This window comes from Taudactylus pleione, unplaced genomic scaffold (genome assembly GCF_031769625.1).
Source record: "Taudactylus pleione unplaced genomic scaffold, aTauple2 ptg000326l, whole genome shotgun sequence".
NCBI classification, from domain to species: Eukaryota; Metazoa; Chordata; class Amphibia; order Anura; family Myobatrachidae; genus Taudactylus; species Taudactylus pleione.
In genome coordinates, this window is record NW_028284727.1 from 9,594,651 (window position 1) to 9,666,739 (window position 72,089).

Genomic DNA, 72,089 nt, shown 5'->3' on the forward strand with positions numbered 1-72,089 from the left:
CATCGCGACCATCGCCACTGCGAGCCGGAGCCTGAGGTTGAGTTTTTCAACCGCAAGGCCCGGAGTGATTTTGGCTCTATCAGAGCCAAAATCACTCCCACTGACATCACTAGTGATGTCAGTGGGCCGGCTTCTGACGGTAGGCGTTCCCTTGGGAATCAACATCGACAGCACGCCCCCTTTGATCAGACACAACGAGCGAAGGAAAGTCCTTCGCTCATCGCATCTGGCGCATGCGCACGACGGAGCTCCCGCCGTCGTGCGCATGCGCAGTGCACAACATCGACCCACTTGCGAGCGGACAGCCTCAGTGCAAAAAGAGAACACCATCCATAAAAGAACCTGTTCAAAGGCCTTGAAAAGGCAGAGCCAGTGCAATTGCTCCTTACATAAGGCAAACACAGTTCAGGAACAATTATTCAGCATACAGTACATGAGACAGCAGTTCAAATGAGTATTCCCAGCACAGTCATGGTTCAGATTGTCAAGCATAGAGAGAGCTGCTGAAGGTGCAACCTCTCCCTCACATTTCCACTGATTAACTAAATTTTAAAGGTTTTTATACCTTAATTGAGGTAAGGGTGTGGTTCCTCCCTGACTACAGGGAGGTTAACCCTTACCTCGGCATGTGAGAGAGACCCACTCTGTCACACCGCTCTAAACTGTCAAAAGTGATTCTGTACTGTAGGTGCTATTCTGTGGGTGGTATTATCATGTAGCATTAGTGACATGGGCATAACTATCATAGGTGCTAGGGATGCAGCTGCTTTGGGGCCCAGAGCTTATGGGGGTCCATATTTCTTGATAAAGTTACATGTGTTATATACATTTTTCACCACTGGGAGGTAAATATTGACCCTTACAAACTTTTGCTATGGGGCCTTCAAATATCTAGTTACGCCTCTGATTAGGAACATTGGTATAGAGATGCCTTGATGTGGCCCGGTGCTTTAACATATACTTGCAAATATATGCAACAAAAATCTCTAGATTTCTATTATCATGTAGTATTCAAATCATTATTGCTGGTCTGCAGTGTGCTGGGGGAACCTTTTTTATTTTATTTCTTATCCAGGTTAAAACCCTCCCTTTCATGCACCTGTGAAAGACCATTAGGTTGATCTGAGAAACCACCATTTTATATTGCTGTTCTGAGAGGCATGGATGGGATCAGTATTTGGGGGGGGGGGGGTGCTGTTCCTGTAGTACCATTTAGAGGATCTGATGGTGCCTCCAGGTGAATTGGCTCACAACTTAGATATATCAATGCATGTGCTACAGTATTATCATGTGGCATAACAGTATGCAATTATATTACCCAAAGTGGGTGCTATTATCATGTAGCGTTAGGTACAGAGACCAGAGACGCCTTGACGCAGACCTGTGCTTAAACATATATTTGCAAATATACTCTATTATCATGTAGTATTCAAATGTTATTGCTTGTCTATTGCATTGTGCTGGGAGAACCTTTTTTCATTTTTTACTTGTCCAGATTAAACCCCTCCCTTTATACACCTGTGAAAAACCATTAGTTTGATCTGAGCAGCCACCATTTAATATCACTTTTAAAAGCGACATGTTCTGTAAGCTGCTATTGGCAATGACTGCAATAATGACATTCCATAGAAATTAACGGATCTGAGACACTTTAATACAAGTCACTGTGGCTGCGACTTTTGCATATTTATTGCCCAGCCACTGCATACTAAATCGCAGCTCTGACGGCATTTACATATACCTTTGAATCAGTCCCTACAGTATATACAGTACTTGATATACTAGTCATTTATTTAATTTCTAATTTACAGTAATATGCGTCCAAGTGCATACATGTTTTCTAATTTTTTTTTTTCTGTATTTTTTTTTTAAAAAGCAGTAAGGGTATTTACCCCTTTTGTCCTAATGTTTTATGTTATCATTCAGCTCATCCCCAATGACATTAGACTAATTTCACTATCAGAGGGGCAGGCAACCTGTTACACAGTCTGCCACAGAGAAGTTCACCCATTCCCCACAGTATACAGTTACTAAGAGAACAAAATACATTAAACTTCTATTGTACTGTATGTACTGTAAGTGGTGGGCATCTCTGTGTAACCTGCTGAAGGAAAGCATGCTGCCATTTACACAGTTATTCTAATGCAACTGTATCTTTCATACAGTAGTCTTTTCTTTATGCACAATGTAACAATGAAAAATAATAACAAAATAATAATAATAATAATAATAATAATAACAACAATGACATGCAGCCTCCCCTCCTGCATCCAACAACACCTAGTGACACTAGCACTAGTGCTTTTCTCCATGCCTCTGGTGGTGGTGAGTACTAGGATCAGGACTGGTTGGACAAGGCAGGGGGGACACATAATTTTTTTTTTAGGACATCTTCCCTGGGAGACTTTTAGTTCATAGGTGATTTCATGGACCACCCCTCCCCCCAACCGTTTATATCTAAAGGAATGTTATCACTAGGAAACTGCCGTACATCATTGCAGAAAATGCGCCTAGCTGTTTAGAGAATATGTCGCAATCCATTGATAAGCTTGGATATCCTTAAAATCTGGTAAATCAAATGTAAAACTACAGTATTGTGATCCAAGCTTAATAGGGCAGCAAGGGACCAAAGTAATTTTCACAGATCACCAGAGTAGATTACAATAAAGAAAATGTGATTTATTGCAACTAAATAAGAGAATTGCCTAGACATATTTATAACTATTCAAGTACTGCCTGACATAAATCTGTGTGACTTTGATAAATAATTGTTTCACTCATAGTATGAGTAATTCCCATTAGGAGTGCTGGGGATCACAATTTCTTTATCCTTAAAAGCTTTACTGTAATTGCAGAGATTGGGAATCTCTGAAGTAAGAGATGTACATATACATATAAAAACTGTGTGTCTTGATCATCAATATTTTAATTACAGAGCAATCTAAAATTAACATTTAAAATATAAATATATATAATATTGATAACAAAGTTGAAATTATTCTTCAATGGTAATCGAACCCTAGTTGAACACTACGTTAGGTATTGACCTTACCACTATTTCACTGCAACAACCTACTGTATTCAGGTTCTGCACACCCCTTCTGATGCCATTTACTGTAATCATTTGTCCCTTACCACCTCACTTTATTCATTATTTCTCTCCGGGCATAAAGTGGGGTTGTTCCCCTTTTTCCATAGAGTATGTCATGATAATCATCTGTGTAACTTTGTACTGTAAGCTGATAGCAGTAATGTCTGTAGTGATAATTAGGGGTGAGCGGGTTCGTATTTCTGAAATCCGAACCCCCCCAAGCCCCCCCGATCCAAGGCCGATCCGAGTCAGGCTCGACTTTTCCCGCCTGACTCGGATCTGAAATCGAGGCAAAACGTCATCATCCCGCCTTCCGGGTCTCGCGGGTTTTGGATTCTATATAAGGTACCCGTGTCGGCGCCATTTGCTCACTCGGCTGTGGACAGTGAAGAGGGAAGGTGGGAGTTAGGGCTGGCTGGGCTGTGTAGTGTAGTGCAGTGTAGTGTTGTGCTGTGCTGCGCTGTGCTGCTGTTGTCCATAGGGGCTGTGTCCACTCTTCCAAAGTCCATAGGGGCTGGCTGTGTTGTGCTGTGCTGCTGTTGTCCATAGGGGCTGTGTCCACTCCTCCAAAGTCCATAGGGGCTGGCTGTGTTGTGCTGTGCTGCTGTTGTCCATAGGGGCTGTGTCCACTCCTCCAAAGTCCATAGGGGCTGGCTGGGCTGTGTTGTGCAGTCAGTTGTCCATAGGGGCTGTGTCCACTCCAAAGTCCTGTGCAGTGTCCCAGTCCTAATGGGGTGCTGTAGTATTGTCCAGGGGGTGCTCTGTCCATCAGGGGTGCTCCCCCCAAGTGCAAAAAAATATATATTTTTTCTGTTGTTGTGAATTGTGTGCGCAGTAACCGCACGTGCATCAACAAAGTAGCGCCAAGCGTGCGCCTGTGTCATAAGTAAAGGGCCGGCTGGCTTGTCCATTAAAGGGTGCTGTAATCCCCAAAGTGCACTCCAAACAAAATAAAAAAATATTTTCTGTGTTTGTGAATAGTGTGCACTGTGGCTGCACGTGCATCAACAAAGTAGCGCCAAGCGTGCACCTGTGTCATAAGTAAAGGGCCGGCTGGCTCATCTGTTAAAGGGTGGTGTAACCCTGAAAGTGCACTCCAAACAAAATAAAAAAATATTTTCTGTGTTTGTGAATTGTGGGCACTGTGGCTGCACGTGAATCAACAAAGGAGCAGCGCCAAGCATGCGCGTGTGTCCCATAAGTCTGTTAAAGGGTGGTGTAACCCCCAAAGTGCACTCCACAAAAAATAAACAATTCTTTTTTTTCTGTGTTTGTGTGCGAAATGTATGCACACTAGCCGCACGTGCATCAACACAGCAGCAGCGCCAAGCATGCGCCTGTGTCATAAGTCAAGGGCTGGTTTGGACATCTGGTCTGGACTGAAGGACGTGCCAACAATTTCTGACATGTCTACTGTCACTGCATATGATACTATAACCACTGACAGAATGGTGGAGGAATTATTTTCTGAGTTTGTGAATTGTGTGCACTGTGGATGCACGTGCATCAACAAAGGAGCAGCACCAAGCGTGCGCCTGTGTCATAAGTAAAGGGCCAGCTGGCTTGTCTGTTAAAAGGTGCTGTAACCCCCAAAGTGCGCTCCACAAAAAATAAAAAATTCTTCTTTTTTTCTGTCTTTGTGAAATGTGTGGGCTGTAGCCGCACCTGCATCCTCAAAGCAGCAGCGACAAGAGTGTGTCTGTCTGTTAAAGGGTGGTGTAACCCTCAAAGTGCGCTCCACAAAAAATAAAAAATTCTCTTGTTTTTCTGTCTTTGTGAATTGTGTGGGCTGTAGCCGCACCTGCATCCTCAAAGCAGCAGCGACAAGCATGCGTCTGTCTGTTAAAGGGTGGTGTAACCCCCAAAGTACGCTCCAACCAAAATAAACTAATCTTTTTTCTGTGTTTGTGTGTGAAATGTATGCGCAGTAGCCGCACCTGCATCCTCAAAGCAGCAGCGACAAGTGTGCATCTGTCTGTTAAAGGGTGGTGTAACCCTCAAAGTGTGCTCCACAGAAAATAAAAAATTCTTTTTTTTTCTGTCTTTGTGAATTGTGTGGGCTGTAGCCGCACCTGCATCCTCAAAGCAGCAGCGACAATCGTGCGTCTGTCTGTGAAAGGATTACATTGGTGACAGCATCCAAGTAGGCATGTCAGACAGTCCGTACCTGTACTGGCAGGAAAAAGAGGCAATTTGGAGGCCCCTGTACAAACTGGCTCTATTTTACCTGAGTTGCCCCCCCTCCAGTGTGTACTCTGAAAGAGTGTTTAGTGCAGCCGGGAACCTTGTCAGCGAAAGGCGTAGGAGGTTGCTTCCACAAAATGTGGAGAAGATGATGTTCATAAAAATGAATTATCAACTCTTCCAGGGAGACCAGCCTCCAGAACGTACAGAGGGACCTGTGGTGGTGGATTCCAGCGGGGACGAATTAATACTCTGTGAGGATGAGGATGTACACAACACTGAAGAGGGTGAGGAATCGGTGAATGATGAGGATGAGGACGACAACTTGCCTCCGTAGAGCCAGTTTGTGCAGGGACAGATTAATTGCCAGCTTGTTTTGTGGGGGCCCAAACGAACCAATCATTTCAGCCACAGTCGTGTGGCAGACCCTGGCGCTAAAATGATTGGTTTGTTAAAGTGTGCATGTCCTGTTTATACAACATAAGGGTGGGTGGGAGGGCCCAAGGACAATTCCATCTTGTACCTCTTTTTTTTCTTTGCGTTATGTACTGTTTGGGGGCTAGTTTTTCAAACTGCCATCCTGTCTGCTACTGCAGTGTCACTCCTAGATGGGCCACATGTTTGTGCCACCCACTCGTGTCACTTAGCATAGTCATCCAGCTACCTTGGTTCAAGTTTTTGGACATAAAAACACTATTGTGAGGTGTGAGGTGTTCAGAATAGACTGGAAATGAGTGGAAATTAAGGTTATTGAGGTTAATAATAGCATAGGAGCTGAAAAACCAACACATTCTGTGATTTTAGCTGTTTTTATGCTTTTTTTCAAAAAAATACAGATCCAAAAACAAAACCCAGAACCCAAAACACGGAAGGGTGGTTTTAGCAAAACCAATCCAGATCCAAAACACGAAGAAAGATCCAGATCCAAAACCAAAACATGAACACGAAAAGTGGCCGGTGCACACCCCTAGTGATAATATTCCATAGAAATGAATGGTGTAGGAGAGGGACGGCTTATGAAATCACTAGAGCAGCAGTCGACTACAAGTCTCATCATGAAAACATCTCGTTTTATTAAACACTGCATGTGCAACTTTGTTCAATTACTGTGTGAATGTGACTGATTAGCAGTTAGCAGACATCAATTACTGTGAAGGCTGAGCAGTACCGAAACTGCAATAAAACAGGTATGTGAGTATTATGCAGTATTTTTAAAAAGACTGTGAGCAACTTTTTAGAAGGTAAAGCAAAGTAAAATCCTTGTTCACCTGCGGCTGCTTACACCGTATGTGATTGGCCCACCTGTCAGGGCTTGCTACTGTAGCCAACGGAAATCCGGGCCTTTTCCCTTCCCCCTGACGGTGGCAACATGCCTCTTTTTTGGAAAACAGAGGCCGTCACCACCCCCAAACAGCAGCAAACTGTCAATACCTAACAGTCTGCTGCCGCTCTGTGTGCCTTCACGCAGGACCCATTCTACATATGTGTAGTGGGTGTCAGACACCTGCGCAGATTCCCAACCATCGGGAATCTGTGTGCAGCAGTACACTAGTGTGCACTGCTGAATCAGGCCCTTAGTACGTTATTCTGTGACTGAGTACAAAAAGGATGCATCTCATGGCATATAAGAAGTGCCAATAGATTAAGATCTACTAAATATGAGAGAGAACTACCCACTCATAAGGATCCAAGATCCATGATTGGAACATCCCCTAGCCAGTCTAAAAAAAGATTTGTTATCCAGAGAATAGGGATTACAACACCGTTACCATACCAATCCATTCGGTCCCCTAAATCCTTACTCTCCAAAAAGACAAAGATATCCAGAGGGAGAAGAGGAAACGGGAAGACAAAGAGAAGGGAAAAGAAGGATGTGAAAGATATTAAAATAGGCATTTTCAATCTATCGGATATGAAACTGACTGATAAAGTAATGGCAGTTTTTCATAAAGGGCTTAGTTATGCACCAAATCACGAACCTAAAATTTTAAACCTTTTTTAGATCTAAACATATATAGTAGAACACTATGCAGAAAGCGATATTTCACTAGTAAAGCCTTAAAACATACTGAAAATCAGTTTCCTATCCTGTTAGATGGAGATGACCTAGAAAGTTTGGCAGTTTTAGAACAGTTGCAATCTGAAACAGAAGGGGATATAGCAAGTGGAAAATTGATCTATGATATCCAAAATAACCAAGGGGAATTAAAAAGAAATAATGTATTCAAAAATAAATCACAATTTTTTCCACTGGAACATAAGAGTGCGGCCATTACCATATTTTATAATAAAACTTTAGAAGACCTAAAAAACTTGTGCCATACAAATGATAAAAAACAAAAATCTAAACAAAAGAATTTGAATAAATGGGAGTTTAAGTCTTTGATGGATTTAAAAGATGACTATTCCGTTGTCATCAAGTCTGCGGACAAGGGGGTGGGATAGTCATCCAGAACAGGGCGAACTATATTAAGGAGACGCATAGACAATTAAATGATGAGGAGTTCTATATTGTTCAAGATGGCAATCCCACCCTTACATATCAATTACAATGTAAAAGAATGCTGGATAAATTGGTATAGGAAGGAGGCATCACAAAAGAGGAGGCTTTATTTTTATTTTCACCTCACCCAGTTATACCTATTTTTTATCACCTTCCTAAAATTCACAAGTCACTAACTGCACCCCCTGGGAGACCTATTATTTCGGGCATAGGGTCACTTACATCTAATCTATCACATTTTGTTGATATTCATTCTCATGATCAAGTTATGAATTTGAAATCACATATTAGAGATACCACGCACATTTTACAGAAAATGTTGGGGATGCAATGGACTCCAGGGTGGGGATTACTCACCCTGGATGTGCAAGCCCTATATACAAATATCCCACACTCTGGAGGTGTGGAGGCAATACATTTTTATTTAAACCAAGATGTTAAACTATCAGGAAAACGACATGATGTTGTACTGAATGCTATATCATTTATTTTAACACACAACTATTTTCTTTTTGAATCCACTTATTATTTACAGATACTTGGGATGGCCACGGGGACCAGGTTTGCACCGAGTTATGCTAATCTCTATATGGGCCGTTTCAAAGATGAGTACATCTGGGGCGGCCCATATGCAGATAACCTGGTCCTCTATGGCCATTTTATTTATGATTTGTTTATTATTTGGAATGGGGGCCCTGATTTAGCACTTGAGTTTGTGAAATTTTTGAATAAAAACACATTTAATTTAAAATTCACTTATACTTTTAGCTCTGAACACATTGATTTTTTTGGATGTCTCCTTCTTCATTGATGAAAATAACATAGTAAGGGTGGCCAATTTTGTGAAACCAGTGGGAGTGGGTAATTATCTACAAAGTGGACATTACCGCCCCTGGGTAAATAATATACCCAAAAATCAACTTCTTTGTCTGAGACGCAATTGTGAGTTAGATGAAGAATTTCACAGACAAATGGAGCTGATGCTCCAAGATTTTAGAAGACAGGAATGTCCTGAAACGTTATTAGAAGAAACCAAAATTTATGCTCTATCACTGTCCAGACAACAATTATTAAAGGTACAAGGTCCAAACTTGGGAGACAATGGGAATCCAAAAGAAGAACCTAAGAGATATATGCTAGCTAAGGGGGAATTTATTCCATTTATATCAAAATCTAATACAAAGTCAGGACAAATTAAAAAGATAATTAAATCTAATTATAATATACTAAAACAGGATCCCATTTTGTCGAGATGTCTACAAGATAATCCTAATATTTTGTTTAAAAAGAATTTGAACATTAAGAATATAGTAGCCCCAAGCGAATTAAAACAACATAAAGAGAAAAAGAATAATAACCCAAATATGTGGTTGATCTCAAGACCATTAGGGTGCTTTAAGTGTAATAAAAAAGTATGTCTCACATGTGGGTACATTCGAAATAGACAATTGAATGTTATATTTCCCATTAAACAATTTTTAATTGTGACTCCAACTATTGTGTGTATGTATTGGAGTGTCCATGTTCACTTCAATATGTGGGAAGAATGATCAGATCAGTGAAGATAAGATTTAGAGAGCATAGAATAAATATATTGAAGAAACTCCATAACCACAGTGTGTCAAGATATTTAACTTTAGCCCATGAGGGGGATCCCAAAGGACTATCCCTAACAACAGTAGAGCAATTTGAGGGAACCAGAAGAGGTGGTGACAGATTCCAAAGATTAGTTATGGGAGAGTCATCATGGATCTTCATATTAGATACATTGCACCCAAAAGGTCTAAATATAGCATTAGATTACACTTGTATGGTTAAACAAGCTGGGTTAAAGGGGGCTATTAATGATTCTTTTTGTGAGATAGTTAAATAGAGAGTAGGAGATATATAATCATTCAACATACAGGGGATACACAAAGGAACAACATTACATTAGGTGGAGTAGGAAGAGGTTGAGTGAGTTGATGCCTAAGTAGAGGAATTACTCTTGAATATAGTCCTACCTATATCTCTATTTGAATACAAATCAAATCCTTCTTGTAATAAAAGTCTCATAATAACAATATTTAGGTTTTCTCACTGGGTGAGATTTATCTCTCTCTTATCCTCTTTCCCTTTTCAGTTTTCTTTCTCTATTGATGTCATTACTCAGACTAGAGTACACTTTCTGAGTTCTTACTGTTATATCCCTCTATTTTTAAAGACTGTAAGAATATGGTGTGTGAAGAAGTGAAGAAGTCAGAATATAGGTAGGTTGGGAATACTTTATTAGGTATTATCCAACTCAGGACCTTAGAATACATCTATACTAAATTTTGGGTGAATGGGTTATGTATGGGATTGGGATTTCACCATTGTATCTCCCCATGTATACTAAACATGGAATAGATTCAATTGAATAAAGGGAATATTATCTATTCATTTTTAGTAATGAGAAAAAGTGGCAATTAGAATATCTAAACTACTAGGAAACAGACAAAATATAGGTACTGTGTGGGTTTGTTAGACATATTAAATTATAAATAAAATCAAGACATAAATATAAAGTAATCTATTTGACTAATCCCCGATTGATTTTTTTGGGGGTACATATGAATTATACAAATGTGTATATGTGTGTGTGTGTGTGTATATATATATATATATATATATGCGTATACACATGTTTATCTATTTAATTTCAATGTTGCACATTTAAAATATATTATATTATCTAATGTTTGTTGGTGGTTGTTTTATATCTATTTAATATTTTTTTTTATTATTATTATTGTTATTATTATTATTATTATTATTATTATTATTATGTGTATTTATATCTATTATTATTTTTATTTATTTATCTTTATCATATATGCATATACATATTTATTGTATTTATATTTCTATCTATGACTGTATTAATATCTAATTTAATTGTAGGAATGATATATTGAGAATGCATAATGATTGTAGAGAACTTAAGATGCTGTGTGTTTGTATATATAAGTATGGTTGGTTCTTTGTATCTATACAGGATCATTCAGATTATCTTTAAAATGTTACATTGTATTTTTTTGAAAGGCTTCCTTCTATAAGAGTAATGGTGGTGAACATGTGTGATATATCAATTGATTAACCAATTCAATTTTACAATGATGGTCGAGCTTTAAAAGGAGACCAGGAAGAGGTATCCTCTATCTTGAAAAAGCTCTTGGACAAGAGTGAAATGCGTCGATCAAGGATACCACCCATTATTTTATTCATTGCTGTAACCCAAGATGGATTTCCCAAACTTATGCTCCACTGATTTTCATCGGGAGCCAACTCCAGTGTGAGGCTCACAGCGTGAGGCCAACAGTGAGACCATGTACTGTGCTTTCGAGCGCAGCATGCTGGACACACCTCCCCACCCTCAGTGCTCAGTGGTTAGGAGGTGAACTAGACACACAGCAGCCGGAGCGAGTGTTGGAGACACCAAGCCACGAAGGTCGGAGACACCAAGCCGCTACACACGTGGTACAATTATTCCACCCACAGTGAGCTGAGACGGAAAGGTAAAGAGCACTGTGAGTACTGGACATTCAGTTGATACAGTGTACCACTTTGCCCACATTGCCAACTGTATACAGGCAGGTGAGAGGTACTGCAGGCCTCCCACTCAGCGGCATACAAGGAATTAAGCGCACTTGCTATTATTTCAGGAAAACAGATTGCTTTTGGGAACTCCGTGATATTTGGTAAATCCAAGATGTGAGCATAATATTCTAATCATCAAAGTAATATTGAAAGATTATCTTGGAGTGAGACATTGTATATTAATAAAATTGCTATAACCAGCTGCTGAGCAAACAAGTATCAATCTTGTATCTACTATACCTATTACAGTGGCTAAATGTTAAACTTTACGAATTGTATTACTACAGCATTTTAAACAAGCATTTTAACTGCTATATGTATTAATTAGAAAATTGTGAATACATTTATTATTTTTCAAGGAAGCCTTTCTTTATCAATCCAACACATATTATCAACATTTATATTTGTGTAACAAATTGACATTTGCGCAGTTCATTTGAAGGTTTTCTTTTTCTTATATAAGAAATGCCAGGCTTGCCGCGCAAGATGGTGTAACAACGTTTAGTGTATTTAACTCATATTCCAGTTATTCCATTTGAAGGGGGACCCACCACCAGTCCTGAGTGCCGCCTTGTGCTCCACTACAAATTTCTCCTTCATCTTTCTCTTAATGCCCAAGGAGTTCTTCCTGCAGTGATCCAACCTTTGCTTGAAATTGCATTCACAGCCTGTACCGCTATGAACTACAACTCTCTTCCTCCTTGCTGAGGTCTTTGCTGTCTGACTTCCAAAAAGCACTTTATAGTTAGCAACTAGAGACAAATTCAGGGCAACAGTATGATTATATGATAAGTACACAGTGTGCTTTGAAGTGCAGCCACCTATATAACCAGTGGTGGCAGTGGCTTATGTATACATCCAGTGGTGGTGATATAATTGAACAGAAAAGTCTATAACTATATATACACAGTCTCCTCGCTTAATGGAGGACAGAGAAGAAAGGTGTTAAGGGATGCTGCACATGTGCATTAGCGCACATGACCGGGGGGTCAGAGATCAGCTGATGTCAGCACACACCCATTAATGAAGAACATAGTCCCAGGCTCTGCGGCCACACAGAGAGGGAGACAGCAAAGATCGCATTTGTCTTTCAACGATATTGACTTCTCCAGTCCAATTTAATGCTTGTCTGTATCGAGAATACAGACAATAGGTTTAAGGCACTGAATGCCCCCGCCTGCAAATAACAACTATACATATACACTTCTCACTCCACATAAGGCTCCTTATATCTACTTTACTACATGTACTATATATATATATATATATATATATATATATATATGAATACAGTGCAACCTGAAAGCGGTGATTGATGGAATACTATCATTTTAGCTGAGTCAAAGTCCAGTCTTTCTGTGACAATTCGCTCCAGTCAGGCTCTTCAGTTGAATACTAGCTTGAGCCCAGCTCCACCTCCATCGAGCAGACACATTGAACCTGCGCAATATCTGTGAAGACAGTCACACCACGCTGGACTTATGGCTGAACATTGATCATCATCCTTGTTCATATGATCCATCTGCCCCCCGACTGCCAATAGCTTTGCCCCTGCCTAACACAAACAAAAAAGTACAACTTTAAATCATTACAGTCTAACAGACCAGGTAAATTAGCACCACAAACATCCAATGACATTTCACATAAAAAAATCTATTACAAAGCTCAAAACATCCAATGTGCAGTGTAAAATCACCTCTGGTCCCACCATAACCTTGCAAATAGAAAGTATGGTGGTCGCTCACATCAGCTTAATGATATTGTTCAGGTGCTTGTAAAGGGCGGGGTTTATACTGAACCACAGAAAAAAGAAGATTCCTCCAGCACACTGCAGCAATATTAGCAAAAATACTTGAATCCTACATGATAATAGAAATTCAGAGGTATTGGTTGCATACATTTGCAAATATATGATTAAGCGCCGGGCCAGCATCAAGGCTCCTCTATACCGGTGTCCCTAACATTAAGGGGTTCATGTCCGAGAAACAAGGTACCCCAAAAAATTCCAGCCAAGGACCATCCCCAGGACATCACATGAAAATGGGATTTTGGTACTTTCCGGTAAATCCTTTTCTCTGATTCCACAGGGGACACTGGAGGTGCTTATGCTGGGGTATAGAGGCGTGGATAACTGGAGCCGGCACTTTAAATAATTCAGAAGTGTGAAGCTCCTCCCCCTCTATGCCCCAGAAGCCCTCAGTTTAGAAAATGAAGACTGAGAGGAGATGGAGAACAAGCTGAGTAAAAGGGAGAGAACACACAATCAAAACAAACAACATACTGAACAAACCGAACAGGCAGGCAGAGAGCGCTGAGGTGGGCGTCCAGTGTCCCCTGTGGAATCAGAGAAAAGGATTTACCGGTAAGTACCAAAATCCCATTTTCTCTTTCATCCACTATGGGACACTGGAGGTGCTTATGCTGGGGACGTCCCAAAGTTTTCCCCACGGGCGGGAGTGCTCTGCAGCACCTGCAGAACAAAGCGGCCAAAACTGGATGCTGAAGCAGCAAATGTATCAAATTTGTAAAACCTTACAAATGTGTGAACAGAAGACCAAGTTGCCGCATGGCACAATTGTGACGTGGAGGCTCCACTACCGGCCGTCCATGACGCCCCACAGAACATGTGGAATGAACCGAATAAACGAAGAAGGCCGACGGTCGGCCTAAACATAAGCCTGATAAATAGTCAGCCGGGTCCAACATGCCAAAGTCTGCTTAGACGCTGGCCAACCCCTCTGAACTGCATCATAGAGGACAAAAAGCGACTCAGACTTACGGAGTGGAAGCAGTCCTGTCAACATAGATGCGGAGAGCTCTAACCACATCCAAGGTAGAAGAACCAGCAGAGTCCTCCACCAAAGACGTTACCACCATAGGCTGATTAATATGAAAAGCCGACACTAACTTGGGAAGGAAGGCGGCTCCCGTCCGGAGTTCCGCCCTATCAGCATGAAACACCAGGTAAGGTGGCCTATAGGACAGAGCACTCAATTCTGAAAATCTACGAGCCGATGCTAGAGCCAGAAGGAGGACAGTCTACCAAGACAAGTACTTAATATCAATCTCTTCCAAAGGTTCAATCATGGACGACTGAAAAAACAGAAGCACTAAGTTCAAGTCGAAGGGAGCTATCGGATGTACAAAAGGAGGCTGCCCACGCAAGACCCCCTGAAGAAACGTCTGCACCGCACAAATGAGGGCCAATTTCCGTTGGAAGAAAATGGAAAGGGCAGAAACCTGCACCTTTTAAAGTTCCAAGATGAAGGCCAGAATCCTGACCCGTCTGAAGAAAATACAGGAACCGGGACAACCGAAAAGTCCTAGAGGGAAGATCCTGACTGGAACACCATGAGATATAAGAATGCCAGATGCGATGATAATGCGCAGCCGAAACTGGCTTCCTGGCGTGCAGCATGGTGGGAATAACAGAGTCTGGGATTCCTCGGCATCTTAGTATATCGGTTTCAAGAGCCACCCCATTAAATGGAGCTGCGCTAAGTAGGGGTGTACGAAAGGACCCTACAGTAGCAGATCCGGGTGCAGAGGGAGGGGCCATGGATCGTCTGACAATAGGATTTTAGCAGTCGAGGAACAGGTGGAATCGGAGGAAAGAGGTAAACGAAGTCGTAGATCCACGGAACTGTCAGAGCGTCTCTTGACACGTATACCGGGGGCTGATGATTCAATTGTGATGCCATGAGGTCCACCTGAGGACATCCCCATCGACGTATTAGCGCATTGAAGACATCTGGATGAAGCTTCCATTCCCCGGGATGGATATCCTGGCGGTTTAGGTAATCTGTTTCCCAGTTGTCCACACCCGGGATGAATACCACCGACAGGATTAGTGACTGGCTCTTGGCCCACCGGAGGATCTGAGATACTTCTCGCATGGCCATGCGACTTCGAGTCCCTCCTTGGCGATTGATGTATGCGGCAGCCGTCGCGTTGTCGGACTGCACTCTTACCGGATGAGTCCTCAGAAACTCTGTTGCTTCTATCAAAGCATTGTAAATCACTCTGAGTTCCAACACATTTATGGGCCATTTTTGTTCTAGAGTGGACTATAAACCCTGAAAGTGATAATCGAGGACTACTGCTCCCCATCCTTGAAGGCTGGAATCCGTTGTTATGATGATCCAGTCCCACGCTCCGAATCTCTGGCCCGCTAAAAGATTGTTGGATTGTGTCAACCAGAAAAAGGCCATTCTGGTAGCTGGGCTCAGATGGATCTGTTGATGTAGAAGAAGATGAGACCCTGTGTTAGTAGGTCCAGCTGAAAAAACCCTGGAGTGGAACCGGCTGAACTGTAGTGCCTTGAAGGCAGCTACCATCTTCCCCAGGAGACACAGACAAAGAAGTAGGGACACCTTCCTTGGTCCGAAGACCAGCTGAACTAACAACCGGATATCGCAAGCTTTGTCTATTGGAAGAACGATCCTCTGTGATGCCGTATCTAAGATCATGCCCAGAAAGAGCAGCTTCTGGGATGGATTGAGATCTGCTTTCTTGAAGTTGATTATCCAACCATTTTTCTATTAGAGTCTGATATGTCAGGAAGGCATGACTTGTTAGAAGAGATACCGATTGCGCTTTGAGTAACAGGTCATCCAAATAAGGAATTATGTTCACTCCCGATGACCGAAGGAGAGCAATCATGGCTGACATGAGTTTTGGTGAAGATGCAGGGATCCGAGGAAAACCCGAATGGCAACACCAGAAACTGATAATAATCTTTCAATATGGTGAAACGCAGAAAGGCTTAGTGTGGTTCCCAGATGGGAACATGGAGATAGGCATCCTTGATATCCAGGGATAATAGTAACTCTCCTGGTTCCAAGCTCGCAATAACAGACTGCAGAGACTCCATATTGAACTGATACATCCTGAGATACAGGTTCAATGACCTGAGGTTCAAGATGGGCCTGACCGATCCATCCAGTTTGGGTACTCCAATGAGGTATGGGGTTTTACTCAAACCAGTTTGATGTTCTGGAACCGGAACTATCACAGATGATACTACTAGAGACTGGATAGCCTCCTGTAGAACCCTGGCCTTGTCTGTAGGTATTGGCAGACTTGTAGTGAAGAACCGAGGTGGAGGGGGGACCTCGAAGTCTATTCGGTACCCCAGGGAGATTAGTTTGCAGATCCACGTTTCTGAAGAGGTCTGGTTTCCAACTTGTTGAAATCCTTGCAGGCAGGCTCCACTGTAGGAGGTCCCAGGTGGGCCGGAAGACCATCATGCCACCTGTTTCTCTGCTGGTTTAGGCTCCTGTCTACGTGCAACCGTGTGTGGGCGACCTCTACCTCTGCCGCCTCTTGCTTGGGGGGGAGCACCTCTGGCTCTACCTCCAGAGTAAGATCTTCTGGGAGCCGGTGCAGTTGATGGGAGGAAGGAAGATTTACCCCCCATGGCCTGGGATATCCATTTGTCTAATTCTGGGCCAAACAGCATGTCTCCATTGAATGGTAAACCCTCCACCACATGCTTGGATTCAGCGTCCGAATGCCAGGCGCTCAACCAGAGGCCTCTGCGGCCCGAAATAGCAGAAGCAGATATGCAAGCACTAATTTGACTGATATCTTTTGACGCTTCTCCCAGGTAAACTGCAGACACACGGATGTGTTCTACTAGTAGGCATAACTGTGCTCTGGAAATACCAGAGTCCAAACCTGTAATCAACTGGTCAGCCTAGCCAACCACTGCCTTAAAAAACCAATGCCGTAACAAGAGTGGGCCTAAGTTGAGCACCCACTGCAGTATAAATAGATCTTAGCGTTGTCTCCAATTTATGGTCCGAAGGATCTTTTAGTACTGTAGCTCCTGGTACTGGGCGTGCTGTCTTCTTAGAGAGACGGGAGATGGACTCATCTACTGGAGGAGGCGTTTCCCACTTCTCCATCATGGATGATGGAAAAGGGTAGCTAGACGGAAACCGGCGCGGAATTTGGAACCGTTTATCCGGTTGTTTCCAGGCAAACGAGAGCTGTTGTTGAAGATGTAGTGAGAACAGAAACACCGTTCATTAAATAATTAGAGATTCTACCCCTGGAGAGATGGACTCCAGCTCTAGAGGGGTCTCATCCTGTAATGCTTCCTCCAATTCACTCTCCTCAGTAGTGAGGAATTCCTCATCAGACTCTTCTAACTGGAGAACAGTCAACAAAGGACGCTTTTGAGTCGGTCCTTGCCAGGAAGTAGAGGATGCGGACACAGCTGTATCCATTACCTGTACCAGGGTGTCAAGAGGCTTGGTTAGCCCAGCAACCCAGGGAGGCTGAGACTTACGTGCCTCAGCTAACTCTGACATTAAATCCGTCATTACTCCTACCATGTCAGCGGCCCATGTAGGCGCAGGTGAGGCAGTATGAGCCATAGGTGGATCAAGTGCTATACAAGCATCACATAACGTGGACCCAGCATGTTACACCTTAAACAGAAACACCCTTTTGAGACGCCTTTGTTCTGTTTGACATGGATACACACAGTCACCACACACAGAGGGACAGAGTACAAAACAGAAGTAATGAAAAACAGAAGGCTGGCTTGGGACACAGAGGAGGAGCACACCCCACTCCCTTCCCACAGATCGGATTCCCTGCACCCCCAGTGTATTATGCACAGCCTCTGTACCAGAGCCTTCTGTGCTTATCTGGAATGGGGATCCAGAGAATCCAGACTTCTGTATGTCTGCAGCACTCTTCCTGTGTAAGGGAGAGATGCAGGCATTTAACAGTTAAACAGTTAAAAAAAACGGCAGCCACGCTGTTATCTACAGCTGCTTGCCGCATATAGTGGAGAGAGAGATGAAATAGAGGCCGCGCTGATTAGGCTCCGCCCCCTTCCACATGCCCTAAGGGCTCCGATTATGGTAGCTATTTGGCCATTACCTCCCCCTCCGCTTGTATCAGCGGGGAGAGGGGAGAAGCAGGAAGCCGGGTGTAGCGCTGTTTCAACAGCGCTATGATAAACAACACAGCGCAGCATATGCTAGTGCTGGTCAGCGGGGAGAGGGGAGAAGCAGGGAGCCGCGTGTACTGAGTACACACAGCTTCCCTGACACAGCGGGACGGGAGCCACGTGAGCAGGAGCCAGGGGATGCGCAGCATGTTACTCACTGCGTGTCCCCGGAAGTCTCTCTCTCTCGACTGGTCAGCAGAGTCTTCTCTTCTCTGTGTGAAGACTTGCTGTGGCGGTAAGGAGCTGTCAGGAGCTCTTTTAGAATGGGCCCTGCGCACTCCTTCCTGGTGTTTGCTAAAACACCAGTGCGCAAGGTACCTGGACCCCACCTTTTAGATAGGTGGCGAAGGGTACCTATAGAAGTGTAAAAGATGCTTTGAAATAAAAAAAATAAATAAAAAATAAATGTATATGCTGGAGCACAGCATAATGTGACCAGCTCCTAGAGGCACATTTTCTAAACTGAGGGCTGATGGGGCATAGAGGGGGAGGAGCTACACATTTCTGAATTATTTAAAGTGCCGGCTCCGGTTATCCACGCCTCTATACTCCAGCGTAAGCACCTCCAGTGTCCCCTAGTGGATGAAAGAGAAAAGGGGAAAAAAAGTTGATAGTAAAGTGTAAAGAATAGATGTATAAAGATAAATCAATAAGTGTTAATGAAATGAGAGAATTAAAATGACATAAATATAGAGGCCGGTATAGAGAAACCTTGATGCTGGCCCAGCGCTTAATCATATATTTGCAAAAACATCACCTTTCCATTTGTTTGTTTATTATTTATGTAATTTTTATTATTTCTTATTGTATTAACACTTATTGATTATCTTGACACATCTATACTTTACACGTCACTATCACCTTTCTTCCATTTTTCGTATGATGCCCTGGGAGTGGTCCTTGGCTGGGTTCTTTTGGGCTGCTCTACACCTCGGACGTGAACCCCTTAATGTTAGGGATGCCGGTATAGAGGAGCCTTGACGCTGGCCCGGCGCTTAATCATATATTTGCAAATGTATGCAACCAATACCTCTGAATTTCTATTATCATGCAGGATTCAAGTATTTTTGCTAATATTGCTGCAGTGTGCTGGAAGGAATCTTCTTTTTTCTGTGGTTCAGTATAAACCCCGCCCTTTACAAGCACCTGAGCGATTATCATTAAGCTGATGTGAGCGACCACCATACTTTCTATTTGCAGTTCTGAGAGGCATGAAATGAGCCAGAATTGGAAGGATGTGCTGGTACGTATAGTGCCATTTGGAGGTTTTTGGGGTACCTCCTAGGTGAGTCAGCTCTCAACTTATACATGTGCTGTTATCATACAGTACATTAATTGTAATTATATGACCCAGAATGGGTGCTACTATTTTGTAGCAATAATTATTTTGGGGTGAGCGTTTGGGTGTGGGGCCCCTGGAGTGGCTCTGGCTGGGCCTTTTTCAGAACATCACCACTTAATTCACATAGATATTTTTTCATCACCTTTCCATTTGTTTGTTTATTATTCATGTAATTTTAATTATTTCTTATTATATTAACACTTATTGATTATCTTGACACATCTATACTTTACACTTCACTATCACCTTTTTTCCATTTTTCGTGTGATTCCCTGGGAGTGGTCCTTGGCTGGGTTCTTTTGGGCTGCTCTGCACCTCAGACGTGAACCCCTTAATGTTAGGGACACCGTTATAGAGGAGCCTTGACGCTGGCCCGGCGCGTAATCATATATTTGCAAATGTATGCAACTAATACCTCTGAATTTCTGTTATCATGTAGGATTCAAGTATTTTTGCTAATATTGCTGTAGCGTGCTGGAGGGAATCTTCTTTTTTCTGTGACCCACCATAACCTTCTAAATGCGCAATCGTGCCTAGAGCATTGGTTGCATGATTAAAATATTTTTTCTTGATCAAAAGGATTGGCAGGCTGAGGTGACAAGTGTAAAGTAGCAATGGTTAGGGCCAGATTAACAATGAGGCAGATGAGACAACAATTCCAGGCCTCCACATAAAATAGGCCCATCATCATGACAACATGATGACCTGCCATCAGCTGTCCACACGGTCAGCTATAAATCGTAAGTATTAATATTGCATTTATATTTTCCTCACACAATTTTCATTTTTTATACTCTTACATATTTAGGGCCTCGTTGGTGCTGATAGCACTCGGTCCACATCCTCCACTTCTCACAATCTGCCTTTGAACATTTTCAGCTCCAGGCCCATGTGTCCTTTAATACGGCACTGGCCATGCTGCACCTTGATTATAAGAGCAGTGCAAATACAGTATGTGTTTTCCTTTTGCAAATAATGGTTATTGAAATTAGATAAATTAATTAAGGTTGACATGGTGTCTCCTGAAGTGCAGTAGCCAATGGAAAGCTTTTGCAAAAGTAGAGTACTAGTAGGAGCATATTAAGTGATCTTTGTTAATGACCTGAAGCAAGTCCAAACCAGAATGAGGTAAAACTAAGGGTTTTCTGCTACATTCTGCTGCAAGATGTTTCCCTTTGAAATGGTGTCAAACAAGCACATTTCCTGCTTTGACAGCTGTTTTGGGGACAGCAGGAAACAGTTGATATGATGTTTACACTTTTGGAAAGCTGGGTGACCCATCCAGATGCTTTGGTAGAAAACTCAAATTTATTCTGAATTGCATCGGCAGCACTTCATATATGAGACCCAGAACATGGGACTATTAGAGTATCAATGCCATCTAGTGGACAATTTCTAATATACTTTGTTTGTTGTTATCACTTGTTTGTTGTTGGCAACATGTTAATATCCTCTATTATTTATTTGTAATGACAAAATGATCCACTGTAGCTGGAAGGAGAAAAGTACAGCACAAGAATAAAGCATTACTGAAATAGACAATGAATCAGAAGGTGTGTACTGTTTTGAGACCTTTAAATCTTAAGTTCTTATGATAAATCTAACCAAAAGGCCCATGTGCTAGTTTTATTTAGTGAATCAGAGTTGTGGACTGTGTGGAGTGATAGGGCCTGATTCAAAGGTGCAAGTAATGTTGATGCTGCGCAATGGTTACCACCGGGAGCCGCAAAATGAGTAACAGGGGGATGATAAAAAAGATGCAGATGTGTCGCTGTCAGTGACTGATACAGGCGGCCATGTATAGCAGGAAAATCTGCACCTAGGCTGCAGTGTTTGATGGATGCGACCAATGGTACATCTTAATATGCACAGTGTCAGATTAGCACCTCAGCCACAAAGCATCTCTGTATGAATACCATAGTAGTCGTGTTGTGGCAAAAGATGCAGTCATGGCTGCAATATGAATGAATGTAAATCCTCTTTTGGAGCTCGCTCCATCGGAGCAACACCAACTCCGGGATTCACACTCTCACGCTCCCTCCACACAGATCATCAGGAGGTAGAGAGACGAGCTGATATTTCCCACCATTATGTGGATAGCTGATGAGCATCTGTCGCTCTAGCATCATCTCAATATTACAATCCAGCAGGTGAAAAGTGCTAAAAAGCTGTTCTATTGACATACAGTATAGTAATTCTTGCTCAAATCACAGGTAGCAATAGTTGGACTAATTACACTTCTGTCCTGCTTAGGGACGTATATATAATGGGTGCAGGGTATGCGATGTTCATGGGCCCCAGGGTTCAGGGGGGCCCACACCACACACTCTGCACCCATGTTATCTTTAACTTACCTCTCCGAGGTCCCACATTGGGTCTCTCAGCGTTGCTAAAAACGTCCGGAAAATGGCCGCTGAGGCTATTTTTCCGGCATTTTGCCAATGCTCAGAGAGGAAAACACCGGGAAAATGGTGGCTGCGCCATATCCCCAGCAATCTGTGCATGCACAGTAGACTCTGGGCACATTCTAGTGCCCAGAGTCTACTGATTCTGCGGTGGCCAGCCAGCCGTATCAGACGGCTGCCGGCCGCCGGGGTGAGAGGAGGGGCCCCGTGATGGGGGATGCAATGTGCAAGTCCAGTGCAAGGCTGCACAATGTTTTAAAGTAGCAATCATTTAAAAGGCAAAACCAGGTTGATTTTGCCTTTTAAATGACTGCTACTTTAAAACATTGTGCAGCCTTGCACAGGACTCGCCAATGTCTGCAGTCTGCAGGCTATTACATATACCCCATGGTCTTAGATTTACATTGAGTTCTCCAAATAGTTTAATTATATACTAAGGAAGTGAAACATCAATCAATATATCATGAAGGATATCCTGTAATTATGACCTGTTTAACATACTTTAGGGCTGAAGCTGAACAATTTTGATTTACCCCCTTATGACTCTTTGTTATGTTCCTCAAACCATTCCTAAACATGGTTTTGCAGTGTGGCAGGGTGCATTATCCTGCTGAAGAGGAGACTGCCATCAGGGAATACCAGTGCCATGAAGTGGAGTACTCGGTCTGAAACAATGTTTAGGTAGGTGGTACATGTCAAAGTAATTGTCATATGAATGCCAGGGCCCAAGGTTGCCCTAAAGAACATTGCCAAGAGCATCACACTGCCGGCTTGCCTTCTTCCCATAGTGCATCCTGGTGCCATCACTTCCCCAGATAAACTACAATGCACACGCACCTGGCCCTTCACATGATGTAAAAGAAAAGGGATTCATCAGACCAGACCACCCTCGTCTATTGTTCCATGGTCCAGGTGATACTCACATACCCATTGTAAGCACTTTCGGACGTGGACAGCGGTCAGCATTGGCACTGGGACCGGTCTGCAGCTAAGCTGCTCCCTACACAGTAAGCTGTGATGTACTGGGCATTCTTACACCTTTCTATCATAGCCAGCATTAACTTTTTCATCAATATATGCAACAGTAGATTCCTTGGGATAGAACCAGATGGACTAGCTTTCACTCCACACACATATCAATGAGCCTTGATGCCCATGATCCTGTCACCTGTTTACTATTTGTCTTTACTTGGACCACTTTTGGTAGGTACTAACCAGTGTATACCGGAAACACCCCACGAGACCTGCCATTTTGGAGATGCTCTGACCCAGTCATCTAGCTTTCACAATTTGACCCTTGTTAAGACAGATCCTTACAATTGTCCATATTTCCTGCTTCCAATACATCAGTGTTCGCTTGCTGCCTAATATAGCCCACCCATGTAAATTGCCATTGAAATACGATAATTAATGTTATTATCTGTCACCTTTAAAACAGACAAATCAGTATACAAAAAACACTAAGGCTGAAGAACAAACTGTGTGTTCACACACTTCACAAATCTCTGAGGATAGTCTAAGGGTATCCATGAGTGCTATGTGTGAGTCTGACAATGTAATCATATAGAAGCCTCCTTCCACCATTTCTGCACCCTCTGCAAATGTGAAGATGAGTAAAACTAAAGATGGTGACAAAGAAATTGAGGATGCTACTGTGGAAATGCAACAGGGTGAGGGGGATATTTGTGTCTCTGACGCTACTAAGGATGTTGATAATGAATGTGTAGGACAAGAAAAAGTTGATAAAATGCAGGAGGAGGATGTTATTTGTGATAAAGGAAGTGAACCACCAGTGACAGCAGTTCTTGCCCATGATAAGCAGAAGGTCATTGTCATGTCTAGTATTAAACCAAAAAAGCCACCTTTTGTGTGGAAAAATATTTTTACCCAAATTCTGACATTTGTCAAGACATCTGTACCATTTTTGAGGCCAAAGTAAGTAGCTGTAGGAACATATGGGAATATCCTCCCTGTTATATCACTTGTAGAGAGTTCATCCAAATTATTTGAGAAAATCTCAAAAATCCTGTAAAAAAATAACAAGCAGTCCAGCATCGGCTTCCAGCAGTATGGATAGATCCAGCACATGCAATCTCCACCATGCAACACCTTCAATCTGTCATGACCAGGGTTTCGCAGTGTGGAGGTTGTGGTCCTTGCTGGTGGGGGCACTGTGGCGCGGTCCTTCCAGTGAGGGAGCTGGTGCGTGGAGACTGGCATTGGGTGTGTGCGGGGGTTTGCTAGCATTGGGCCATCCTGGCAAGGATCGTCTAGCATTGGGCCAACCTGGCAAGGGGTGGCTAGCACCTCAGCATCACAGGTACATGGGAGCGGCCATCTTGCCTCGGGTCATGTGACATAGTGGGCCTATCCTGATGCGTCAGGTGATCTCTCCAGCCACTCACGCTCTGCTGCTGGGTACTTAAGGGGGTTTGGAGCTCCCTGTAGTTGCCAGTGCAATGTGTTTCACAGTGTCTGCTATGTGAGAGTTCCTGCACTCCTGGAACTTAGACTTGTACTCCGGTGCCTGCCCTAACTCCTTGTTGGCCGCTGGCTTCCTGCATAGCTGCACCACTCTGCCTTGCCTTGCTCTCTGCTAGAGATCAGCCCTGCACCTTCCACCAGACCCACTCCTGCCTGAACCTGTCTCCTCAGTTAACCCATTCCTGCACAGTCATCTCTCAGCATTTCTGGATTTCCCCTTCAGCCAATACCACAGCATTTCTGGATTTCTCTTCAGCCATTATCACAGCATCTCTGGATTTCCCTTCAGCCATTGTCACAGTATTACCAGATTTCCCCTCAGCCATTATTACAGCATTACTGGATTCCCTCTCAGTTACTGTTCAGCATACTTGTATATTTACTTCACTTCCACAGCCTAATTGGATTCACATGATTCATCTGTCACTGATCTGGACATTTACTCCCATCCACCTCAGTCTCCTTCAGTCGCATATTACTCTGTCATTAGTGGACTTAAGTATATAATTGTTCATGTCTACCAACAGTCACATTAAACAACCCACCTTTTCGTTTAAATCAAGTCTGGTGTCTGCTCCTGTTTCCACCCCGGGTCCACAACAAACACAGGTCCTAACACAATCTCCTCATTAATAATCAGAGGTAGTCCCCTTGCAATTAATTTGCAAAGGCTAACTGACTCCTCCTTTATCCAGGATGCCCCAGAATTCTTGCATATTAGGGCTGCTGCTGCTGGGGTTTTTTTCTTCATCACACATTGGGATCTAGAACAGTAGCTTCAAACAATTGAATGCGATACAATCCTTTGCAAGAGGAAGCAAGTATGAAAGCTGCCATCCAGTTGCACAATGGATCGAAGCCATGATGTGCATGCTAGCATAATATCTGTATCCAATAGTCGCCATTAATGCATCTGGTTAGTTAGTCAGTTAGTTGAGGTCCTGTGTCCCCGCTACTAAATTCTCTCTGGAATTCCATTTCACCAGAACAGCAATTCCTTGCCTGTACTGAGGCATTAAAAAAAACGTATTATTGGGCCTAGAAAATCTCATTGTGCTACTAACTTTTGCAGTCTTGCTAAACATTATGAATGTTTCTAAGGTAAAGTGGGCATCCTTATGTTGTCCTGTGGTGGCATAGCGATCGCAATGTATTAGCAGCATACTATCGCAGTTGAACTGCGTGCGTAATCGCTATTACATTCGCAGTTGCGATCGTTAGTGAATCAGGCCCTGTGACAGCCCACTGTTTGGGTGTATCACATACAGAAGCAGCAGCTGTATCTAATGCACAATCGCAGCTCATTCACAGGTACTGTAGGCTACTCTCTGTATCACCGGCTTCACTAAGACGTATACCATTGTCAAACTGTTGAAAAAAAATTGACCTTTCCCAAGAGACCCACAGGTTATGAGAATGAGTCAACTGAGCGCACCAGAGTGAAACAACATTATGACATATGGTCAGCCTTAAAAGATTTCCCCAAAATGATTGACACTTCTACAGTGACTCAACACTAAGGGGGTATATTTACTAAAGTGTGGGTATTTAGAAGTGTCATTTTTGCACATGGCAAATCAGATTCTACTTATCATTGAGCTAGCACCATCTAGAAGATAATAGCTAGAATCTGATTTGATGCTATGGGCAACAACTCCACTTCTACAAACCCATACTTTAGTAAATATACCCATAAGCATCAATAGAATGGATGATGATTATTTTAATGACAATGTACAAATTATCATGTTGCACAATCCCTTTGAATACTGGGAGAAAAAAAAGGAATTTGGTGTGCCTTGTATACATTAGCTTTGCTGTTCTTAAGCTGCGCACATTCTAGTGTGTACTCGGAAAGAGTGTTTAGCACAGCTGGGAACCTTGTGATTGGCATAGGAGGCTACTTCCTCAAATGTGGAAAAACTGATGTTCATATAAACGAACTAGAAATTCTATGAGGAAGACCTGTACTGCCAATTAGAACAAACTACTGAGACTTCTGTAATTGTGAATTCCAGTGGGGATGAGCTAATAATGTGTGATGATGATATTAAGACTGATGAGGGTGAGGATGATATTGACATCTTCCAACCATAGACATGCTTAACCACACTGTTAGCTGAATTAAACCCATTGGCAGCTTGTTTTGTGTGGGCCCAAACAAACCAAGCACTCCAGCCACAAAAGTGGCAGTTCCTTTAGCTGAATTGCTAGGTTTGTTAAACTGTGCATGTCCTTTTTAATATAAAACATATGGGTGGATAGGAGGAATCAAGGACAATTCTATTGTGCACCAATTTTTTATATGGGCTTTCCCAAGATTGTGTGTGTTTGACAGTGTACTGTATGTTACTGTACTTTACTAGGGCATTCATGTTCTTTTGTATCTTGAAATGCCATCCATCATCTGCATCTCATCCAGCTATATAGGCCCCATTTCCTGCAGCATCTCAGCAGATACAGACCAGTATCATCAAATCATATATCTAATACACAATTATTCAGTTTGACTAGGCTATTACTTTACATTAAATCCTGATAAATCAATATCATTGGGATTTTGGATGCTTGTTTATTAGTAGTATTTTCCATATCTCCAATTTACTTTTTTTTATAGCTAAATTATTTACACTAATCAATCTCATTTGAATTCATTTTTTAATGATTTGTTCCATTCATCAAATTATTTTTAATTTAAAGTTATATTCTGTAATCAATTAATCAACCCTGGATGCTTTTTTGTAACAACGCTTTGTTTTTCACCGATTTACTTTTTTATAGTAAAATTATTAACACTAATCAATTAATCAATCAATCAATGCTTTACCTAGCTTCCACTAAATAGTACTCCACCTTCATTTACCTGTGCATTTACAGTAGTTCTAGACTAATGAAAACTTTCTATAGCTTTGTATAGTTTATATTAAACAGACATCCTCTCTGCCACTCCTGTGCCACTATGTTTTCTATATGTGCTACTGTATATTATTTTTTAAACTGTCATGTATTTGTGCCGCTGCTCTATCGCTTAGTTTGGCCAGTTAGCTCACTGCAGCCTTTGGCCAATATGGGTAAAAACTGGAAATTAATGTTATTAAGGTTAATAATACTGTATGAACAACAGGCCAAAATTACAGAAATATTAGCTATTTTTATAAATTTTTAAAGAAATCCCAAACCAATACCATTGAGGGTGGTTTTGGGAAAACAAAAAACAAAGGGGTCCACACACATCTCTATTAGTCATATATAGTCAATGTAATCAATTTGACTGTTCACATATTATCTCACAAGTTCAAACAGATGGGAATCTTTAAACAAGAAAACCATAATTTATTAACCATGTAGACATTCTTGTGGCACATGAGGACTTATCCATATATAATATGTCAATTCTAAGCTTCCTCTTGTAGTTTAATATAGGTAACTGAATGAGGCAGTGTGGAGGAAGGGGAGCAATATTTGCAGATAGGTCCAAGGTTCCATAAGAGTGAACAACATGAGCTTATTGTTTTTGTTTTTTTAATAGTTTACTTTTCACATATTTGTAATATTCAGTGGGATGAGATGATCCCCCATCCCGCCATATACCCACCTTCACATTAAATTCAAATGATATGGGCCCCATTTAACAACGAGACATAACCCCATTAGCACTAAGATGATTACAGCTGTTTGTTACTGTATTACTTATGCCATAAATAGATAACGAGATAAATACATCCCCTATTGCTGGCAGAGAACCCAGTGAAGCTTTCTGTGCATTGCAGAGTCATGATAGAGTCATGCACATGTACAGCCTGGCCATCACACATGCGCATGACACAGCAGCCCATCGCTGGCAGTTATTGGCTGCTGACAACAGAGTGGAGGACGCCCATATCAATGAACCTCTCCGGAGAGGTAAGTAATGTTAAATACCAACAGCATATCACTGTGATAATAAGTATCACTGTGATTATAAAAGAATTATGCCATTGGTTTTAAGACAATGTTAAATAGGACCCTATGTCTCTGTATTTGTGATTATTTGTTGTTAATGTCATAAATTTGATAACTGACAAAAATAGAATACAGATATTTAAAGCTGATATAACACTATGATTTATGCCTCTTGCAATACATTTCCAGTAGCATTAATGTTATTTAATTTAAACATATCCATAATGCAATCGAAATAGGGAGCTATATCAACATATTGTATTGCACATATCTGCTGTTCCTTGCATAATCCTTCACAACCAGCAATATTGTCATAGCTCACAATGTAGTTCTTGTAATAATTTTGGAAATCAGTGCTTTTCGGCTTTTTAAATCTATTGACAAGTTCTTCCAAGCTTTCAGGTCTTAGGTCCTTTATGTTGTACTCTTTGGTCATAATATATTCCAGCATCCATGAAGCTTCTTTTCTTAAATTTGCATCAGTAAGATTAAGGTAATAATGCCAGAGGTCCTAGAACAAAATAAAAATACAATGAATTTTATTTAAAAAAAATTAAAAACATAAAGTAAGTTAGGACAAAATGATACATTAAATGATTTTTATATTTAAAAAATACAAAGTTTATGTATCATTTAGACTGAAAGAGAGACACAGAGAGAGAGAGAGAGAGAGAGAGAGAGAGAAAGAGAGAGAGACAGAGAGAAAGAGACTTGAAAGTTGTACACATCTGTGCAGTCAGACTGGCCCTTTACATATGCTATGCTTGGTTTCCTAACTGTCATCATTATCAGTGGGCACTTGCATCAACTCTATATACAGTAGGTGCAAAAGATCTATTTGAAAATAGGTGTATTTATGCTTAAAGTCAACTCTGCATAGCCCACAGTTCCGTCAACAAACCATCACTGATCTTAGCCTACATGAGAACGCCCTATTTCATCCCAGTTATGTCTCTTCAATTACAAGTGGAGATGTGTTTGGTGTGCATACGATTTCCCATCACCCATAGCTGCGTAAGCTTCATTCAGGTGCATGAGCGAAAACATGCAAGACACCTTTAACTCTGTATCAGCCCGATGTGTTTTAAACTGCTAACTTTAAAAGCAGACAAAATTATTTATACACTTTACCACATCTTGGAAACAGGAAGGGACATCACCAAGAGGGATCAATTATTCAGAATACTTGGGAAAATGGAGCACCATGCATAAAGTTTCACAGCACTTAGGGTTTGTTGATATGGGTCAGGCCATTTGGGCTAGCTGTATGAGCTGAAATGTGAATGAAGCTAGGTGTCCTATTAATGTTATTCCTCATGCAGTTTAATAGCAGCAGTCAAAGACCAACATTACAGATAAGGTACAGATACTGAGACTAGGTGCAGGGTATCAAGATAGTATAATTGATAAATCTGAAACAGACTGCAATAATACACTGGAGTCAGGAGATGGAAGCACAACTGGAGCAGGCTGTTGGAGATACTGGAACTGGTTGCTACAGCATAATAGAAGAAGGCTGCAGGAACTTTAGAACTAGGGACCTGATTCAGACCCACTCGCTAAGGCACGATCGCTCGCTCTGAGCGATTTTTGCCCATCTACGCTTGCGTATAATTTGCAGTGCGCATGCGCGAGCCATTCGTTGCGGTCTGATTTTGGTTGCTCGTAAGCCACTATCAGGTTGCTGCTTTGAGTGACAGATAGTGCCATTTGTGGGTGGTAACAGGGGAAGGTGCTTGTGAACGGGGGTAGTGGATGTGCGAACGCAGGCGTGTCAGGCCGCCAAAACATAGTTTAAAGGGTGTGCATAATTAGCAAAGTAGTGTCATTGTACACGTCACCGGCATGTATTCAAGCCAGCACTGATCGCTGTGTTTGCGGCAGGCTAAGGCAACCCCAAGGGCTGCGAGCAGCTCCGATGGCTCTCGATGGTCCCGATTAATCCTTCATTTCCAGGAGATGACATGTGTTGCGAGTTGCAAGGGGGAATCTTTAGACAATTGCGAGCAAACTTTGCCATAGCTTGCTAAAACATAGTGGGCGTCCTTACATGATGCAGTGCGAGCACTTTATTTAAATATCTGGCCCCTTTTTGCCAGCGAGCGACCGCAACTTGCGAGCGGGTCTGAATCAGGTCCAAGGTGCCGGGAGCACAATTAAAGCAGACTGCTGAAAATACTGAAACTTTGTCCTATAGCACAATAGAAGAGGGCTGCAGGAACTTTAGAACTACAGTAGGTGTAAGGAGCACAATTGAGGCAGGCTACAGGAGTGCATCAGAATTGAATGCTGGAACAGACTGAAGCAGATAACTGGTACAGGCTGGAACAGAATATTGTGAAGCAAACACTGGAGCAAGTAACTGGAACAGGTGCTGAATGCTGTGAAGTAAATACTAAAGCAGGCAACTGTAACAGGTGATGAATGCTGTAAAGCAATACTGAAGCAGGTAACTGGAACAGGTTCTGAATGCTGTAAAGGAAATACGGAAGCAGGTAACTGGAACAGATTCTGAATGCTGTAAAGTAAAAACGTAAGCATGGAACAGAATGCAGGAAGGCAAAAGAAAATCAGAAGCCAAGGTACTGATCCTCAGAGAGATGTTGTACTATCCATGAGCAGTCAGCAGTTGCTGGTTTAAACAGGGTGCCCATAGAATGGAGAGGCTGGCTGAATCATGTGATTTGAGTTGCTGGAAACTGGTTTGATAGGGTGGATCATGTGATAAAGTTCAAGATGACGGTACCCATAATGCAGAACAGCAGGAGCTGCACGTTTACTGATGAGTATACACAGGTCTCAGGGATGTTGCAGGCGCCAGCAGTGACACAGCTGGCAGTAAGGTGACATCACCAGATTCAGTAATGGGTACGCAGACCCCGATATGTGACAAAGTGTACTAAACACATACTGAAAAGTGCCTTGTCTCTAACCACATGACCCTTGTCATTTACTTGCTGCATTGTTTTGAAGAGCTCCTCATAGTAATTGCAGGGAGAAACTATGGTGATTCTGTCTGTGTATTAGAAAAGTAATTGTACAACAATAATATTTGAATCCAAGATTAGAGATCCCATACATATAGGGAATCCCATGCATCCCAGATGTTCATGTCAGCCCTCTTTTTTCACCCCAAATTTTTAACTTACTCATTTTTGAATAATTAAAACTCTTAAAAAAGCTCCCAAAAAAATAACAAATGTAATTATTTTCTTATAAAAGTTTTGCCTTATTTGGAGCCTAGAATGAACTGTGGGGGATGATTTGAGTTCAGGTTTTCTTTGTCAAATTTATGGCAGCTCTATACATCTATTATGTGTTAATAATCACTTACCAGCAAGTCGTAACTGTTGGTATCATACTGGTACAAGCGGAATCCAGGGTTATTGCCATCTGACTCTGATAAGGACCTCATGGGTGTTACGGCTGGTGCAACAAATGCAGATCCAACTGGCTTCCCTAAAATTGAATAGAACCAGTAATTATAGTAAACATTTGTTTTACAGTGTTTGTTATAGAAGCAAATATGTCTAGAAATTGTGCAATTATGTTTTGCAATATTGGAATAATGAGGTTAAACTCAATAGGAAAATCACAGCAAAGAAATTTGCTTAAGCTTACATACAGTATAACCACATATTGTCACACATTTGTAATGATAGCTCTCTATGAATATACAGTATTACATTACATTAGAAAATATTCAAAACTAGAGTTGATCTTTATTTCTGATTTACAAGCACAAAAGTGTTCAACTAAAATTAATACAAACTTTAAAAAGGCTGCACAAGGGGGTGCGAGGGTGTGATCAAGGGGACCAATGCGTAGCTGCAATGTCCTTTTTGACTTCCCACTCACAGCACCTCTAAAACCTCACACAACACGCAGTGTATTCATAAACAATATTGTCACACTTAGTGGAAATGCAGTGTATTCATAAAAAATATTGTGACACTGTAAGTGGTAGCGCAGTGTGTTATTTTCTTATTCATAAAAAATCTTGTGACACTGAAGGTCATTGATACCGCAGTGTAATATTAAAAATTGGTACAAATTGATGCGTGTGCTGTACCCCACTTCATTCATATTTGTTAATATGGAGAACGATCAGTTGAGAGGAGAGCAGGAACCACATACTAGTTACTAGTGGTGGAGCTACTGCCAGTACCACCAGTCATGACGATACTAGTCCATCTACATCATCTACTAAAACCGATGCCCAAGGGCATACAGGGCTTAAGTCAGGGCATCTAAAATCAAGCAAGCAATGTTTTACAGTGCTAAAGAAAAAAAATTAAAAGCTAAGTTAGCTGCAGAGAAACAAAAAATTGTCAATATGCCATTTACTACACAAAGTGGCAAGGAAAGGATAAGGCCTTGGCCTATATTTATGACTGGTAGTTCTGCATCTTATGATGATGTAAGCCCTTCTCCCTGTAGAAGTGTCTAAAAAATGAAAATCGCTAAGGCACATGAACCAACTGTTTGCTCACAACAGTCACAGATCCCCGAGGAGAGTCCAAGTGTGTCCATGGTTGCCATGTGTGAGCCTGACCTTTCTAATACTGTACTTGATAAGGATCCTCCTTCCACCATTTGTGTGCTCTCTGCAAATTTGGGGATGAGCAGCACAAGTCAACATGCTGATGTAGAAATCGAGGATGCTTCTGTGGAATTGCACCAGGAGGATGAGGAGGATATTTCTGAAGTTGGCGCTAACGAGGATGATAAGGATGTTGATGATGATGATGATGTTGATGCCAAGGATGTTGTTTGTGTAAATCAGGCAACAGTTGTTGCCCATGGTAGGAAAAAGCCCTTTGTTGTCATTCCGGTGCAAAAGACAAAAAAATCCACTTCTCATATGTGGAATTATTTCCACCCAATCTGGACAGCAGTTGTCAAGCCATCTGTAAAGATTGCCAAGCAAGAGTGAGTAGAGGTAAGGTCCTTAACCATCTAGGAACCTCCTCCCTGTTACATCGCTTGCAGCGCATTCATCAAATTGAAAAGGGTTTTTCAAATTCAGAAATTTTGGCTAAAAAAAAGTAACAATCAGTCCAGTGTCACCTAGCTGTTTACTTCTCTCTGTTGGATCCAAGCGCCTGCAATATGCACCACCAACACCTGCATCATCATCAACATCCTCAATCATGATCGGAAGTAGTCCTTCATCCAATTTCATAAGAATGACTGACTCCTCTCCTATCCGTGATTCCTCAGAAGGATCCTTGAGTGCTACGCCTGTTGCTGCTGATGCTGCTGCTGCTGGGGGTAGATCCTCGTCCCAGAAAGGGTCCAAGAAGATTACTACTAGTAGTAATTTAAAAAAACAATTGACTATTAAACAATCCTTTGATAGAGGAAGTATGTATAACAGCTGTCACCCAGTTACACAGCAGATCACTGGTGCCATGACGGCTGTACTAGAAAATGAGGATGATAGTGTGGAAGAAGTGCAAAAGGAGAATGAGGGAAACATTGTGTCCTATCTGATGCTAATGAGGATGTTGATGATGAGGATGTTTTTTGCCTAAATCAGCCACCAGTGACAGCAGTTCTTGCTCGTGATAAAAAGAAAGCCAGAAAAGCCACATCTTGGGTGTGGAGTTAATTTAATCTAAATTCTGAATTATAAATTGTGAAGGCATCTGTTCCATTTGTAAAGCCAAAGCTAGCAGAGGAAGGGACGTTAACCATCTAAGCACCTCCTCCCTGTTATATCATTTGCAGCGGGTTCATGCAATTTGTTTAACATAATTATAATAATTTGTAAATTAATAACAAGCAGTCCAGTATCAGCTACCAGAATTTTGGACTAGCACATGCAATCTCCACCACCAACACCCTCATCATCAACCTCCTCCTTGATAATTGAAGGTACAGTAGTTTTGTGGGGGCCCAAAAAAAAAAGGACTTTAGCCACAAAAGTGTCAGTCCTTGTCGCTAAAGTTCTTGGTTTGTTAACTGTGCATGTCCTTTTTAATATCCCACATAAGAATGTGTGGGAGGCCCAAGGACAAATCCATCTTGCACCTCTTTTCTTTACATTTTGCACAATTTGGGGCATTGCCGACTGACATTATTATAGTTTATTAAACTGCCATCCTGTCTGCCACTGCTTTGTGGCAATGGTTCATATATGTCCTATATTTTTTTAAACTGCAGTGCGTTTGTGCCGCTGCTCTGTTGCTTACTTTAGCCAGCCAGCTCGCTGCAGCTTTTGGTCCAAATTGGTGAAAAATAGTGAAATCAATATTGTGAGGTGGTTAAAAATACCTGGAAATGCCTGAAAATTATTGTTATTAAGGTTAATATTACTGTAGGACCAAAAATAGACCCAAATTATGTGATTTTTATCTGTTTATAATTTTTTGGAAAAAAATACAGATCTAAAACCAAAACACGCAAGGGTGGTTTTGTAAAACCAAATCCAGATCCAAAACCTTAAAGGAGATACAGATCCAAAACACGGAGGTCGGCACACATCCCCAAAATATAGATAATATCGTCTTCACCATAACATAAATACAAAACGAGAGGGAAAATCGTTCCATCTCAACATCTCAAAAATGCAACTAAAAGGAGGGGACCCTTTAGCCTAAGTTGTACTAAGATATTAAAAAAACAGAAATCAGAGTGGTGCTACCAAAAAGCTGCAGGTCAAAAGGAGTATGTCACTCTCTTAACATAGAATAAACAAATAAAATGAAATGGAAGAACCTGCGCTAAATGTCAAAATAGCAAGAGTAGTGTATCAAATCTAATAGATTGATCTTGGGTTATAAGAGATATTCCAGAAAAATATAATACAATATGATATACAGTCAGACTTAAAAACAGCAATTCTAAGGTGTAACTATAACTGAAACTGTATACGGCTGGATTTTAAATAATCATTTAATAGTAGATTGCACAATAAGCGGCACATGTATCAATAAAACATAAAAATAGGAAAAAGTCCAACAAAAAGGGGGTGCATATAGTGGATATAGTTGGATGACTGATCCAAATGGTAATAGAAAGTTTATAATAGTCACTGATCCTCAATAGTAAGGTCCGGGATAATGTCAGCATAAATAGTTACCAGCTTGTAGTGACGCAGTCACATCCCACTGGGTAGGTAGTGTGTCCCCGATTGATGTGAGGATGGAATAATAGCGCATTATTATGCTATTGAGGAAGCTGTGAGCTTTGCACAGCGAAACGCATCTAGCACCTGACTGACAACATTTGCTCCATTTGGGAACCTCATTGTGGATCTCCGGACCGGCACCTTTACTTCATCTCCAGCGCTATTATTCCATCCTCACATCAATCGGGGACACACTACCTACACAGTGGGATGTGACTGCGTCATTACAAGCTGGTAACTATTTATGCTGGCATTATTTGTACTAGGATATTAGTTTAACCGCTTGCCAGGTGAACTCTCTAACATGGGATGGTAAAGTGACAAAATAGAGTAGCCAGATATCGAAGAACCTTTCAAAACTGGTTTTATAACTAGTGAGCATTCATTCCAGTCAATTTAATACAAATGTGCCAATCGTGGGAACATTAAGGAATGGGAACTGGTTCCTTAATGATCCATTGAGACAATATTGTCTGTTTTGAAGCTGCAGCAATGCATGCTAAAAGAGAGGTGTTGCCTATTGAGCAATGGCATGACAATGATGATGAATGTGTATAGGCCATAGTAACAGTAAAAGAAATGCTAAACTCTCTAGCAATGTAACTCTGTACCGCTGCCAGAACTCCTGTACCTTGGGGCATGACCACATGCAATGTAGTAAATCCGCGTCAGGCTGTGAACATGTAAAGCAGTTGGATTCTGATGAGGCCCCAATCAAACATCTCAATTTCAGGGTGAAGTGAGATCTGTGTAACAATTTAAAAATTATCTCTGCATATGACGAGGAAACCAACTGGCGATTTAACGTTACACATGAACCTACGATGGTCTGTAGGTCTACCTGTAGCCATTCCCGTGACTAACTTATTTAAATCTAACCTGTGTATGGTGTGCATACAGAGGAAAGAAGTAGTGTGTGGTCCCAATATTTTGTGTCATAAGGCCGCATCTAATGAGCAAATCACATTTGCAAGCAATAAACAAGACAGCAACTGGGTGATATAACTGCAAATTTGAAAAAAATGAGAACAGGGGAAAATGAGCAGAGGGATATTTTTCCTGGGTTTGGTATAAAAGATATACAGGAATTAGATAGACAATGTCTAGATTTACAACAGATGTTAGACAGGAAATAGGTTGACAGGTAATTTCAACATGGATGAAGTTCGACAGGTACAAAAGGTTGACATGGTCAAAAGGTCAACACAAAAATGGTTGACACCTGTGTAGTGATAATTAGCCACTAGCATGTAGTCTTGGATACAAGGGGAGGTTGATACCACCAAGTGTAGGAGGTTGCTGCAGTTTCAACAGGGAGATGCGTGGACGTTTATTTGCCCATATAAAGAGCTTTGTTAACAGAAAAATAATCCTACTTAGTAAATATACGGGAAGCATTTCTATGGGCTCTATTTACAAAAATTCGCATATTGAATGCAGATTGTAGTGTGATATTAACGACTGAATTTGCATTGTGAATTCAGGCAATATCACAGGGATTTACTACAAATCCCTTGCAGGGACAGAGCTTGCGATAAGCTCTGTCCCTGCAAATCCCATCCGCAACACTAGTCACGATATTTTCGGAAAAAATACCGTGGCAATGTGCCCGCGAATGCGCCGACCGGCCGTCGCTGCTACCCCCAGTGCTAAACCCCGCCCCCTGGTGCTAAGCCCCGCCCCCACGGTAGCGGAATCCCCCCACGTGACCCCCCCTCCCTTACTTACACTTTCCTGCATGATCCGGGCCTCCGGTGATGTCTTCCATGTCCTCCGGTCAGCTGATATCCCATACTGCACTGGGACCTGATCGCCTGATAACCGGGCCGCAGTGCACTATGGGAGACCAGCTGATCGGAGGAAGGACATCACCTGGAGCCCCGATCACCAGTCCCTGGAGTCAGGTAAGTTAAGTTTTTTTTTATATATTATATTTTTTTACAGTAATCAGCTGATTACTGGGACCGACTCCCGGCTCTGCTCACCCCATTAGAGCGGAGCAGGAGTCCGGGAACCAGGGGAGACCCTGGATAACGCCACCTCCAGGTGGCGTTATTATCACAGGGTCTCCCTAGGTATATTTTTCATATTTTATTTTTAGTAACTCTGGTCGGATAACAATTCCCATTACAATTATGGGAAATGTGATCTGCTTACTAAAAATAAGTGATACTTAGGGGTTGGAGTAGAATTTTAAGAATTCTACTCCAATTGCCCTTTAATAACTATAGGTGATACTAAAGTAATGTGAAAAGGGTGTGAAAACACCCTTTTTCACTTTATTTTAGTCAAAATAATGTTAATAAATAGAGCCCTCAGGGATATAGGAGACGAAGGAAGCTTACCATTTTAAATAAATGACAGCGACCTAGATAGGAAAGATGGAGGTTCTTCCATTTCATGAAATTGGCTAGCATTTGTTGAATAAATTTTGGAATATAAATCTAGGTGGGAACGGTGGGATGGTATACAGTATGGATATTTATTGGAACCCATAGCCCATTTAAAGGAAAAGGAGGTAACGTAGCCTACTTAAGCATCTACATTCAGTGCTAAGGCCTCACACAGGTTTCATCCCAATCGGTGAAGGGGTGTATCTTCAAATTATTAAGTTTTATTATGTGTTGTCATCTAAATCCATCAAGTGGAAGGCCCATAACAGGCTCCCTGGGTCAAAGTTCTGCCTGGCACACTCAGCCATGAGGTCTGACCGGGGCCCCAAACACTCCATTGGCATCCCAGACCAATTTGCACCCCTCTGATTTTTTCATCCAAATCCATACAGTGGAAGATCCAAAACAGACTCCCGGGTCAAAGTTCTGCCCAGCGTACAACAACGGGAGGTCCAACCAGTACCTCAACCCCATAGTAATGTCTTCTGGGATCCAATGTTACCACTCTGAACTTTTCATCCAATCCATCCAGTGGAAGGCTCAGAACAGGCTCCTTTTGTCAAACTTCTTTCCCAGTGCACTCCGTCGTGTGCTGGGCAGCCACTCCATTAGGATGCCACGCCACTATGCATCCCAGACCAATTTCCACCCCTCTGTGAAGTTTTCATCAGTTCATAGAGTGGAAAACACAGAACAGGCTCCCCGGGTCAAAGTGCTGCATAGCGTATACCAACGGGAGGTCCGACTGGAACCCTGACCTTCCTAAAACCTGTCCAGGATTTAACTGGACCACTTCACATTAGTTTCATCCCAATCTGTGCCAGGGTGTCCGAATGCATAACTGTACAGACAAACAAACAAACAAACAGACAGACCAATGAATTTTATATATAAGATTTGTCGCACTGTCACTTTGTCGCTATGTGGTCTAATAGCTTACTTTTTTTTATACTAAATAACTATATAAGATTTGGCAGCTTGGGAGATATTCAAACAAACAAAGAAACAAAAGCTTATTTTATATATATAGTAGATTTTTAGGATTCAAAGTCAGAGGAATATAGTTACTGTATATAGAAAATTCTATTGAATTTATGGTTGCTGTCCATCCGGGATTCCTCAGGACAATCATCAGCAGCTCTGTCCAGAGTCTGGAGGCTGCTTTATCATGGACAGATGGTATCTGGGAATCCAGCAGTGGGGTCCGGCGATGTTGACATTACCGTCAGTGCTTTAGCTGCCAGCCCACTCTGCGCTCCACATCCAGTCTTTACCCATGGCTTCTGCAATTTCAGTTCCCAATGCTCTCTGGCTGGCTGTGGTGCACATCATCACATTGCTAACTAGCAGGGAACAGATGGTGGATAGTGTTTGCATTTGTGCCACTCCTTCCATTCTTGTTGCAGGGGGTGCTCTATAGTTCGTATATGCAGGTAATTGTTTTCCCATGTTACTGTCCCCAGTGCCAGGCATCCTTATCATTTTCCTTGTGTATTTCCCTCTTCCAACAAGAATGTTGTGATTCCTGGGCCACAGACTCTCCGAACTGATTGCCTCTACTGTGGGGCTCTTTCCACACAGTCCATGTGTTACAGGCTGTTCTTTAAGGAGATTACTCAGAGGTCAGGAGGCTGGGAAAATATACAAGTTGGGGGGTCTCTGGTGTAGCTAGAAGTCTACATGTAGTTGTCAGTGGCATAATGTGGGGGGGGTCAAGCAGGGCATGTGCCCTGGGCACCGTATTTGTTTAGCACTTCAGCCAAAAACAGTCAGTCACTGCTGCACCCAGTCGCTGCTGCACCCAGTGCCGGAGCCAGACAGAGGCTCACCCATGAGCTCTGCCTTCCAGCTCCCGCAATGGGTGAAGGGAGAGATGTCATGATGTCTCTTCCATAATGCCCACTGGCGAGCAGGACAGGAGCAACGCCGCAAACAGCGGCAGGAGCGTCGATTCAGGTAAGTGTATTTGTCTGTCTGTGTGTGTCTATGTTTAATGTGTAAAAGGCACTGCATAGGGGGCATTACTGGGGGCACTATATAAGGGCCACTGTATAATTGGCACTTCATAGGGGGCACTACTGGGGGCACTATGTAGTGGGCACTACTGTTGGCACTACTGGGGGGACTGTATAAGGAGCACTACATATTGGGCATTACTGGGAGGACTGCATAAAGGGCACAGGGCCACTACTGGGAGCACTATATAAAGGGCACTACTGTGGGGCACTGTATAATTGGCACTACTGGGAGCACTATATAAGGGGCACTACTGGGGGGACTGCATAAGGGGCACTGTATATGGGGCACTGCATAAGGGGCACTATATAAGGGTCACTACAGGGGGCACTATATATTGGGTTCTACTGGGGCCACTGAATAAGGGGCACTGTGTAATATGCACTACAACAGGGAGCATTGTATAAGGGGCATTACTATTGGGGGCACTGCATAAGGGGAACTACTACTGAGGCATTGCATAAGGGGCACTGCTACTGGAGATATTAGATGAGGGGCACTACTACTAGGGACATCACATAATGTGCACTACAACAGGGGGCATTGCATAAGGGGATATACTACCTGGAGCATTAAGGTGCATATGGAATGGTAAGGAATGTTCCCAGAGTGACTAGAAACGGTGGTGTGTCATGTTGACACACCCCCATTTTCAGTGGCCACGCCTCTTGTGGAATGTAGACACGCCCTTTTTTGGCACGCACATCAGCGGTGGTCCATTTTTCATCTTGCCCTGGGCTCCAAATACCCTAGTTACGCCAATGGTGGTTACCTAACTGTAGTTGAATTACAAGAACCAGCACACTGTGTCAGCTATATTTACTGGGACTTGTAGTGCCACTGCAGCTGAAAAGCCCCTGATAAGTCAAATGTGTCCCCTGTCTGAGAATCTGGAAATTAAATTTGTTGTAACCCTAATTGGTCACAAATGACCTGGCACCACTGAATGTCCAGCTGTATTCTTCCTTGATGTTTACATTTAACTTTTTATGGTGCAATTTCAAAGTAAGATAAAAAAAAGCATGATAAAAATAAATTCAAAAAACAACTTTTGCAATATTGGTCATCTATTTATAAAGTTTTGATGCTGAACTGAAAAGAAGTCCTAGATGGGAACGTTTTGCTTTTTCTGCAAGTAGAAGTACTAACATGCATCATTTGTAGTTATAGAACAAATTACTTAATTTACATATTTGTACATAAAAGTACATACTGTATTAACAAACAACATATTCTCAAAACAGAATAAGTAAGCTTACCTTTTTTGTCTAAAAGAACCATGATACTGTCTCGATGAGTATGTCCATAAAACTGTCCAACAATAACATCATTATAAGTGCGGAAAATGTTCACCAGGTGCTCATTGAAATTGTTTCTCATTGCCGTGGTGAATATTATAAAGGGAAGCAAGCCAATAGGAACATGGGCAATGATGTATACCTACATAAAATAAAGGATAGAGCACAAAGACATTTATAACTGTACTAATATGTGAGGTAATTACTGTATAAGTTGTATTTAACGAATGCCCTTTTTAGTATTTACTAGAAACAATTATGTAGTAACATTCCCTACGGTAAATAATAAAGATACTAAAAGTCACCTAAGAGGTCATTGCCTTAAACTGGAACTATACAGAACTCATGGTGGGTAAATTCACTAGCACAATGTTTACGATCGAAAAAAAATCCAAAACTAATAAACAAAACATTCAAAATGTAAACCATTTCATTTGAAAAAAAAAATCACTACAAAGCAATAAAATCTAATTTTTCTTCTGCAAAAAATCCAAATGATATAAAATTTCTTAAACATGATCTTACGACCTGTACAGTATATTTAAAATAAATCTGTAAAGTAATGAGTTTCTCCTAACACACAAAGCTTGTCCAACTTGTAAATAAAAACTTTCATTTAAAGCAAATAAAAGCCAATGACGTTCGCCCCCGAAAAAGGGTGTAGCCTAACATAAAGGGGGTGTGGCCTCACAGGAAATCCCAATCACATCACTCCGGGACATGCCAGCATCCCTGGAAATGCTTGGCTACCCATGGAGACTAGTTGCCTGCACTGTCAGCTTCTCCTCTGTGACAGGAGCAGAGTGCTGCAAAAGAATGTCACACTGCAGCACACAGCTCCAGTCACTGAGGAGGAGTCGGTATTTTGGTGTCACCCCCTCCGAGGGAGACACCCGGGTGCAGCCAGCACCCCTATAGTTTTGCCACAGATTACAATGTCCTTTAAAACTCAGACTGACATCAGCCTGCTTTAAAAAGACTACAAAACATTTAAAATTATGTGAGGGTCTTGTTTAAACTTTTTAGAATGAGGGGTCTATTTACTTAGCAGTGTTAGGAGACAGAGTGAAAAGTGATAAGGTGCCAGCCAATCAGCTCCCAACTCATTTTTCAAACACAGCCTGTGAGATGACAGTTAGGAGCTGATTGGCTGGCACCTTATCACTTTTCACTCTGTCTCCTAACACTGCTTAGTAAATAGACCCCTAAGTGTTTTAAGTCTTAACACTGACACACTTTGAATCATAAGCAGACAATATATATTTTATTCCAGCCTAGGAATTTTGTATCATTACATTCACTTTTCTACTTAAATGGATCTCCACTTTCCACTATGATATAATTTAATCGCTACCTTGATTAACCACTAGATGGCAACTAAACACCATGGATGCATTCACACAGTAGGATTTGGGCTGTTAACCCTTTCTGATTGATACATTTGGTTTTGCACTCATTTTTATGATAAATGATCATTATTTGTTGTGAATATGCCGTTCTTAAGATTGTAAGCATCAAACATAATTCTAAAATATAATTTTGAATAATTTATGCATTTTGCTCCAAATAACAAAAACAAAGCCTTGCCTTGAAAAGCTGAAGTCACAAGCATTATTATTATAAGGAATGTCATGCCGCTGAACTTTGTGTTTTCTTTGATGCTGTTATGAAGACATGCTGTGTGTGGATTGGTGGATTCATACACAGGGCAAGGCCAGTGATGTCACAGTAACTCCGATGACTGCAGAATCAGCTTTTAATTTGTGGGAGATCCCATTGTATAGTTGCTCCACTCTAGGAGAAGCCAGGAGAGGAGATGCAGCTGACCAATTCGGGGGCGGGGCTGAGATATTTGTATAATTAGGCCCTGTCCCCTCCATATGGACTTGCAATTCTCTGCATTATCTCCCCATCCTGCTAGCTTCACTAGAAAGTGGGCGAGATGCGGGTGATCCACCCAGTCTTCCAGGGGTGCAGGGAATTACCTGCAATATTTTTAGTCTCCCGCACCTTCTTGGAGAGTAGACAAGTATGTATACTGTACCAAATAGAGTTTGAATCTGGTGGCTAATATATAGCACATTTATTGGGTAATGTATAAAGCAGACCTCCAATCTGATGGCTAGTGTATAAAACCAACCTCTAATCTAGGTTCTAGTGTTTATATGGAAAACCTCCAATCTGTAAAGCATACTTCCTAAGTGATGTTACACAAGTCTCCAATCTAACATCCCTTTGATGTATTCAACCAGCCACTCCCTGAACAATAATCCCCCAGGTGTGTTGCTTCTTGTTACTAAGGGAATGTGTCACCTGAAGATGGCATTAACAGCCAGAACTGTGTGCTCTGAATTTTTAATAGTGACAGATAATAAACCTGCTTGTACAGTGGACTGTATTTGGCTGTCAGAGTTCACTGTTCAAATAAATCTTACATTTCACAGTATTAAAAATTCAGAGCACTAGGAGATGTCTGCTAGCTATTAATAACAACTGCCAGCAGCTCTTCCAGCACCAAAAAGGGGGCAGTGTGGCATTGACCCATTCTGTATGCAGGTCTTCCCTGATCACTGCACTCCTAACATTTGTAGCAGAAAGGAAACTTCATGTTTTTCCTTTTTGTTCATTAAATTGAGGTGTAGCTATACAATTAATGTGACACTCTTATTCTTATTTCACTAAATGAACATTCTGCCTTCCCTGCTCTGCCCTGGTTTTTCCTTTAAACTAAGGGAGAGCAATAAGCGGCCCCCCAGCAGTTTTAAAACTACATATCCCAGCGTGCCCTGCCGAAGTTTTGCTATTTGACCATGCTAAAACTGTTGCACGCTGTGATGTGTAGAACAACAACAGCTGGAGGGGACACTTATTGCCCACCCCTACTTTAAATGTAATGACCATCTCATTGGAATCGATTCGGCTCCTGCAATTTGTGGATTATTACATTTGGTCCTTGGTGTTTATTATCATCGCTCCATGTTGTCATTCTACAGACACAATATAACAGATGATATTATTGCTGATTCTCTTACGTTTAAGTTGTAAGTATTGTAAACATTGAATCTAGCACTAAGGGGCCTATTTATTAACATTAGTTTTAGTAAAATAAAGTTCACACTCTTTTCACATTATTTTAGTTTCACATAAATTTACTGAAAGGGCAATTGGAGTAGAATTCGTAAAATTCTACTTCAAGCCCTAAGTATCACTCCTTTTTAGTAAGCAGGACACATTTCCCATAATTGTAATGGGAAATGTGATCTGTCCAGAGTTACTAAAAATAAATTGTGAAAAAATACCGGGAGAAGCCCTGTGATAATAACGCCACCTTGAGATGGCGTTATCCGGGGTTTTCCCCAGTTCCCCGACTCCTGCTCTGCTGTAACAGGCAGAGCAGAGACAAGTGCTGGGCCTCAGTGATCAGCTGTGTGGTCTAAATAGACCACAAGCTGATCACTGCAATAAAAAAAATAAAAAAAACCTGCACCCAGGGTGATCGGTGCTCGGTGATGTCCTCTGGGGCACCGGTCAGCTGGTCTCCCAGCAGCTCCTACACTGTAACCCTGGTCAGCTGCTGCATAGAACAGCTGACCAGGGTCACAGTGCAGGATGGGAGACCAGCTGACCGGAGCCCCGAAGGGAGGATGTCAACAAGTACCGATCACCAGAAGTAAGTGAAAGTGCAGGGGGGGGCGATTGCTCGGGAAGGGGGTTGTATGTTGAGCCGGTTGGCGAATGCGTGGACACCTTCTCACTGTATTTTTTTTGACAAACACAGTGATGAGGTTGCAGATGGGATTCGTAGGGACAGAGCTTTATCGAAAGCTCTGTCCCTGCAGGGGATTTTTGATAAATCCCTGTGATATTGTCTAAATTCGCAATGCGAATTTAGGTGAAAATACCACACTACAATCTGCATTACAAATGCGGATTGTAGTAAACAGGGCCCTATGAGAGTTGTGTGCTCTCTGGTTACATATATGATTGCACATACTAGTATGCTTTTACCTTTTCATTGTTTTGTCGAGAATATTGCAATGTTTCCTCCAGCCAGGCAAACTGATCAGCTGGGTCAGTCACGTTGAATGTCACTTTATTAGGACCGTAGTACAGGTTAGTGTTTAAACTGATGATCCTCAGTGGATGTGAAGATGTATTTGATTTGAAGATTTGAGAGTAGTATCCTCCTGTATGTATTACAAAAAAACAGAAGACTTTGTAATAGGCAAAACTGTGATTATGTATCATTTGACAGTTATGAAACCTCCAGTAAAGTACATCTGTGATGTTTAGCTCTCAAAAACTCAGGTTGTTAATTCTATTTAGCTCATAACGTATATATTGTAGCAGTAGCAAAATGTGCCAGTTCCTTATTACATGTATGCAGGTATATAGTTAGTTACTTATATACAAAATATGGTTCCTCTTTGAAAGTGTGGTTCTCATATTTCTGCCATTGTATTACAGTTCATATATTTCTAAAAGAACTTAATTTAATTCTTAATAAGTACTAATGCATCTGAAGTTTTAGTGGTTTCACCACTTGTAATTTTCAAAAGTGTAAACTGATTTAAATTAAATTCATTTGTATACTGCTAAATTCTGTGCATGCAGCTTACAGTATGTGTAGAAAACAACACAAGGAAAAGATTGCCAGCTTCAAATTCTATGTAAAACATATGTAAAATATAAAGGCATAAATAAAAACCAAATTTGGAACATTTAAGATGATACACAAATAACAATGTAAAAATGTACAGCAAGCAATCAAACAATGCCTTTTTCACCAGACTTCCTAGATACTCCCACATGTCTCTAATGAGCATAAAGGTATACAGTGCATCCAGAAAGTAAGCACACCGCTTAATTTTTTCCACATATTGTTATGCTACAGCCTTATTCCACAATGGAATAAATTAAAATTGCTTGTGGCATCATATTCAAAAAGACTTGAGGCTGTAATTGCTGCCAAAGGTGCATCAACAAAGTAGTGGGCAAATGTTGTGAATACTTATGTACATGTGATTTCTTACTTTATTGTTTAAAATAAAATTTGCAAAAATCTCAAAAAAACTTTTTACGCGTTGTCATTATGGGGTATTTTGTGTAAAATTTTGAGGACAAAAATGAATGTATTCCATTTTGGAATAAGGCCGGATGCACTGTACATTGATTTAATTGCTTTTACTGTATATAGTTTCAGCTGCTACATTAATAATGTAGTTCTGTTTTTGTATACGGACCGATAACATTCTCACAGTGAGTTCTATTCATGATGTTTATTATTGGGGTCCCGATAATTAATATTCTAATTTGATGCGTATACTGGAGCAATTCATCATTGCTCCGGCGGGAAGACAGCTGATCGAAAATCAGCTGTCTCCCCAAAGTGAATAATTTTCACTGCTCCTTTCAGAGCAGTGACTCTAGTGAACATGCGTGACCTACAGGTCAACAAGAGCTAGTGTGCACAAGAGCCCCGACGTCCGGCAGAAGGAACCAGACAGGGGCGGAAAGATCCTAAAGGATCTCTCTTCGCAACCCAAAACTCCTTCCCATAGGGAAGGAGCGGTTACGAGCCTGAAGATGGTGAATGCTCCTGCACTCAAGCTCCGAAAATATAATATTTAATTCTGTCCCCATACTAGTGTATGGTGACAGTGGACCATTCTGCCAGAGGAAGGTAAGCAGGAGATATCTGTGATATCTCCTGCTTTACCTTCTTGATGACTGGCTCGATAAGATTTACAAAAGCAGGTGAAAATGCAATTGTAAAAATTAAGTGATTATGAATAGGCCCCAGTATCAAACCGAGCAGAAAGCAGTTTTGAAAGCAGCATTTTCTGGTTTCACAGTGCCCAGAATTTCCTAAGATTACAAATGCTACTGTACTTTAAAAATGTGTTAAAGTTCTGTGCTTAGCACATCATCAGAATCAGCTTTATTTCGCCAAGTATAAAACATATACATGGAATTTGACTCCGGAACCACTGACCAAGTACTCAAATTACACACCAATCACAGTCACAATTCATACTGAATATGAATAACTTAAAAGAAAGGAAGGGAATTTTAATACAATAAAATACACATAGAAACACCTAACGAGCAGTTATTAGTGATTTAACTGCATAATTGCCTGTGGGAAAAAACTATTTGCATGTCTTGAGGTCCTAGCCCGCCAAGATCTATTTCGTCTACTAGACGGGAGTAATTGAAACTGATCATGGCCAGGATGGGCCACATCCCCCACAACAGCTTTGGACCGCTTCCCAACCCTCACCAAATAGAGGTCAAGGATTGAAGGCAGGGCTATGCCAATAATCTTTTCCGCAGATCTGGCTACCCTCTGTAACCTGGCCCTATCACGTACACTAGCCGCACCATACCACACGATAACCGAGGAGCACAGAACAGACTTGATTATCGCGGAGTAAAAGAGCAGCATCAGTTCTCTCAAGACATCAAACTTCCTTAGTTGGCCAAGGAAATATGGCCTTTGATAAGCCCTCTTAACAATCACACTAGTATTCTTCTCCCACATCAAATCACAGGAGATTGTAGTACCCAAGAATTTGAAAGAGTCCACCACCAATACAGCAACATTGGCTAGGATCAAGGGAGAAGCAACAGGAGGCTGTTTCCTGAAGTCGATGATCATCTCTCCCGTCTTAATAGGGTTTAATTCTAGGTTATTCCTGCCACACCATTTTACAAGCCGATCCACCTCTCTCCTATAGGCGGACTCATACCCCCCCCTTAATAAGGCCTATGACCGTAGTATCATCAGAAAACTTTAAAAGCTTAACTGATGAGTCCCTAGGGAACCAGTTGTTCGTATACAGGGAGAACAACAAAGGGGAAAGAACACAGCCCTGGGGAGCCCCGTTAATAGTCATTGTAAGGGGTCTATTTATGAAGCCTTGGATGGAGATAAAGTGAATGGAGATAAAGTACCAGCCAACCAGCTCCTAACTGTAATTTTTCAAACACAGTCTGTGACAGGGCAGTTAGGAGATTATTGGCTGGTACTTTATCTCCATCCCAAGGCTTAATAAATAGACCCCTTACATTGATAGGCTAAGAACAGGACTGAGAAAAGTGAATGGGTTAAATGACGCTTTGATGGTGCCTATCTTAACAGAATACCTTATTATATATTAGGGTTATTTATTAACCTAGGGGGAGATGTATTAAACCTTGGAGAGATATAAAGTGGAGAGAAATTAAGGGGTCTATTCACTAAGCTTTTAGATAAAGTGCATGTAGATAAAGTACCAACCAGGGGTGCCAAGAGGGGGGGAGGGGGTTGGGCACTAATTACCTGGGCCCAGGCTTGCTGGAGGGGCCTGGCGGGGGGTCCAGGTCTGCCGCCCCCCCTCCCTCCTCCCTCTACCATTAGCTGTGCAACCCAGCACATGCTGCTGTGTGCTGGGCTGCAAAGGGAGACTGCATGCCCCCCCCCCCTGGATTTGCGCTGGGCTAAGGGGCTCACAAAGTCCCCCTCCCCAGTGCCACTTTGTGGCGCTGCAACTAGTTTTTTTTTTTTTTTTTTTCGTTTTTTCCTACTTTATCTCTCTTCAACCTTTAATTTAGTACATCTCCCCCCAAAATGCATGCAAACTGATTATTTGTTATGTGTACAGTACATGTATGCACAACATTCTTTAGCAATTTATTGTGCTACAATTTACCTTGCACTGTCCTTCCTGGTATCATACAATGGCCCAGTGGAGGTACAAGCAAACAAAATGAAATAGTTTTGCATTGTAATTTGTAGAGAAGTTATTGATTTAAAGTGAGGAAGTGTTTTCATTGAAAAATAAAAATGAAAAACTCAATCAGTTGGACCTTAAACCTTAATGTCCACAGATGATGCTGGTCTGCATCCCTTAAAACATTTCTACATATGGCTAAAACACAGTGCAAAACATTAAAATCTATAATAATACACCAGGTAGGATATTTATCTTTAAGTTGTCATTGCTACAAAATATGCTGATAATATATAAATAAATGTAAAAAAAAAGTTATAATTAGGAACCATGGACCTGATTCAGAGATGTACACTAATGCCAACACTGCTGCAAATTTGTACACAGCGGCCGGGACTCAAGTCTCACACATTGGACGCACATCGGTTGATCATTAAATGTCTTAGTAACCCCATGGTTAATCAGAATGGCCGCTGGAAGCAAGATGCCAGAGCATTCTCAGCTGTGTACAGGACCGCAGTCACAGCCAGATACATGACCCCAAAACACAACACGCCTGTGTTTCAGTCTCCATCTCCCCATTACTTCCCCCAAAACGCACCCTGAATGTCAATCACTATGGAAAGAACTCTTCACTGTGAGCGATGTCAGTACACAATCGGCTAACAGCAAAATCGGCTATCAGCGGAAACATCAGCATTGGCTCCAAATCTACTAACAGAAAATGCAGAGCTTTGATGGTGAATTACATTAGTCTGTGTGAGTTATCTAATTCAGTAATATAGTAAAGCATACTTTTTAATAAATATGGAGCACTACACTACTATCGCCAATGATTAGGATTTAGGACCCATATCCTGCTGAAATAAACCCAAACTTTAGTTGAATTGTATAGATGTATATGGGGCTGATTCTTTAAAATAGTGGCAAGAATACATAGTGGATGCAAGCTTTTTACAGGGAATAATAAGATTGTTTTTTTTTTATATAAATTTGGTTTACTGGTTTACAGCCAGCTTTGATGAAACATCCAAAGGCAAATATTGGAGCTTTTCCGCTGTTAATGTGACATATAAGAGATTTCTGTTATCTGTATAGCCATATTAACGAAAACAATATAAAGGTGAATTACAGGATCCATTCATTGGTCAGGAACATTTAGTTGTGCTACAAAACAGTTTACATCTACTCAGTAGCCCTGAGACCCACCCTATACAACAGGGACAGGCATTTGTACCCCCTGGATAAAAGTTTATAGATGACATATTTAATCTTGCTCTGTAACAATTTTCCAGAATCTCCTCCTTAATCCACAATGTAAAATTACAAAACGATCATAGATAATACAACTTTACCTTTCCGGAAAGTGCCGAGAGCTTCTTCAGACAGCCATGGTTTCCAGAACTCTGCTACTGCTGTATATATCTCGCTCCCTGATACAGGGAACTGATCCTGAAATACACGTAGAATGATCACATAGTTATTGCTGTCAAAGCAGATGTCTCATATGACAATATAAGAAATGCTGCCATAGCAAAAAAAAAACAGAAAACTTTGCAGTTGTTAGTTAGTAATTCTGTGCAAACAGCACTAATGTACTATAACCCACTGTCACTAATGCAACATTAGCTTTCATTACCTTGTTAGACAGGCACAAGTTACAATAATAAAAGCAAGTGTCTGATTATTTGTATTTCAGCTACTAGGTCTTTTTTATATATAAAGTATCAAAATATATGCAGAGATTACTTCCCTATATGAAAGATACAGAGGCCCTGATTCAGAGCCGGACGCTCTGACAGAGCGCTCGCTCTGAATCAGGGCCATCCTTCTGAATTTTTAGAGCGGCCTACTGGCCGCTCGTATAGCTGTGGGTGACCACCCACAGCTATAGCGAGCGGTCAGGAAGATGGTCGCGATGGTCAAGACCATCACGACCATCGGGCTTGCGACGAGACCCTTGTGGTAGGGTCTCATTGCCGCAAGCCCTGGAGTGCTTTCGGCTCTATCAGAGCCGAAAGCACTCCCACTGACATCACTGGCAGTTTGTTGGCAAGAAAAGTAGATGGTGCTGTAAAGATAAAGAATCCAGTCAACGAGAGTTCCCAGGATGAGAACATTTTCCGATGCTATTATTACAGAGGTTATCCACTTTAAATAAATTCTGTACTAAATTTCTTTACCTTCCAATATGTGGACTCCCCAACTATATCCATATTGCCTGGATCTCTGGGAACCACCTTTGTTGCTACTCAGATCTCTTCATAGTAAGAGACACCCTTACACACCAGCTGTAATTGAACAGCTAGGGTGTGTAGTCTGACTAGTCAGGCCAATCAGATTGTTCTGATGTTGTCTATTTGGGGTCTCTGCTCCTATGAAGCAGAGCTAGAGTACACAGGAGTACACAGTGTGACCAGGAAATGCCCACAACTGTACAAGGATAGAAGTCAGAGAGAGAGCCTAACTAACAACACGGGAGAGAGATGCAGACCAGCAGGAGAACAAATAACCTATTGAGATAGTAACACAGAGAGGTAGGAAGACAAAGCAGAATGTAGTGAATTTATGTGGGTCAGGGCTTCATGCTTATAAGACGGTTTCAAGTTATGTTAAGAGAGAATTGATTGCAGTACCAAAGTATATACGTTACATTTCCATTTGTGTGCAAAAGAACTATGTTTAAATTAAATAGAAAAGAACTTCCACTACTGTTGTAGTACAGTCGGGTTTTTCAGTATTTTAGGTTGACAGTGACTATGTCGATATTAAGAATGTTGGCATGAGAATGTCGGCATGGTCATAAAGTCAACAGGGCCATGATGTCAACATGGTATGCCTAACCATACTGTAATTCCTAACCATAAACTTAAAACGAACCCCTCCTAGACCTTACCCAAACGCTATTTTCAACATTTTACTATGTCAACATATGACACCGTTGTTAACTGAAATAATTTTCCATGTCAACATCATAACTGTCAACATACTGGTGTTCACATTATGAATGTCGACAAGGTAAAAGACAAAATTATGACTGCATATCATATAGTCTTATTAGTGGTTTTGTACAGTCTTATTCCTGGTGTAGTACAGTCTTATTCCTCATGTAGTACAGTCTTATTCCTGGTGTAGTATAGTCTTACTTCACATTTATTATAGTTCATCATTACATTTTGTGCTAACTGTCTGGCTTATCAATTGTACTTACACTGTAAAAGTAACAAAGGGAAGTTATTAAATATTTAAAAATTCTTGCCTGCTTTTTTCCTACGTATTACACTTAAATTAAATAAAGTAAAGTTGTTTAATACAGTATGGTACCAAAATAAACCCCATCTTTCCCAAGGAAAATATGTTAAATTTACTTGCATAAATAGCTAAAAAGATACTCTTGTTTTATATCAGTATACTTAGCACATAGCAATTTGGTACAGTCAAAAGTTTTGAGAAGGACACAAGTATTGGTTTTCACAAAGTCTGCTGCTTCAGTTTTTATGATGGCAATTTGCATATACTCCAGAATGTCATGAAGAGTGATCAGATAAATTGCAATTAATTGCAAAGTCCCTCTTTGCCATGACAATCAACTTAATCTTAAAAGCAACATTTCCACTGCATTTCAGCCCTGCCTCAAAAGGACCAGCTGACATCATATCAGTGATTCTCTCATTAACACAGGTGAGAGTGTTGACTAGGACAAGGCTGGAGATCACTCTGTCACACTGATTGAGTAAGAATAACAGACTGGAAGCATTAACAGGAAGGTGGGGCTTGAATTCAATGTTCTTCCTCTGCTAACCATGGTTACCTGCAAGGAAACACGTGCAGCCATCAATGCTTTGCACAAAAAGGGCCTCACAGGCATGGATATTGCTGCTAGTAAGATAGTACCTAAATCAACCATTTATCGGATCATCAAGAACTTCAAGGAGAGGGGTTCAATAGTTGTGAAGAAGGCTTCAGGGTGCCCAAGAACATCCAGCAAGCGCCAGGACCGTCTCCTAAAGCTGATTCAGCTGCGGGATCGGGGCACGACCAGTGCAGAGCTTGCTCAGGAATGGCAGCAGGCAGGTGTGAGTGCATCTTCAAACGTGCACAGTGAGGCAAAGATTTTTGGAGGATGGCCTGGTGTCAAGAAGGGCATCAAAAAAGCCACTTCTCTCCAGGAAAAACATCAGGGACAGACTGATATTCTGCAAACGGTACAGAGATTGAACTGCTTAGGATTCGGGTAAAGTTGTTTTCTCTGATGAATCACCTTCAGATTGTTTGGGGCATCTGGAAAAACAGTTTTCCAGAGAAGGAAAGTTGAGCGCTACCATCTGTCCTGTGTCATGCCAACAGTAAAGCATCCTGAGACCATTCATGTGTGGGGTTGCTTCTCATCCAAGGGAGTGGGCTCACTGACAATTTTGCCTAAGAACACAGCCATGAATAAAGAATGTACCAAAACATCCTCCAAGAGCAACTTCTCCCAACTATCCAAGAACAGTTTGGTGATGAACAATGCCTTTTCCAGCATGATGCAAAAGTGTTAATTAAGTGGCTCGGGGAACAAAACATTGAAATTTTGGGTCCATGTCCAGGAAACTCCCCAGACCTTAATCCCATTGAGAACTTGTGGTCAATCCTCAAGAGGCAGATGGACAAACAAAAACCGACAAATTCTGTCAAACTCCAAGGATTGATTAGGCAAGAATGGGTGGCCATCAGTCAGTATGCGGCCCAGAAGTTGATTGACAGCATGCCAGGGCAAATTGCAGAGGTCTTGAAAAAGATGGGTCAACGCAATATTGATTATTTGTATAAACTTAATTTAATTCCTTTGACACTTATGAAATGCTTGTCATTTTACTTCCGTATACCATGGTAAACATCTGACAAAAAGTCTAAACACACTGAAGCAGCAAACTTTGTGAAAACCAATACTTCATTTTCATTGTCAGTGAATGAAGTCAGTGTCACTCAAAATTTTTGGCTATGGCTGTATTCCTTAATATACAGTACACCAATCATGTTCTCTGTAATACAAGTCAAACCCATTTTGTATTGCCAAATCTGACAGAGATGCTGAATGGACACCTTTATTATAGTACAACTACTAGCAATGTTGACATTCCAACAAACAGTAGTGATGCCAGCAGTTCTATAAATAAGTACACTCAGTGTGGGGGTCATTTATTAACAAAGTGGAAATGTACAGAAGCATGTAGCAACTAGTCGTACATTCTCTTTCATTAGTCTAACACGTTTCTTAGCTTTCAAAGCAAATTACTAATTGGTTGTTGTAACACTGCAGGACATTTCTGATGAGACCTGCTGCAATATTACAGTCAGAGGCACACTGTGCATTCAGCCAACCACCTATAAATGGGCTCCTTGCTATGTGCTAATACTTTCTTTGGGCGAAGAGGTGATTTATGATAGAGGAGTGGGAACACAAAATTTATCATTTTGAGTATATCAGTGCTTCCACTAGTAAATTGATCACAGACCTTATTTTCACAAGCTATAATAAGACAAGATACCTGGGGCCAGTAGTCATGGTTGCCAAGTGCTGGAAATACAAGCATATTAGGCAAAAAGTTGCGAATAGTAGAAGTCATATTCCTGATGACTTCTATTACCATTTTTGTTGATAGCTCATTTACAGGAACATGTGGTGGACTATCTCTGTGGAAGAGACAGAGAAAATACATGTATTTATAGTGAGTACGGATTGACAATATCATTGTGTGAAATGGGCTATTAAAGTGTGCATATTTAATGTAATATGTACTAAACACCCCCCAAAAAAAGTCCTATTTTCTATAGCAGCGACAGAAAATATTTTTTTGTGCATATTTATCAACAGCAGCAGTGCTCAGCTGCCTATGTGTGACCCAGCATTGCTAGGTGACATGGACATGTGAGCACTACAGCTGGAAGCCCACTGTCTGACTTCCAGGTGCACATTTTTTAATTATAAAAAATTTAGTTAGAAAAATATATATTTTTTTTAATACAGTTGAAAGAAACTATTCAATAATAAAACATTTCCTCTTCTTAATTGCATCTGCTACCACCATCCTGGGATGCATTGGAAGACATCTGTCAGTACAGGTACTGCCTCTGTCCTTCTTAAATATGCACTAGGTAGCAGGAAACAATCACATGCAAGCCCCTACAATGGCCACCACTGGCAATGGCCACTGTATCCTGCGGGGCTTGATCAATAGAGACCATTCCTAAATCTGGTGAAAACTTTATTTTATCACTTTGATAAATAGACGCCACTCGGGAGATGTATCAAACCTTCTAAAGATGACAAGTGTAGAGCTATCATTTTATAGAATGTTCAGGAAAAATTATAGCTACAGTAGATTAGTTGCTATGAGCCATTTCTCCACTTGTCCTCTTTAGGAGGTTTGGTACATCTCCCCTTTAGTCTGTTGGCTGCAAGAACGGAAACTCCACATCCTTGTACTATCCATGATAGAACATTCTGTTAAACACACACCCTATTTTTAGATTTTATATTCCCTTTGGATTCGTGTAATGGAAATATAAAGAGATTCAAGTACAAAAATATTCCCGTTGCAGGACTTTTACCAGCATTCGGAAAACCTGTTAAGTGGCCACTCACTGTGATCCAGGTGCTAAGAGACCAAGGAAGTATACTGTATTTGCTAAAAGTCCATTTTGGTCGATTTTTGGTTACACATTTACTATTGGATGATTTTGGACATCTTTTTTTTTTTTAACGATGTCATGAAAATCATCTCTAAGTAAACTCATGAATTAGACCCTGAAATACAAAATCGTCCAATAATCAACCCAAATCGACTTTTAGTAAATATCACATATGTACTAACAAATGATTTTTAACATTGTTTAAAAAAATGATGTAAAAAATCATCTGTTAGTAAATGTGTGATTTAGACCCTGAAATACAAAATTGACCAAACATCAACCTTTAGTAACCCCCAAGAGCAAAATGACAGGCTCTCAGTGACTAAACTGCTTGAGCTTTAGCTGTTCGGCACTGCAGCAAGCAGCAGGAGCACTTCTGGCATTATGAAAGGCTGAGGTCAGAAGATGGCCACAAACATGAGCTGACAGTCATCTTGTGACTGCATTTTTCAACATGTCTGAAAATGATCATATGCATTACTATAAGGATTGAAACACACCACAGTCCCTATGCAATGCATGTTGACATTGTTGTGGTGCTCTTATCAAGCTCTAAAAATCACCATCTTCAGAGAGCATAAGCTTGTGTTTTCCTATGGAAAGAGTGGAGAGGGATCCAATGCTGGGTTATGTCCTATTATTATTAGTACACATTTTAGGCTTCACAGGTCAGTTGCTTATCAGGGTAGATGTCCCGACTGGGGGGTGATGTTAAATAGCTAAAACCTGGTAGATACAACCATAAAAGTTACAAGATAGAGATACATAACTTACCCAGTCCATATCATGAAGTCAACTTTTTGTTTTGAGTCCTTTATATACTGAATTGCTGATAATATAAGTTCATATGGGGAGTCACACATGAAGTCTCCATAAATTCCTGGGCTTGAGGCATTGGCACCCTTAGAAGACAAACACACTTTGGTGTGATCCTCAGTTAAGTGATATGAGAAATCCAAATGTAGGTCTGAAATATGCCAAAACTGCCCTGAATATAAAACAAAGAAAAAACAAACGCTGGAGTGAAATATGAAAGCAAAAATGGTTTCAGGAACACACTATTGAAAAAGTTTTAAATTGTTACACATCAGGTTTTGCATCATATACCAGCATTCCCTAAGCTACTGTACTTTGTTACAAGTAATAATTTGTCTGTCATTATTACTAATTTTCACACTGAGTTATTTACATATAGCATAAAAAAGCAGAAAGAGGCATATTTATCAACAAATATTTGCGGCATATGCCCCAAAAACAGATGTTTTAGGGCTATATCCCCAAATATTAATTATCCCCTATATGTATCTAGGGGACCCCACAAATATCTGCTGCAATGCCTCATTTTTGACTGCAAAAGCAATCCCTGTAGGTTTCTATATTGCTGAATTTACCAAGCTCCATAATACTAAGCATTCCATAGCTTGGCCAAGGTAGCTAATGCCATCTTCAGATGCTACACTCCGCAATATTTTCCATCAATGGCCTTTTCCATGGTCAGCAAACCATTAGCAATCACTTCACTCTAAAGCTAGATACACACTAGACGACTGATGCAATGTCGTCAACGATTTCCCTTGAACTCCCGGACAAATGGTCTAGTGCAAACACACTGTGCAATCCATAAATTGTGCGTCGTTTGGTGGTTGGATCGTTAACTATATAATGTAACCATATCGCTGGTCGTTTGGTAGTGCGTACACGTTGCACGATCTGCGGTGAATCATTAACGAGATTGACAGATCTTCCTGCATGTACAAAAGATTTGAGGATGCGACGGTTGACGCCGTGGTAGCGCAGATAGTGCGTACACACGATTGACGATGTGAACGATTTGTTGTTTCGATGCACTGGAATCGGCCACATCGTTCAAAATATTTTGTAGTGTGTAGTGTACCTAGCTTTACACACTGCAGGAACAGCCTCCTATCAGATCCCCTGCCCTGCATGTGTATTTTTTAATACATTTAGATGATCCTTAATATGAGAGAGAGAGAGAGAGAGAGAGAGAGAGAGAGAGAGAGAGAGAGAGAGAGAGAGAGAGAGAGACAGGCTATCTACATTGTTTCCTGACAGGTAAATGTAAATAGAGTTGCTTCACAATCAAAAAATACATATAGTAAATATCACTCTTCCTGTTGGCATTGAAGCATGTCTTATACAGATAATACTATTTATAACATTACAATGTACCACAGGGAAAGGGGTTTCTGTAATTGTGCACATTAGCTCAGCCTAATGTACACACTACTATCACAGCCCATTGCAGAACACCTTGTGTACTTACCTGGAGCCCCATGCTGCTCACTGTCACCTCCAGGAGTCACTGGAAGAGCCGAGGTGACCACAGGGAGCAGCAGAAACAAGCAGACACTGAGAGACCCCATCTCTTTCCCCTGCTCGCTATTCACTATCTGACTGTAGTTTCTTCTTATGACTTGCAAAAGAAAAAACTTCCTTGTTTACACAATGTTCAGAGTGAGTAACTCTCTGGTTACAGGGATTAACCTTTGCAGGCACTATACTGTAGCTGTATATAGTCCGCTCTACTTTCTAATGTCAGTCACAGGATGCATCACTGACAAGTTACATAAGCCGACAACAATAATTTTTTTTATTATTTATGTAAAGTATTTACTGTAAGCAAAGTTCCAATAATCTATTTACTATAGATAAAACATTTATGGAAATTAGGTTACCATTTACAAAGTCAACCAAATGATAAAACATTGGCAATCAGAAATTCAGTATTTGTCCATGTCTGGGCTATATGTAAAAGGTTAATATGTAATCCATGGTTACTTAGATTTATTTTTAACAGTATGAAGTAGTGAAGCAGGATAAACTAGTTTTTATTCACAGTAGAATCAGTTACATAAAAAAAATCATTCACATGGATTTTCTTTCTTACAGCACATTTACTTTTGTTTATGTGTAAAAAAGGATACTTGTAGGTAATATAAAATAAATACATTTACACAATTTATTCAGGACTGTACAATGATATATTTAAAAACATTCACAAACATCACATTTAGGTACAGAGGTATTAAGGCCCTGGCCCGCAATTTATCCCCGGTAAGAATCATTTCTCATTGCCACATGCTGCGGCACTAAGAGACAATGGGGTCTATTTACTAAGCTTTGTTAGGAGATAAAGCGAACGGAGGAAAGGTAACAGCCAATCAGCTCCTAGCTGTCATGTCACAGGCTGTGTCTGAAAAATGACAGTTAGGAGCTGATTAGCTGGTACCTTGTCTCTGTTCCCTTTATCTCCTAACAAAGCTTGCTAAATAAACCCCTATTTATTGGGGTAGGTCTTAATGATCTATTGCAGGGAATTGGGGGCCGGGATGTACTAAGCATTGCATCCACGATGCAGCACATTCCTCCACTAATCGAGTACATACCGAAATTAATAACGTAGGTATGTGCCTAGAATTGCGATTCTAATCGCAAAGGACAGCTCTCCCGATAAGAGCTGTCCTTTGCGATAGAGGGACTTCCAGATTTATGTCCCAAAGTACCTCTGCACATTCGCAGTATGACGCCAGAGGTGCTGGGAGAGATCCAATTGGATCCCTCTCAGAGGAAACTGTGGAAAGAAGCCCATAGGCTTCTATTGGGTATTGCATTCCGGAGTTTGGTACACATGGAAATGCAGCCAAAACTCAGAAAATTGCATTTTTAGAGCTATGTCCACATTTTTGTACACCCCGTCTGGGATCTGATAAGATCTTGTACCTTGTGCAAAGTGATAGCAGTTTTTATAGAGGACAAGAGTCAAGCTTCAAAATGCTGAACTTTTAAGGAACTTTGTACATCTCGCAATTTCACAGTTCCCATAGAAACCTATAGCACTGCTTTTGTGATCAAAGAAAGAGGGACTGTGGTACCAGGGCTGGCTCCAGGGGGAGCCGCGCCCTGTACAGGACGGGACTTATGCGCCCGTTTCCTGCACACAACTCAAAATGGGGGTGTGGTCTAATTAAAGGCCATGCCCCCTAAATGGCGTTAATTGGTAGCATACCCGAATGGCACGTCTCCCGTTAACTGTGCTGCCCCCAGCCCTCTTCTTGCACTAAATGGATGCCGCGCACATGCGACCGACATCCATTCCTCTTCTCCAGGGCCGGCACCACCGCACAGCTGCAGCGGAGGTGCCCAACCTCCCCACCACCCGCGGGCAATTCCTCCCATGGGTGGAACAGCAGGACATTGCCCGAAAAACGTGACTGTCCCGCTGAAATCAGGAATGGCTGGGAGGGGTGTGCGACCTCTATGGTTTTGTGCCCCTGTTCGACTGCACTTGTTGAACATGCCTTGAGCCAGCCCTGTGTGGTACCCTCTGATTACATTGAGGGGGATACTTAATTTATCCAAAAATTCTCCAAAAATGTCTGTTTTCAAAGAATTTTTCACAATATGTTTAATACATATGCTACTAGTATAAGCACATTTCATACTTTTGTCAGGAAGAGCTAAATTACGGTTTGTATGACTTTTTGGAGGTTTTTCTGCATTTTACCAGTAATCCCACCAACAATGCAGACTTTGCAATAATAGAATAGATCATAAACAATGTTTTTCCCATAAAAAGTATAGAAAGTCCTGATTTATTGTGCTGCAGGTTTAGAACCCACTTCAAACCCTCAGAAAGAAATGAGCTACGTAAGGCAGGCGTTTTTGTAGAAAGCATTGCACAGATCTCTAGGATTTGTGCAGGCAACAATATTTAAAAAAATGAAAACGTTGAAAAAAAAAATGGTGTGGGGTCCACCACAAATTGCTGAAGCCTAAGCAGAGACAGTGAAGAGGATGAGACATATGGTGATTGTGCTAAAGACATTGAGATGGGTCTGGAGAGACACAGGGGATGAGCCGATGGGCAACCAGCCTGTACCTTTCAGGGAGAGATGGGGGTCACAAAACACAGTGTACTGGGCCCCATGATTTCTGTTGTTGGCCTTGGCTGCTAGGGCATCCTGGTACTTGGCAAACCTGGAAAACAAGTCTCACTGGCAGCTGTAAACAATTTTAAGAAAAAGAAATAAATGAAACACACACACACCCAAACACACACTGAAAAGGGAAATAGTTTATTTGAAAAAAAAAACGCTCCCTGAGTCCCACTGTTCACTGTTTTATTACCTACTAATCTATTGGGAAAGGTTCTCTTCATTCATATAGGCATCCTGGTACTTGGCAAAACTAAAAACCCTCATAGAAGTTGCACAATTGCTTCCTATAAAAGCCCATCATAAGTGACATGTCCATTACAGCCTTTGCCATAGGAATTAATTACAGTGCTCTAATTGGCTGGTTAAGAGAGCTGCCATGCTCTGACTTCATGCTCTACTGGCACTAGGGTTAGACAAGATTTTGTTTTCTTGATGAATGTTAGATACCTTTTGTACCTTTAGCACACTCTTTATATGGTACTGTAAAGTGTATTCCAATGCACATTTACATGGCGTATGTAATATGGATAGCTCTTATGTTAATTCTCTCATCATTAAAGTAGTCTAGGTCTAGGATCTAGGTCTAGCAAAGTTACACTAGTTGAGTAAAGGGAATGCTTCTAAAGTAGTGGGATGATTGACTTGAAGTGATATTTTCAGATTTTCAGGTATCTATTGTTAAACTTTGGACACTTACACTGCAAGTGCTATGATTTATGTCTTTATTGATTCACCTTGTGCAATATCAAGAAATGCTGCCCTGTACCTGTGGAATTGTTTCCTTAATCAAAGATTGGTTGTGTTTTTCAAATTTACTGGTTGTTTTGTTGGATAATCAGCAAGTGCTCATGATAAATGTTTAATGCAGGCCTGTCCAAACTGTGGTTCTCCAGCTGTTGTGAACTACAAGTCCCAGCATGCTTTCCACCGATCAGCTGGTAAAGCATGCTGGGACATGTGGTTTCACAACAGCTGGAGAGCCTCAGGTTGGCCAGGTCTGATTTAATGAAATAGAAGTTAGCAAACCCAGACATTTTACTTATTGGGCTTCACGCATCATGAGCATTTTCAGTAGGACCCTAATCTTACAAAAGTAGGCGATTTTTTGAGGGTTTTTCCATAAACACTTATATATGCACAAGATGTAAAACTAGCTACATTGGTGCAAATAAGAAGTAAGAAAGCACTACATAAATATTTAGAATTTTCATAAAATAGCTTTTCTGGTCAGATCTGGATTGCTGCAGTAACACACCTTATTATTATGCCCACAAATGTGAACAAATGTTTTTGTTGGGAGACATTTTCAATTGAAGAACTGAGGGGCCTATTCATCATCGAAGGCCATATGGCCTCCGATGATGAAGTATCCAACTCGCAGAGGGCGATAGATTAAACCGGAGCAATTCATCACTGCTCTGGTGAGGGGACAACTGCTCCGAAAAGCAGCTGTCGCCTCAGTTAGTATTGCAGCTACAGATGTTACTTACTTCCTCCCCATTGGCCTGGTTACGCATGCATGACTCGAGGTCACGCATGCGCACAGCCGCCGGTGAGGTAGTGAGGAGGCGGTGGAGGGATCCGCTCGGATCCCTCTTTGCATCCCCGGAACTCCTTCCCATAGGAAGGAGCGGGGCTATGAGAGCGAGCGCCGTCTGAAGATGGTGTCTGTTCTCGGCAGCAAACTCCGAAAACTTTCAGTTTTCAGAGTTTGCTGAATACCAAGGGTGTCCTATCGGACCCCTGATGATGAATGGCCCGGTAACTTACATTTGCGGAAACAAGCATTTCAACATGGTTAGTGGGCAATTTATCGTTTGATGAATGGGCCCCTGAGACAGCACAATTCAATAGATATCTTCAAAACCTTTATGTTGTGCTCAATGAATATATTTTTCTTTTTATTCATTAGCCAGCTCTATATAATAGCTTGGGCCTAATTGTGACTTTTTCTAGGATGACAAGTGCCATGCACATTATTTGTTTTTAGGATTTTTTTTCTAATAATGGTAGTCTCAATATCCTTTTACTAAAATTAGGTATTTGAAACAACATAAATCATTATAAACCAAACAGTATTTTAGGAGAAATAATACATTTTAAAATCAATTAAAAGGCGTTGAAAGGCATTTGTCTGGATTTTTTTTGGTAATTTTAATATCTACTAACATTGGAATTTCCCTCATCAACCACAAATTCCCACTACTTATGCAAAGAGGTTGCTCAAAGGAACATTATAAAACAGAATGAGGAAGTTCTCCAGTAAATATACTGTAGGTGCTGGAAAAAAATGGACATAAGCAAATGCTCTGCTTTTTTATAATCAACAAGAGGTTTTGCAAGGAACCTATTCATTGTTTAAATATATAAAAAATCATTAGAAATCCTGCAAATAGTTGCAGTTCCATTACTTATAATAGTTGTAATAGCAAACCATTTAGTCGTAGTGAGGATGGAAAACATCAATTCCATGGAACAAAATAGTGTACAGTACACATTGGGGGCCTGATTCTAAGTCGGTGTCGATGCAGCACACAGTTGGGAGATGTTTTAAATCTACGCATGTGCCTTAGTTGCACAGCGTATGCTCAGAGATGCAGAACAGGATCGGGCACATGGTCTGTGAATTTTGTACATTTATGAAATTTCCTACTACAGCCCTAACTGTGTGGAGTTTGTATATTCTCCCTGTGCTTGTGTGGGTTTCCTCCAGGTGCTCCAGTTTCCACCCACACTCCAAAAATATACTGGTAGGTTAATTGGCTCCCCACAAAAATATCTGTGATATCTCCTGCTTTACCTTCTAGATGAATGGCACAATAACTTAATTTTTACAATTGCACTTGAAAATGTTCACTTTCATCTGCTTTTGTAAAAATTAAGTGTTGATGAATATGCCCCTCTAATTCAAGCCCAGCAATATCCAACCACAGCACTGCTGTATCCAGTCAGAGTTTACCTGCTCTGCAGCACTACTGCTCCCTGCAATACTAGCCCCAGCCTGGTTAATCCTACTTCCAGCTCTAATCTGCCCAGCAGCACTACTAACCAGCTCCAGTGTGACGTGTTAGCTGGTCCCAGCTCGGCATTGAGCCTACTGGTCCCAGTCCAGACCAATGTGCATTTGCCAGTCCCAGCCCAGCATCAATTGAGTGTACCAGTCCCAGTCCAGTCCTGTGTGCATTAGCCAGTCCCAACCCGGCATCCATTAAGTCTAACGGTCCCAGTACTGTTCAGTGTGCGTTAGCCAGTCCCAGGCTGGCATTCATTGAGTTTACCAATCCCAGTTCGGTCCAGTGTGCGGTAGCCGGTCCCAGGCCGACATCCATTGAGTCCACCACTCCCAGGACCTGATTCACAACGGATCTACGATTACACATGCAGTCTGACCTCGATGATATGCTAATCCATTGCCATCGCTATGCCGTCCCAGCACTACATTGTGATGTTCACCTTACCTTACACACATCCATAATGTTTAGCAGGACTGCAAAACCATTGGTAACATCGAGTACAATCGCAGCCTCACGCACAGTTGCACAAGCTCTGACCTTACTCAGGATCTGCTAACTTCATCCGCACGCACTGAGTACACGAGCTGCGTATAGCATCACAGTGGATAAATTATGCACGCCCCTGCAAAGATGTTTCGAATGCACTGGTACGCCTGCGTTTTGCCCCCCCCCCCCGGTCACCACTCACAAATGGCACTTCCTGTCAAATCTCTCTGTGATGGGTCTGCATTGTCACTGTGATCACAGTCCTGATGCATGCGCATGCGGTTGGGATGCAGACGCTTACAATACCGGCGCCGGGGCATCGGCATCCTGACTGCCAGGATATCGAAGGTAAGTAATGGGTTTGGGGAGAGGGTTAGGTTTAGGGGTTAGGCACTAAGGGGGGGAGGGTTAGGTTTAGGGTACAGGGAGGGGGAGGTTAGGTACAGGCACTAGGGAGGGAGATTAGGGTTAGGCACCAAAAAGAGAGGGTTAGGGTATGAAGAGGGGCAGGGTTAGCTTACCGACCAACAAGTGTTGGTATGTTAACCCCATCGGGATCCCAACTGTCAGTATTTCATACTGATTCCCCAGCACGGTATCCTGTGCGTAGCCAGACCCAGCCTGTTATCCAGCGCTTAGCCGGTCTCAGCCCGGCATCCAGCATCTTCTACCTCAGTCCAGCCATCCTACCTGATACTCAGCTCAGACCTCAGCCTCACCTCATGAGTAGAAGCTACCTATAACAGCCCAGTTTCTTGCAAGCTAGTCACACCCCTAAACCACCCCCAGAATTATCTTCGGGAACACCAAAAACCCTGAACATGACAATAACACACCAACCCTAACAACTAACTTAACCACTATTGTTAGTAGTGGGACACACAGATAAACAACTAAACTTAACGTACTGTACTAACTTAAAACACCACAGCCCAAAAACTGGCCAATTGCCAAAAACAAATGTTAGCTCAAGTGTGGTGCCCTATTCTACAGGGATATACAACACCACTCCTATATGTTAACAACCCAAATAGACAACAGCACAGCATAGATAGGGAATAGTAAACAACAATAGCAATAACTACACTCTTTATTACATATCTTAAGTTGCAATATATGAGTACTGTTGTCTTCTCTGTTATTGTGTGGAGCAAAACTAATCTTTTTTTCTGCCATTGTTAACACAGGGGACAAGGAGCGCCGAGAGGGGGGGAGCGGGTACTAATTACCCGGGCCCGGGCTTGCTGTAGGGGCCCGGGTCAGGCACCGCCCCCCTTCTTACATCACAGCAGCCCAGCACACGCTGCTTTGTGCTGGGCTGCACTGGGAGAATGCTCACGGCTGCTAAGAAGCAACCACAGAAGTCTCCTATGCCTGTGGGGGGAGCAATCAAGCTGATTGCACCCCCCCACTGGTTATGCACCAGGCTGAGGGGGTTCACTGCGCCCCCCTTGCCAGCGTGAAGCGACGTTTTGCTGCAAAAGTTTTTCGTTTTTTTACCTAAGGGGGCTTGACCACGCCTCCCGTGATTAGGGCCCGGCGTGGCTCTTGGCGGGCCTTGAAGCACATGCTACCTTGAAATGGACTAATTGCCTAAAGACAGATGACGACCTATTGCCTCAACACACGCATTGGTCACTGGGGACCTATGATAAGTGTTACTCTTTATTATTAAATCTCCACTTTTATTCCACTCAGTAAAAAACTTTTGTTATTTTGCAGACACCTTTTCCTACACTCTACTTTTACTTGCATTTCTGCAAATCTCCTGCACTTTCACGTTCATATTACATTCCAACTTCGCTTCCTGGCTCCCTTACTTCCACTCCTCATACCTACCCTCCATTATCCTAGGTAATTTTAATATTGCAATTGATACTCCCACAGAATCATCTGCCTCTAAACTCCTTACCCTCAGATTTTCATTTGGTCTATGGACCTCCTCACACTCCCATGCGAGTGGGCATTAACTCGATCTGGTCTTCACTCACCATTGTGATATTTCTGATCACTCCAATTCCCCATTCCACCTCTCTGACCATCACCTTCTCTCTTTTAACTTATCCCTCTCTCCCTACCCTCCTCTACCACCTATCGACATATTTATTTTTCCTCCCTGCTTGACTCACTTCTCTCCCCTATCCTCTCTCTCCTGCCCTGAACAAGCCACTTCTCTATACAATGCCTCGTTTACTGCTGCTCTTGACTCTCACAAACTGCTGAGCGACAGTGGAGAAATTCACGCTCTACGGCAGACTTCCTCCATTTCAAACTTATGCTCTCATCCTACAGTGCTGCCCTTTCCCTCTCTAAACCACATCTCCTCAAACCCCCGGCATCTCTTCACCACTTTCAACTCCCTCCTCTGCCTACCCCTCCTCGCATCCCCTCCTCGGTATCTGCCCTTGACATTGCCACCTACTTTACATCTAAAATTGACTCCATATGGACATCATATCCCACTAGACCCTCAGCACCCCTCCCCTCCTTTCCCTGAACACCCCTCCCCATCCATCTTACCAACTCTGACATCCTTCTCCCCTGTATCTAGAAAGGAAATGATGGCCCCCATCCGATCCTCCCACCTTATCACCTCCCCTTTTACCCTATCTCTTCTGGCCTCCTCTGCTACCTTTCTCCCTCTACCTGTTCTCATCATGCCCACCTCTTCAATTTCTTCCTCTCATCTGGTACCGTCCCTCTGAATTCAAACATGCCCTTGTCTCCCCCACTCTTAAAAAACCTATCCTTGATCCTAAGTTAACACACTATTGAACTACTGCCTCATCTCTATCCTCCCTTTTGTCTCCAAACTCCTTGTACAGTATTGTTTACAACCGGCTAACCTCCTTTCTTTCCTCCCACTACCTCCTTGACCCTTTTCAGTGTGGCTTCTGTTCTTCACTCCACTTAAACTGCCTTCACGAAAGTCAGCAATGACCTTCTTGCTGCCAAGTCTAAGGGCCACTACTCTCTATCCATTCTCCTAGACCTCTCTGCTGCTTTTGACATTGTGGACCACCCTCTCTTCCTACAAATCCTTCACTCCCTTGGGCTACATGACACTGCTTCTACCTCTCTGATCGTTCCTTCTCTGTCTCCTGTCATGTTCCCCAAGGTTTTGTTCTTGGACCACTCCTATTTTCCCTCTATATATCCTCTCTAGGTGAACTCATCAGCTTCTTTGACCTCCAAAATCATCTCTATGCTGATGATACTCAGATCTACCTTTCATCCCCTAACCCCTCCCCTATCCTCACTTATATCTCCAACTGTCTTTCTGCTATCTCTTGCAGGATGTCCCAGTACTTTCTTAAACTTATATGTCTAAGACTGAGCTGATGATCTTCCCTCCTTCCCACATTACCTCACTTTCTACAATTATCAATTGATGACACCTATCTCCTCTAGCCCCAAAGTGTGCTGTCTTGGAGTTATCCTGGACTCTTCCTTCTTCTTTAAACCACACATTCAGCACCTCTCATAATCCTGCCATTCCCATCTCAAAATATTTCCAAGATCAGACCCTTTTTCACCCAGGATGCTACTAAATCCCTTGTCCACTCACTGTTCATCTCCATATTAGACTACTGTAACCTCCTCCTATCTGGCCTACCTGACTCCCACCTCTCTCCAATCCAATCTGTCCTCAATGCTGCTGCTTGGCTCATCTTCCTCTCCAAACATTCTACATCTGCCTCCTCGCTCCTACAAACCCTCCACTGGCTCCCTTTCCCCTTCACAGTCCAATTCAAGGTGCTTACACTCACTTACAAAGCCCTCATCAATTCCTCTCCCATTTACATCTCTGACCTCATCTCCCTTCACACTCCCGTCCTCCCTCTTTGCTTAACAAATGCACGTTGCCTCTCCTGCCAACTGATTATTTCCTCCCACCTCCAAGATTTTGCCCATGCTGCTCCCTACCTTTGGAACTCTCTCCTTCACATCAATCAGACTATCCACCTCTCTACAAATCTTCAAACGGGCTCTCAGGACCCACTACTTTATCAAAGCCTTCAGCTCTCATCCTAACCCTCTGCTACTTGCTCCTTCCTCCCTGTCTACCCCATCTACGTCACACCTGTTTGTTTGCCCCGCCCCTTTAGAATGTAACTTCTCACAAGCAGAGCCCTCTACCCTCTTGTGCTTCTCCTTACTTATACTGTCATCTACTCCTCACTAGGGCACCTGACACCTGGTTGCTCATGCCCTGTTACTTATTTGAGTGTTATGATCACCTAATGCAGCAATGTAAATGTATATAAACCTTGTCATCGTCCTGCATTGTATTGTACTGTAAGTCAGTTGTTGCTTGGTCACCTATTTGTCTATGTACTTTGGTACAGGGACTTAAGGGAAAACTGGGGGACCCGAGCACAGGTGGATTGGAAATCATTCTAGGTTCAGAATTACACAAGACAGTGTTATACAATCCACTCCCCTGAGAGTACATGTACTATAGTCAAAGAAGAGAAAAGAGAAAAAGGAACTCTCATCTTTCTGGGGGCACACTTAGATTAGTAAAATTATAAAACTTTTATTAGTACATTAAAGTACTGTAGTTTCCTTATGACAAACAACATAGAGTTTAAATGAATAGTGAGTGAGTGATAATACAGCAAAAATAGGAATATTAGCACCCAATAGCACCCAGTAATTCCTCAGTCAATTGTAGGGTAAATTAATATTACCCTTTGATATACTGGTCCGTAATCTTCTAACACCCACTATTACCAGTATCAAACATTTGGAACAGAGGCCCTTATTCAGAGCCGGATGCACTGACAGAGCGCTCGCTCTGAATCAGGGCCGTCCCTCTGAATTTTAGAGCGGCCACCCACAGCTATAGCGAGCGGCCGAAAAGATGGACCATCAGGCTTGCGACGAGACCCTTGTGGTAGGGTCTCGTCTGCCGCAAGCCCTGGAGTGCTTTTGGCTCCATCAGAGCCGAGAGCACTCCCACTGACATCACTTGAGGGGCCGGACCCAGACGGTAGGTGTTCCCATGGGAACGCCTCCGTCTGGCCAGCCACGCCCCCCTTTGGTGGGCGTGCTGTCACTCACCATCGACAGCACACCCCCTTTGTAGCGAGACACATAGCGACGGCTTGCCCGTCGCTATCCGGGTCTCGCGCATGCGCACGACGGAGCCGGGTCTGTCGTGCGCATGCGCACTGGCCCAACATCGACCCGCTTGCGAGCAGGTCTGAATCAGGCCCAGAGAGGGTTAACCAGTATAAACAGATACTCAGATAGGTACTCCCATCACAATGTGTGTATTTCAAAATAACATTATTGTCCAGCATGTCTCAAGGCGTGCAGGCATATATTCAAATATACATTTATATTCAACATGAAATGCAAGGAGCATAATTAGCATCAGCTGATGGTAAAGTGCCTGTGACCTTAGATAAGAAGGCCACCAGTACCGGCAACAGACCATACAAGTAAATGGTTCCTCAGCGTGCTAGGATATAAATTCAATAATACAGATAATAAACAATTCTGCTAAGGATAAAACGCCTATAATAATACAAATGGTTAATGCGATGAGATAAAGTAAAAGCAGATCAGAGAATAACATATATACACTTGAGAAATATGTGTAATGTAATGTAATTCAGAGTATCATGATATAGTTACCCCTCTGCTGATCGCTTTCCAAATGTATTATAAGCTATACATACAAAGTACTTTGTCAAAGGGTGACAGAAAGAAATATAGCAAAGAGATAATAATAATAAGAGCAGGTATCACGACAATAAAGCTACTCCTTTGCAGACATATCAAAGGGCAGCTCTTTGTGTGACATGGTATTATACAAAGAGTGAGCGTACCCCTGGATTGTCCTAGGATGTGAATAAGTAAATAGGGCATCTGCTGTTATGATATAGGTTCAGGTGAGCTCTGTTAAAACAGCGCAGAGATCTCTAGAACCATGAGAACACCCAGAGATGTGAGAAAAAGTGTGGAATGAGAGTAAAAAGTCTAATAAGCATAAATTAAGAAACAAGATGTCATTATCATAGGGCGGTGTATGCTGCTGCTCTCCATTTGTTAATAAGCATTATTGGGGAGTTAGCGGCACATCGCTGTGAATGATATCAGAAGAAATATAGATATTGTAATGGTTAGCATTACTGCCTCACAGCACTGGGGTCGTGGGTTCAATTCTCACTACGGCCCTAACTGTGTGGAGTTTGTATATTCTCCCTGTGCTTGCGTAGGTTTCCTCCGGGTGCCCGGGTGCTCCGGTTTGCTCCCACACTCCAAAAATATACTGGTAGGTTAATTGGCTCCCAACAAAAATTAACCCTAGTGTGTAAGTGTGTGCGCATGTGATAGGGAACATAGATTGTAAGCTCCACTGGGGCAGGGACTGATGTGAATGGCCAACTGCTATCTGTGAAAGCGCTGCGGAATATGTGTGCGCTATATAAATACCTAGTAATAAATAAATAAATAATATTGGTACTGGGTATAATGCTCTTAGGGCAGTGAGGAGGCCCTGGTGCCAAAATACATTGCAGGGTCACAGCTTACACCCGTACTGGCAAAAAACACCCGTATCATGCCCTCAGTTAGGAAACAGAACAGGAGAAATTTAGCTCACAATATCCTCTAGAACCCACTGAAATTACTAACACTCACCGCAATAACACCACCCCTTCACACATCTCAAACCTTATCTCAAAATACTCTCAATCCCTTTACATTTGACCTGCATCTCTCTTCATCTCTGATAACCATAGGCAAAACTGGGGGGTGATCCGGGGGTGCACAGGACCACCCATTAGCCCAGTTCACTGAACCGCCGCTGCCCACCCACCGCCATTGTGGGAAGTGGCCGGCAGCCGCCCTGCACCCTCCCACACCTGCTGCCACAATCAGAGCTGAGCTCTAGTCTACAGCTTTTGCACAATGCACATGCGCAGAAGCAGGGGCATTTCTACAGAGGAGGAAGCCCTGTGCAGTCTCCGACACGGGCCCCCTCCTCTCCTTCCGGTGGCCAGGAAAGCGCACTGAGCTGCAGCTCGGCCAGTGCCACACTTATAGACTCTGGGCACTAGATGGGGTTGTAGCTGACTGCACAGGGCTGGGGTGACACGGGCTGGTGAATGATGCCCGGCGCACACTAGGGCTGGGGAAATGGGGCAGAGAGACACACACTGGGGCAGAGAGACACACAATGGGGCCAGGGGAATGGGGCTGAGAGATGCACACTAGGGCTGGGGAAATGAGGCTGAGAGCCACAGGTGGGCCTGAAGATGGAAAGATGCAGGGGATCCTGGGGATGGAGAGGCCCAGGGGGTCCTGAGGATGGAGAGGCCCAGGGGGTCTTGGGGATGGTGAGGCCCAGGAGAGACAAGGGGGCCTGGAGATGGAGAGACATGGAGGCCTGGAGATAAAGTGACAGAGAACCTGGAGAACCACAGGGGGGCCTAGGGATGGAGACATTGGGGGGTCTGGAGTAACACAGGGGAGTCTGGATAGACACAGAAGTTTGATCAGGGAAATTAACATTTTTCCTGAATTTCTGTAACTACAGTATAAATTATCTGGTTATGATGATGACAGGGGTTATATTTCTACGTAAACAGGCATCTTCCAGATAATGTGATCTCCTACATGAATAGTGAATACCAGCTGAAGACGCTGCCCAGTGAGGCAAAAATTCCTCAGAGGTTCCCCGTTGCAGAGAAACCACCATACACTGTAGGTAAGAAAAGACTTTCAAACTGACTGGGACCCCAAAAATACGCTGAGGGGTGACACCAAGGTGACAGGAACCAGGTGCTGCACTGTAGCATTAACTTGGCTCCTGAAAGTGTGAGGGAGCCAGCACTGTAGAGTGCTCAC

At 42.0% G+C, this 72,089-nt stretch overlaps 1 protein-coding gene across 1 annotated transcript; it reads right to left on the reverse strand.

The window, feature by feature from the left end:
* Window positions 1–27,146: 27,146 nt before the first annotated feature.
* On the reverse strand, window positions 27,147–58,192 carry SMPDL3A (sphingomyelin phosphodiesterase acid like 3A). Its single transcript, XM_088443073.1, has 8 exons — window positions 58,053–58,192; window positions 56,543–56,756; window positions 54,625–54,769; window positions 50,449–50,545; window positions 45,387–45,565; window positions 41,340–41,520; window positions 31,871–31,995; window positions 27,147–29,047 (listed from the first exon to the last, which is right to left on the reverse strand). Exons 1-8 carry the CDS (start codon window positions 58,150–58,152, stop codon window positions 28,700–28,702), a joined length of 1,389 nt encoding a protein of 462 aa, XP_088299199.1. The 5' UTR covers window positions 58,153–58,192; the 3' UTR covers window positions 27,147–28,699.
* Window positions 58,193–72,089: the final 13,897 nt, after the last annotated feature.

Bases quoted from the DNA above. Each gene is read 5' to 3' on its own strand.
- SMPDL3A (XM_088443073.1), bottom strand. From the start codon at position 58,152: ATGGGGTCTCTCAGTGTCTGCTTGTTTCTGCTGCTCCCTGTGGTCACC. The intron at 56,757-58,052 runs GTAAGTACACAA...TTTTATATTCAG, and splicing joins TGAGCAGCATGGGGCTCCAG to GGCAGTTTTGGCATATTTCA. The intron at 41,521-45,386 runs GTAAAAGCATAC...TATTTTATGTAG, and splicing joins CTCGACAAAACAATGAAAAG to GTATACATCATTGCCCATGT.